Below are 72,089 nucleotides of genomic sequence, written 5' to 3' on the forward strand. Positions count from 1 at the left end.
GTGAAGGAGTTTCAGAAAATCGTGTTTAATAACTATGCTTTAGTGGCACTGTCATCAGTGACTTCACTGTTGTTATCGCGCAGTGAAGGTATTGATTACGTCTTGCCACTGGTGTTCTTAATGTATGACCAGAACCTTGTTGGTTTTTCTGCCAGATTTCGAGACAGAATTTCGTTTTGGAAACTATTAAAACCATCTCCCATTCAATTAGGCGCTATAGTTAGAACATCGGCAAAAATTTTCCAAGTCTTGGGGATTTTACGTTCTTTTAAATTTGGAATGCTTTTCTTGCTGCTTCTGCAACAGCAATCAGATCCGTTTTGTGTAGCATCACTTACTAATTTATGTGCTATATATCTCTCAATTGCTGTCGATACTATCTCTCTAAAATCATACCACAACTTTTCTACCCTTACATTATCAGGTCGGAAGGAGTGAAGACTGGCTATTAAAAAGCGCGTTAAGAGCATTTTTATCAGCTTTTTAAAATAAATGTTCTTTGCGTTTCTTTTTGATGGTAGTAAGTGTTGCGGTATTCAGCCTAGCAGCAACTGCTTTCTGGTCGCTAATCCCTGTATTCGTCACGATACTCACTATTTGTCCAGGATTATTTGCTGCTAAGAGGTCAAGTATGCTTTCGCAACCATTTACGCTTCGAGTGGGCTCATGAACTAATTGTTCAAAATAATTTTCTGACAAAGCATTCAGTACAATTTCGGATGATGTTTTATACCTGCCGCCGTCTTTAAACATAATATTTTTCCAGCTTATCTAAAAGAATTTCATGATTCACACAAACAAAAGCCTTTGAGAGATCACAAAATATCCCAATGGGTGATGTTCGGTTATTCAGTGCATTTAATAATTGATCAGTGAAAGGATATATAGCATTTTGTGTTGAAAAGCCTTTCTGAAAACCAAGTTGACATTCTGTTAGCACATCATTTTTACAGGTTTGTGATACTACTCTTGAGTACATTAATTTTCCAAGAATTTCGGATAAAGCAGTCAGAGGTGAGATTGGGCGCTATTTCTTAGCACCAGAGCTATCCCCTTTTTTAGTTTAACAATAGCGTATTTCAGGCTATCTGGAAAAATGCGCTGCATCTGTAAGCTACTTACTACATATGTGGCTGAGAATCGGAGTTATCTGTTGGGGACAAGTTTTTAGTACTCTGTTGGAAATGTCATCAATTCCATGTGAGCTTTTACTTCTGAGTAAATTTATTACTTTCATAATTTCAGTAGGAGAGATGGATTGAAACTAAATTTCATCAAATTGCATTGGTATTGCCTCTTCCACATATTGTCTTGCATTTTCCAACGAATAAGTGGATCCTATTTTATCTACAACACTTAAAAAATTATTGTTAAAAATGTTTTCTACTTCTGACTTATTGTTAACAAAGTTTTCTTTGAGTTTGTTAGAAACACAGTCTTCTTTTTTACTGACATGGATAAAAATAACACACAATGAAGAGCCAAAGAAACAGGTACACCTGCCTAATATCGTTTATGGCCCCACGAGCATGCAAAAGTGCCACAACACGACATGGCATGGACTCGACTAATGTCTGAAGTAGTGTTGGAGGGAACTGACACCATGAATCCTGCAGGGCTGTTCATAAATCCGTAAGAGAACGAGGAGGTGGAGATCTCTTCTGTGCAGTATGTTGCAACGCATCCCAGATATGGCCAATAATGTTCATGTCTCAGAAGAGTGTTCCTGGAGCCCCTCTAGCAAATCTAGACGTTTGAGGTGTCGCATTGTCCTGCTGGAATTGCCCAAGTACTTCGGAATGCACAGTGGACATGAGTGGGTGCAGGTTATAACACAGGATGCTTATGTGTATGTCACCTGTCAGGGTCGTAAATAGACATAGCAGGGATCCCATATCGCTCCAACTGCACACACCCCACACCATTACAGAGTCTCCACCAGCTTGAACAGTCCCCTGCTGACTTGCAGGGTCCATGGATTCATGAGGTTGTCTCGATAACGATACACGTCCATCCACTTGATACAATTTGAAACGAGACTCGTCCGACCAGGCAACATGTTTCCAGTCATCAACAGTCCAATGTCGGTGTTGACAGGCCCAGGTGAGGCATAAAACTTTGTGTTGTGTGGTCAGTCAAGGGTACACGAGTGGGCCTTTGGCTCTGAAGGCCCATACCTATGATGTTTCGCTGAATGGATCGCATGCAGACACTTGTTGATGGCTGAGCACTGAAATCTGCAGCAGTTGGGTTGCATTTCTGTCATGCTGAACGATTCTCCTCAGTTGTCTTTGGTCCCATTCTTGCAGGATCTTTACCCAATTGCAGTAATGTCAGAGATTTTATGTTTTACCGAATTCTTGATATTCACGGTACATTCGTGAAATGGTTATACAGGAAAATCCTCACTTTACCATTACCTCAGAGATTCTGTGCCCCATCACTCGTGCGCCGACTGTGACGTCACGTTCAAACTCACTTAGATCTTGATAACCTGCTATTCTAGCAGCAGTAACCAATCTAAAAAGTGTGCCCGATTTTTTTTTCTTTATTGTAATTTCATGACCCTGCTCCACATCTGCAGGGGAGGACTGGCAGTGGCACAGCCAAGTGGCTTTACAAAAAGACGTGAAAAGGGGGGCTCTCATATAAAATGGGGAATGAAAGGGGGTCATAAAAAACACAGTAAATGGAGATAATGGGAGTTAAAATATACACTAGCATGGGGTCATGCACTGGGGGACAGTTAAAAAGTCGACATAAAGTTAAAAGAAAACAGCTGGCAATTCGTTGTACACTTAAAATACACTGGAGTCAAACACAAGTTAAAAGTTGGCCACAGTATAAAAATCACACAGAGTGAGACATTTAGAAAACAAAACCACTGGAAACGGTGGAACGCTCAGGAAGAACGAAAGGGACTTGCCGAGGGACTGGAGATTGGAGAGGAAGAAAAAAGCGGGGAGGGCGCTGGGGGGCGTTAGGAAGAGAAAAAAGGGGGACAGGGGGCGCACCAAGAGGCAGGAGATGGGTGGGATGGGAGATGAAGAAGGACAACAAGGCAGGAGGGAACACAGAGATGCAGAAGGGGGGGCATGGGAGAGGGACAGAGTGTAGGAGGGAGGAAAACCATGAAGGGAAAGGGGAGTGGAGGAGAGAGGGAGCCCTGAGGAGTAAGAGGAGGAAGGTGGGGTTAGAGTTGGTAGGAGGTGTAGATGTCATGGCAAAGCTCATTATCTGGGAGGGATAGGTACTGGAAGTTGTGGTGGGAAAGGAGGTCGAGGGTGTGGAGATGGAGAGAGGGCAGGACACAACTGAAAAGCCGTGGCAATGGGCTGGGGATGGAGAGGAAGGGACACGCCAGAGGGTGAGGGGGATCGAGTCGGTGGATGATATACAGGGTGTGGATGTGTTCAAGGAAAAGAAGAAGGTAGGGGAATGGGATGAGGTCATAGAGGGTGTGCATGGGGGTCAGATGGCAGATATGGAAGGTGAGGCAGAGTTCATGGCATTCCAGGATTTGGACAGCTTTGTAGAATCTGGGAGGGGCAGGAATCCAAGCGACATTGGCATAACAAAGGATGGGGCAGTTCAAGGATTTGTAGGTGTGAAGGTTGGTGGAAAGATGCAGTCCCCATGTCTGCCTGAACAGGAGTTTCAGGAAGCAGAGTCTACGTGAGCTTTGTGTTAGATCGAAAGAGATGGTGAGTCCAGGTGAGGTGATGGTCAAGGGTGAGACCAAGGTATTTTAAGGTAGGAGTGAGATGGGTAGGACAACCATAAATGGTTAGGTAGAAATCCTGGAGACAGAAGGAGTGGGTGGTATGGTCTATGTGATTGCCTTGGTCTTGGAGGGGTTGATACAAACGAAGCACTGGCTGCACCAAGTGTTGAACTGGTCAACGTTGGTTCAGAGGGTACATTGGGACCATTGAAGAAACTTCCAGGCAGATTAAAACTGTGTGCCAGACTGAGACTCGAACTCAGTACTTTTTCCTTTTGCAGGCAAGTGCTCTACCAACTGAGCTACCCAAGTATGACCCACAACCCGTCCTCACAATTTTACTTCTGGCAGTACCTGGTCTCCTACCTTCCAAACTTCACAGAAGTTCTCCTGCAAAACTTGTAGGACTAGCACTCCTGGAAGAACTGGGACCATTGAAGGGTAGGATAAAGGGCCAGGAAGGCGGTGTCATCAGCAAATTGGAGGAGATGAACAGGTGGGGGAGGTTTGGGCATATCAGCAGTATACAGGACATATAGGATAGGGGAAAGGATGGAGTCTTGGGGAACGCCAGTGGAGGGATGGAAAGTACAGTAGTTGGAACTGTGGATAGTGAAATAGGAGGGACGACAGGAGAGGAAGGAAGCAACAAGACAGACAAAATTGATAGGGAGAGCATAGGTCTGGAGTTTGAGGAGGAGCCTGGGATGCCAGACATGGTCCTAGGCATTCTGGAGGTCGAGGGAAACAAAGATAGTGGAACTACTGGAGTTAAGTCGGAGGGAAAAAAGACTGGTAAGGTTAAGGAGCTGGTCATCAGCTGAGAAGGAGAGCCAGAAGCCACATGATTAAGGGGAAGGAAGTGGTGCTGGTTAAGGTGGTGATGAATACGGGCAAGAGAGGATGGACTCGAAAACCTTACTGAACACAGAGGTGAGGCAGATGGGACGATAGGAAGAGGTGTCAGAGGAGGTTTGTTGGGTTTATGGAACAGAAAGACATGGAAGTCTTCCACAGGGCAGGGTAAAAACCAATGAGGTGGGAGTAGGTGAAACCATCATGACCAGGGACGGTGTTGCATTTGGAGCAGAGGACAAGTGTAATGTCATGTGCAGTGATGGAAGTGTTGAGGTCTGAGGGGGTAACTGATCCAAGTACTAGAAACTAGGGGTGATTGGTGGGACAGAGATATCAGTTCTTTCACGACGGTGGGGATGAGGGAGTAATCAAAATGGGGATCGACAGGAATGGAGAAGACCTCAGATAGGTGGGAAACAAAATGGTTAGCCTTACTGAGATCGTCAGGTGGTGGAAGGCACACCAGTACTTGGAGGAAGGAAGGGTGGAGTTGATGTGTGTGCACATTTGGCGCCAGTCCTGACGTTTCTTTGCTGTGAGAAGGTTGCAGATATGTTGCTGCAATTGCCATTGGTGGATGAATCTATCCCCGTCACGGGTGTGGAGGAAGGAGCAGTAGAACCTGTGGGATTCACGAAGTAGAAGGATGGCCTGTGGAGGAAGCGTAGGGCAGTGAGGGTGGATGAGTTTGGTAGGAACGTGGGCCTCTACAGCGTCAGTAAAGGTCTTCTGATGGAAGGAAGAAGCATGGGTGATATCAGCGGGATAGTGAAAGGTGAGGGGGTGGCTTTCGACCTGTGAGGCAAAGGATTCCTGGTAGGCAACCCAGTCGGCGCGGCGGTAGTCGTGGCCAGACTTTGGTGTGGCAGCTGGGCTAGGGGCTGCAGGGGTACAGGCGGAGGAGACAGTGAGAAGGACGGGGAGGTGGTCACAACCAGTGGGACCGTGAACGTCCATGGCGACTCGACCAAGGAGGTTGGGGGAAACAAGGAGAACCTCTAGGGTGGAGCTACTTTCAGCATGGGTGTGCTGTGGGAGAGGAACAAGGTCGGCACAGAGGGTGGCAAGGAACTGATGCCACCGCCGAAGGGCGGCAGCGTCACGGCTGTGGATGTAGAGGTCGGCGACAGTTACATAGGTGGAGAAGGTACGGTCAACATGGGAAATGAAGTCGTACGGGAGGGGAGCTGCAGGAGGTGGCACAGTTGATGACTGCGTCAGACACTTGTTGTCTTATATAAGCGCTGCCGACCGCAGCGCTATATTCTGCCTGTTTACATATCTCTGTACTTGAATACGCAAGCCTATAATAGTTTCTTTGGCGCTTCAGTGTATATTTGGTCAGTAGCGTTTGGCTTTGTGACAGTTAGCTTCAGTCACATCAGAGTAGGTAGATTTTCACTCACAGGGCATTTAGATATCTGGAAAGCTTTCGTGCTGCATAATGTTTCTTACATGTCGTACCTTATCATAGTGCAGTATTCCAGAGCTATGCAGGGAGCTTGTTTGCTTGTGTTAATGAGTATTAATGATTATTTTACTACAACTAATACTGCTACTCGGTAAATTCTGGTAACTGTGAAATGCCATAATTTTTTAGTTATTCCGGCTTTAAATACAACCGACTTGTTACTCATTTCATTAGCGACAAATCAGCTTTCTTCCATATTGTTTAACAATATTTATTGTAATTCTTTGCCGTTATTTAACAGATCAATCAAAGTTTTGCTATTTTTGTCGTTAACAGTCATTATTCGTATGAAGTTTCAAATGGTTCAAATGGCTCTGAGCACTATGGGACTTAACATCTGAGGCCATCAGTCCCGTAGAACTTTAATTAAACCTAACTAACCTAAGGACATCACAAAGATCCATGCCCGAGGCAGGATTCGAACCTGCGACCGTAGCGGTCGCGCGGTTCCAGACTGAAGCGCTTAGAACCGCTCGGCCACAGCGGCCGGCTTATGAAGTTTAACTAAAGCAGCAATCCTATATCGCTATAGGGTCCCTTCGCCTCTCTTCAGTCTCGTAGTCACGCCGAGAGAACGTTTTCGACCTGGCGACCTCTAGTGTGCATCGCGGCACCTGCCAGCTTGGCCGTCGCTCGCTGTGCGTCGAGCGCTCGGCCCTTGACATGACGCGGGACGAGAGCGCCAGATAGTTGTCGCTTTATCCGCGGGCCGCCGCCGGGCCGTAAATATCCGCAGGAAACGCCTATCGCGCTCTGCTCACCCCTCCGCTTCCCCTCCCCCTCCCACACACTTCCACCCGCTATCTGGCGGCGTGCCGTTTCGGGCGCTTAATGGGCCTTGAAGTTCTAGCTGCCGCTATCCGCCGCAGATAATGCGAGCCATAAAACACAAGATCAAGGGCAGTGCTTACACACGATTTCATTCTCTCAGAACATCTCTTGGTAGAGCCAAACATTTGAACAGCAAGCCTGCAGAATCAGATCTAAGGGAACGTTAATTTTAATTTTAGTAACCAACAGCCTCAATTGCACCGTTTACCTAGAATTTACCTAGATTTCAGTCGGGATAACCCAACCTTCTTCAGAATAACAGTAACTACCGTTTGTCCATAGTGAACATCGTCAAGCTAAAACTACAAATCCATAAGTTATCGCCGGCCGGAGTGGCCGTACGGTTCTAGGCGCCTCGGGCATGAATGTGTGTGATGTCCTTACGTTAGTTAGGTTTAAGTAGTTCTAAGTTCTAGGCGACTGATGACCTCAGAAGTTAAGTCGCATAGTGCTTAGAGCCATTTGAACCATAAGTTATCGTCAGACTATAAAACTTATCCGGAACAACCTCGGCCCCACTTCGCGACCGCGATGCGGCAGCCACGAGTGCTGTATTGGAACTGACCGTAGCATCATGAGGTTCGCCTAGGCGGACACAATACCTTGTGCCTGCGCATAACCTGTATGATAGTTACTTGTTGGGACAAGACGCGAATTTAACTCCTGACCTTGAATTTACTAGTAAAGTGAAATAAAAGGTACTGTGCAGAACGTACTTAGATTAACTGTCTTAACATTTATGAAGTATTCATTAATCATAATATGAGGAAGACATCATGTGCTTACAAGGTATGGCCTATCCACGAAAATTTTTGTGCTTAAGCACGAAGTTTAATCACCTAAAAAGAACTTAGCGGTGGGAAGTATAATATAAAGCCAACATCGTCATTATTATGACTAGGTCTACAAATTTTTAAGACGTAATTGTTAAGCACTTGCTTAGCTATGGTTACAACGCATGAACATCCTATTGACTTAGCACGCAAATGGCCATGATTGAACTTATGAACAAGTCTATATCTAATCCGTAACGTCGGCAATACGGGCCATATAAAATAGATGATTATTAAAGATTAGTTTATTTGACCTGAAATGGTCTAGAATCAAGTCAAAAACTAATGCAAGTGCCTGTTTGAGCTTCTTGGCGAATTTATGGTTACGACTTGCAAAAAACACTGCAGTAGGGGAAAATGTGGCGGCAATGGGGTACTCAGTCTGCCTTCATGGAGGTGATCCACACATATACTGTAAAAACTGTGTGTGGACCACTGCCGTCATAATTCGGGCCTGGTAACCACTGCCATTGAACTTAGAGAATGACAGCGAAATTATGTTTTAAGCTAAAGTGTGACTTGGCGAACATCGCTCCGGTCAACACACGTAAAATAATTGACCGACATAGGTCAATATGTACTTACTGGACAAACGGTAGTTACTGTTGTTCTGAAGAAGGTTGGGTTATCCCGACTGAAAGCTAGGTAAATTCTAGGTAACCGGTGCAACTGAGGCTGTTGATTATTAAAATTAAAATTAATATTAATACAGTTGCTGACAGGGCCGTGAAATGTTGAATATATCTAAGGGAAGGTATTTTCTCCAATGGCATTTAGTCAGTAGATGACAAATTGAGGATTGTGCAGTAAAATATATTTTATAACAGCCACCAAACCAGGCGCAGACACAAGATTCATATCGGGGCCCACCATCCCCTTGTAAAAAATGCCGAAACCTACTGGCAGTGCATAATTAAATGACATTTTTATTCTAAAGCCTATGACGGAATGATGTTGTCATTCTAGATAATGGAGTCTTGTTCGATGAAATGACTACCTACTGAACTGGCATCGGATGTTCACGAACACCAGAAGCCTAGAGTAGCTCAGATCGGACGAGTGTTGCTATCTCCATGGATGTGGACGGACATAATGTCCCCCGTCCATCCACTCGCCGCCGCGCGGATTAGCCGCTCGGTCTAGGGCGCCTTGTCACGGCCCGCGCGGCTCATCCCGTCGGAGTTCGAGTCCTCCCTCGGGCAAGGGTGTGTGTGTTGTCTGTAGCGTAAGTTAGTTTAAGTAAATTAAGTAGTGTGTAAGCTTAGGGACCGATGACCTAAGCAGTTTGGTCCCATATGATCTTACCACAAATTTACAAATTCTTCCCCTCGCCTTACGCCCACTGTCACTTCGCAATCTCGTTTTGGACCTGCCACAAGCTTCGCCCTTTGCAATCGCTCGCGTCTCCAGCGGGAGGTGTGGTGCATACAAACGGCTTTTCACTTCGTATGTGTATCACTTTTCTGAACTCAACTACAAACAGTCCTGTAATTTTGTGAAAGTCTAATTTAGTAGCAATATTATGTGTAAACAGCAATGTGTTTCTTGCGAACAATAGCTGTTTTTGCCGTTTCTCCTACTTTATCAAAACCACAACATTCCTCGTACCATTTACTGCTTAGAAAGTATACATACAGTTGGGCAATACTACGCAGTCTATCGTTTTGTGTTAAGACATAATGACATTTCTAGACTCTGAGAAGCTCATCTGCAGAAACCAGCACGGTTTTAGGAAACAGCGGTCATGCGAGACACAGCTGGCCCTCTTTGTGCATGATATACAACACGCTCTAGCTACCGGATCCGAGGTTGATGCCATATTTCTCGACTTTCTAAAGGCGTTCGACTCAGTTCCCCACTGTTGCTTGCAACAAAAAGTGCGCGCTTACGGTCTATCCAGTGACACATGCGGTTGGATAGAAAGTTTTCTAACAGACAGGGAGCAGTATGTCGTCCTGAACGGGGTAACTTCAACAGAAACAAGAGTAACTTCAGGTGTGCCCCAGGGCAGCGTAATAGGTCCTCTGCTTTTTACGATTTACATAAACGATCTGGTTGATGGTATTGACAGCGGTCTCAGACTGTTTGCCGATGGTGCTTAGTCTACAGGAGAGTAGTATCGCATGAAAGTTGTGAACAAATCAATGAGGATTTGCAGAAAATAAATGCGTGGTGTAATGACTGGCAGTTATCTCTCAATATTAGTAAGTGTAACCTACTGCGTATAACAAGGCGAAGATCCCCAATAATGTATGAGTACTAAATAAATGATCAGTCTTTGGAAGCGGTATCGTCAGTGATGTACCTAGATGTGACTATTCGAAATGATCTCAAATGGAACGATCAGATTACACAAGTAACGGGTAGGCCGAACTCTAGATTGCGGTTTATTGGTAGAATCCTGAAGCGATGCAGTCCTTCAACAAAGGGAATAGCTTACAATACGTTAGTTCGTCCAGTCTTGGAGTATTGGTCGTCTATGTGGGACCCTTACCAGTTGGGTCTGATTCAAGAGATTGAGAAGGTCCAAAGAAGAGCAGCAAGATTCGTGACTGGCACATTTAGCCATCGCGAGAGCGTTACAAATCTCATAGAAAATTTGAAGTGGGACACACTTGCAGATAGACGATGCGCTGAACGGAAGGGGCTGCTCACTAAATTCCGAAATATAATCTTCGCCGAGGATGTAGAGCATATATTATTACCACTAACTTTCAAATCGCGTAATGATCATCATTCAAAGATAAGGGGAATAAGAGCTTGTACTGAGGCGTTCAGACAGTCGTTTTTCCCTCGCGCGATCCGCGAGCGGAACAGAGTGGGCGGTGGGGGGGGGGAATGTGACTTTGGCGCGAATTGTGCCCTCCGCCACACAGCGTTTGGTGGCTAGCGGAGTATATATGTAGATGTAGATGTAGATGTAGAACTATAGAACAAGCTAACAGAAAACTCACAGATGAACAGATGAAACTGAAACTGAAGATAGATTGCAATAAGGAGCACGAAAATAGCCTAATACAAAATCATCACCAGTTCTTCGATTAAAAACTTAACGCAGCATATATTCAGATTATAATTCCTTGTAAAATAACTGAAACACACCTTCTAACCTCTGCACACCTGATCAATTTCAAAGACATACTTTGTTCGACAGAAATTGTAACAGACATCTCCGAAATGTTTTGTGCTTTGACTTGACGTTATGCCCTTACACTGAAGCGGCAAAGAAACTGGTATAGGCATGCGTATTCGAGTGCAGAGATATGCAAACGGGCAGACAGCTGCGGTCGACAGCGCCTATATAAACAACAAGTGTCTGGCGCAGTCATCACCTGTGCCACATTAAACTGTTGTGCCGCTGAAGATTGGCTTCAGGTCCGGTACCACCTGGTATCATAAATTTTACATAGAACCTACCGTGCAGCCGATGTTGACATTTTAGACATCATTAAGTTCTCGATCTCCGAAATGAAGGTGAAAGTATAGGAACACGAACATTGTTCAAGCATATAATAAAAGATGGTATCACGTGTAACCCAGAATCAATGAAACCGCAAAATAGAAGACAACAAAACAGGTAGATGCATAAACAGAGAACAGAAGTTAAAATAAGCTTGCAGTCAGAATATGTAAGCGATCCGTACATCATGTCCCTGGTGAATAATTACTTAAGGGCACGAAAACTAGTGAAAATAGTAACATAGATGATTTGACCAAAAACTCCTATACCAAACTCATGAAATAAATGCGCTTCGCTGTCGCTCCCCGAAGTACAGACAATAGTAATACTCTACCGAAATCGTAGCTGGTAAACACTCTCCAAGCCGAGAGCTCTAGATGTGAAAAATACATCGATATTCTCGCGAAATGCTTGTAATTCAGTCTTGGCTAACTCCCAGTCATCGATAATTTCCTTTGACCATTGCAGTCGCCTCTAGCATGTAACAACTCACGAGTGACATGACTCGCTGCAGCATATGCAAACAGTTCTATTCCGCTTTACTTAGTGCTGAATCCGAGCGGTGTACGCGTTCCAGAGCTTACAAGGAGATTTCCAGCGCGTTCTCGTATCACGTTTCTAAACTGTATACTCAATGGGAATGCGATATTCTCGAGTGCCAACATTTCGCCTAGACATAACACAGACTCCGTGTGTTATGCTACGTCGCCAGAGTAGCATCAACTCTCACATCTCACACCGTTCCCAAAAAATACTTCCGTAAAAAAGCCAGCATATTCCTAATAACGGACACTTGCTACCCACTCAACGCATACACTACATGAGCAAAAGTATCCGGACCGCCCTGTGTAATGCGGAATTGACCACGATATGCCACGAGAGGCAGATCTACCAGTATAAAAGAAGGTGACCAGTATTCCGTTTCCAATACAGAAGCAGTAACACAGCAGGATAGGTCGGTCGGGGGAACTCCTGACTTCGAACATGCACTACTCAATGGATGTCATCCTGCTATAAAGCAGCATCGATCAGTGATTTTCAACCCTAAAGCTGCCCAAGTCAGAAGTTGGTGGTGTGATTACGGAGTGGGAACGCAGAGTAACTAGAACTAAACCAAAAAGCAGGCATACCTCATGAACTGAAGCACGGTGGCTATCGAGCAAGTTGGCTGTGAGAAAATCGCTTGAAATCTGTGGAATGAATCACTCGTGAGTTCCGAAATGCTTTTAGAAGTCCAGCTAGCACAACGACTGTGCGTAGGGAGTTAAAAATAATGGGGTACAATGCTCGAGCAGCTCCTCATAAGCCACACATATCGGCAGTCAGCGCTAAGCAACACTTCAAGTGGCGTGGAGTGGGTGTCTGGAAACGAGTGACTTTGTGTGATAAATCACGTTATGGCCTGTGACAATCCGATGTGTAGTGACAGCAGTGAACTACGGAGGAGGTGGTGATTCCCTGTTGGGTAGATGAGTTGTCATTCTTTCCTACACTGGTAGCTGGCTTCGGTGTATTAAGTGAAATTCAGTTATTATTACAAAAAATATGTTGTTCTGACAAGAATAATGAAGAATGTTGTACCTATTTTCAATGTCGAGTGGTACTGTACCCTTTCATTGTAACCAAAATTGTGGGGAATAATTAGGTGGTTTTGAATTCTGGATAAAACCAACCTGCTTTCAGAAGAAGTTGCATTACTTACTGAACGCCCCTCGTTGGTCGATTCCTTCATCACTTCCCACACCTCTGTTTCAATTCTCAGTCTTAGATATTCACTTTTTCCTTCAGTGGTACATACCATCAATTTAGTCACTCTCTTTTTTATTCTAATACTGTGCACATTACAGAAAATCCTTTCCACTGTGCTCTAGGTATTCTTTTTCTTCCAGTACCACAGCACTACACTCTACTTAACGCAGCAAGTCTAGCTTCTGTCCATTAATTTTGATCCAAAGTCAACTGTTTATACTTTCCTTGGTGTATTAAACCTTTACACTGTTAGTAAGGGACAGCTTTAATTTTTGAAAAATATGGACCACTAGAGGGATTTATTCACTGAAGGAATAGAACTGTGTGGAAAGCCACCAATCAGAACGTTTCTCGGTGGGGACTGAGAGGTGAAACTGACGATGGCCTAGACGTCCTTGTCAGTGGAAGGAGACCCGGGACTGTGTGCGTGAGCCTACGGAGAAACGCCCACACTGCCGGGCCAGCGGCACACCACGGTGGATGGGAGCGCGAGGCTCTGACTAAAACTACGAGTTATTCCAAATTATGATATCTCATTTATGCGAGGCTCGTTCTATACGTAATGCCCTACATTTTTTCTCAGAATATATTTATTGTTAAGAGTCAGACAATAACCCTGGGTTCGGTGTGGGGCGGCGGAGGGTTGAAGTGGACTGCGGTAGGCGTCGTGGGTTTGTGGACCACTGCGGCTGCAGCGGGGATGGAGCCTCTCCGTTGTTTATAGGTCCCCAATTAACATACAACATATATACAAGTTAACGTGCTGTGGTGGGATGATTATTGCAACGAGTCATTGTCATTCGCCACAGCTAAATACGAGTGTTGGGCGGGCGCATCTCATACGAAATCGGAAGTGAAGAGGGGTGCAGCGGTGACCAGCGGTGGAGAGTATATCGTGTGTACTAGAACTTTGTAACCTCTATCAGCAGCAAGAATTCCAAAGTATCGGCTGACAAGATGCACCTTTCAACAGCTTTTTATTTGGTACTGTGAATACACTATGTTATTGAATCAATACCTTAACGAAAACGAAGTCCATTACCAATGTAACAGAAAAGTTTATGGTCTTCATTATATTTACCCCCAAGCCCCCTGCTCCCCCACCCCAATGCTTTCCTCTGTTGCCTAATCGAAAATGTTTTTGTGCCTCAGGATGTGTCATGAACGGACCCAGTCGGTTAGTCAGGTAGTCCCATAAATTTCTTATCTGCTTCATTCGATTCGGTATCTCTTCAGTTCTATATATGCTGCCAAAAATCTGCTATAAACTTTATTTTGCTACCTTTAATTTAGGTCACTTCATCATTATTTGACAGACTTTAAACCTTCAAAACGATAGATACTGCGTGTCAGTAATCACGAAGTGTGTTAATTACAGCATTAACAATATATTTAACATACTGCCCAGTAAGGGACACCTGCCATATATCACTTAGAGCTTTAAAGTCTGCCAAATATAGAAGAAATAGGCGAAAATAGTTGCAGCAAAATAGTTCTATAAAAGCTGTTTGGTGGTAAATGAAAAATTAGCTGTAAGACAATGACCAATTCTTGAAAACACTTCCCTAGATCTCAAATTCCCCAGCTTCTAACCCAGATGAATAGCTGTCTGACCATTTTCGTCGTGTACGCCATTTCAAAACTGCATCATCCATCTATCAACAGCTAGTAGGCAGAGTTGCCCTTGACATCCATTTGGGCCTATCACCCTGTGGGTCTTATATCACGTACACATAGACAGCCGCTCTCTCTCATACAAATAAGGGATGTTTCTGGGTAGTATCAGGCAGTTACAATAATCTTCGTCTCTTTCTTCTTCTTCTTCTTCTTCTTCTCTCGAGGTGCAGATAGTTCGCCTGTTCAGTCACACTGATTTGCTTGCTCTTCCAATGCCTCTTTTACCATTGTGTCCTTTGGTATTCTTCTTTATTACATTGTGTTCAGCAGGCATCACTTAAAAATTCTTTTCTCGTTTTCTTAGGTAATGCTCTTCAAATTGTCCCACATATGGCCGGGTACTTATTCATTTTCTAATCAGAATCAGTGTAAGTTATGTCGGAGCCAAGGTATCTGCAAGGTCTTTATACAGTATTTTTTTATTCGTTATACAACATGTCAAACAGGAAACATCAGTCATCGTTATTCTTCAGGCTTATTTTGTGACACAGAGCAAATTTTCTTAAACCTCCTGCATTCAGTTCCAAAGTCTGACTATCTGTCAGTCCAGCGCTAAGTTTTTCAACACTTCACTGCCTTAAGAACGTTGAGAAAGAAGGCATTTCGTAAGTAGGTAGGATCACTAGATGGGAGGTTTAAATAAAACCCAAAACGTTTTTTCCTGAAGCTTCGAATCACCAATACGCTGTGCAGTGTGAATCAAGCCAACGTCAGATCTCGGGTTTCCACGGTGTCGATAATGAGTGGTTCGTGTCGCTTTTGGAAATGTTTCACAGTGTACCACCTATGCGGAATATCTTAGTCCATCATGAAATAACGAACAGCACATTACACTGTATAGATTGTTGTTTTATGTTTCACACTGACTTAAGTCAGTATATGCGAAAAAGCGGTAGCAGGAGCTTCCAATCCCAGCAAGATGACTCCATGATAATAATTTATGAAACCCAAGATTCTTAAGAATTAGATCTGCATTTTTAAAACCTCCGCCTTCTGTAGAACACAATATTTATCCTATTTTTCATTTACTTCAATACACAAACATGTTTCGATACCTATGCCCGTCTTCTATGGGTATCGTTCTATTTCTTAAAATATTATACAAAACGATTGGTTAGCTTTTCATTTTATTATGAATGCTCACATTAAAGTGTATTAATTTTAAAAGTGGGATTGTACAGGTTGGCTGGCTTTTATGCATTTCACAGCTTGAGTGAAAAAACTGTAGAGGAAGACAGAGACTGGAATATATCTAGCAAATAGCGGGCCGCATCAAACCTGTGAGAACAATGATAAAACAAAAAAAAATCTGCAACGTAGTCGGAAAGATATGTCTCTTTGAGCAAAGGAACTTAGTATGCTTGTATGCTTTTCCCGAGAGTAGCTGTTGTGAATGTTCCATGTTTACATTCTGCCGGCCGCGGTGGTCTAGCGGTTCTAGGCGCTCAGTCCGGAACCGCGCGACTGCTACGGTCGCAGGTTCGAATCCTGCCTCGGGCATGGATGTTTGTGATGTCCTTAGGTTAGTTAGGTTTAAGTAGTTCTAAGTTCTAGGGGACTGATGACCTTAGAAGTTAAGTCCCATAGTGCTCAGAGCCATTTGAATTTGTTTACATTCTCCTCCGTATCCACATTCTTGTGGGTTTTAATCACATATACTGTTTCTTACACTTTTTTCACTAAATTGTCATTTGTTTTCGTACATTTTGGAACACCAACACGAGATTTATGAAAATTCATAGAGAGTTATTAGGCTACTTCGGCTGTTCACTTGTTCATCGTGCTGTTTTTGTCCAGCGTGGCGCTAATGTTGAATGTCATACTGGCCGAGCTGGGGAAAAGATAATTTGATTGTTGCGGGAGAGAGAGAGAGAGAGAGAGAGAGAGAGAAAGAGAGAGAGAGAGAGAGAGAGAGAGAGGGCGAGAGAGGGAGGGAGGGAGGGGGAGAGAGAGGGGGGAGAGGGGAGGAGGGGCTGTTAAGGAGCAGGTGTTACTCTTTATTGAATGAAAAGGTTGTTGCCTTCTTTGAGAATCTTAGTTGTTTCAATATCATCTGAGTAATGGTTTTTCCTCTACGAAATGATCTGCAGAAGTGCAGTGTGTACTGTCACTTCTTAAGGCTCTGACACTCTCAGAATTTTTAAAATTACTTCTTGCTTGATCTATGTAAAGAGATTGGGGTGAACTTCAAGTTCACTAACAGATACCTGATTTGTTACATCCGTAGAAGGAGGTGTTGTCCTTACGTAACGAAAAATCTGATGCAGTTTTAAGACATTGTTTACTTCGGCAAGCATTTCAAGTGCCTGATACGGCATGAGAAGCAAGCACAACGAGGTGGTCCGTGTGTTCACGCAAGAAGTAACCGCGCAGCAAGCTGATCGCTTCACACAGCCGTTTGGTATTGGGAGGCGCGTGACAGACACGTACCGCGACGTACAAATGCGCTCCCCTTCGTCTGCTGCTTGAGACACGACGCCCTGCAAAGGGCAGAGAGGGATGCGGGGTCGATGCGTCTGTCCCACGGGCGCGCGCCATAAACACGACCGCCGGTGCCGCGTCTTCCTGGAAGTGGCGCTCCGCCGTAAATACGCGGCTGGAGGCTGCTGGAGGAGCTGGGAGCAGGCCACGCGGGCTCCAGAGACTCGCCTTCCAGGAAGCTTGTCTCCCTAGATAACGACGCGTATTTTTAAGTCGCCTCGTCGTGCCAGACTGTCTCCACGGGTCGCTGCCCAATGCTCTGTGTCCCCCTGCTGGTTACATAAGCATCCAATTAAATTCACGACTCGCCTTAACGTGTGGCATTCCTGATAAGATACAATACTAAATTTATATTAATGTAATGCCGACGAAGGAGCCCAACAAACAGCCCTCATTATGTGGTTTGCTTTATTCACAAGTGGTACACATATGAACAAAAAACACCGGAGGACGATGTTTATTATTGCCGCGCGGGATTAGCCGCGCGCTCTAAGGCGTTGCAGTCCTGGACTGTGCGGCTGGTCCCGGCGGAGGTTCGAGTCCTCCCTCGGGCATGGGTGTGTGTATTTGTCCTTAGGATAATTTGGATTAAGTAGTGTGTAAGCTTAGGGACTGATGACCTTAGCAGTTAAGTCCCATAAGATTTCACACACATTTGAACATTTGGACGATGTTTATTTATTTATCTGTTCTCTGACAAACAGTCTCCTTGGAGGGCTAAGGTGAGCTGTATAATAGTTGTCTTATGTTGAAGCTGCTCTACAGCTGTTTTGCCTTCTAATTTTGTCTGAACAACAAGCTGAAGTTCTTAGCCAGTTTGGTACGATTCTGTTAATGTCTTACAAGTCATTTCAAAGTTTTTTTACCCATCTCAAATACCTTTAACCAGCGTTTGCTTCACAACTTCTGCGTTAATGTCCGTCTGGTTGACGTTACTTTGGTGCTATCACAGTACATACTAAAATAACGAAATATTAGCGAATATCTCAATGTGGAAAGTATATACTATTATGATCCAGAATAAAAATAGAAACAAGACTAGAAAACAAAAAGCAAAGAAGTCACACAGGTAGTTTGAAATGTAGATTTAAGAATTTAATTAAGAATGGGGAGATGTACTAAGTTAAATTAAGCAATACAGTTTCAGCATCCTAAAAAGTATGGTTTACACAGCGAAAGATATTGCAGGTACGAAGAATAGAAAAGAATATTTCATTTGGTTCAAGGTGGCTATCAACAAGAGGCGAAGAATTCAAGCAAACGATAATAGTAACGTTGAATGTGCGGAATTAGTGGGCTACGCATTCAAGAGGATGTGGGTAGATAAAAGGTACATTTTTCTAACGCATATCACAAAAAAAGATAAGTGTGGAGAAAACAAAACAAACTTTATTAAGTGAAAAGGCTCTTGCGAAAGTAACTAACAACATGTTGAGAGGCATCCACATGCCTTGCTAATACTGTGGCATCAAGCAGTCAGGTCTGCAAGATGAGTGGTCTGCCAAGCGAGTGTATTCATTCTTATTTATCGAGTAACATGAGCTCTAGTACTCACAATTAAGTTACAAACTATTCTCTTGTATGAATATTATGCAACGGAAACGGATAACGCACATCTGACTATTAGTAATTTACACAATTCTTTCTTACCCAAATTCTGGATATCATGACAACATACAATTCGAAGGAAACGGCCACCAATCTTTTTCTTTTCACTATCTTTTTTATTCCGATAAATTCTATAACCTAAACACACCATTACATTTTCTACGACAATTGCACATGAGAAACTCCGCCCAGTGGGCATGGCCTTACATTGGTGATTCTCTATCCTATGGTCTCGTAATTGTCTAACACTACAGTGCACTTTCTAGATAGGATGGTGGATCTTTTGCCATATCTCACACTTCGACTCTCACACCCATCACCACGAAAATTTACTCCAGACCGAGCGGTACAAAAGGAACATGCATAAACCACTACCTCTGAACCTATCTTGTTACTCTCCCATGCAAACCACACATACTTAAATTACATGAAATACACCACACTGGACACATGGAATACAACACAAGGAATAGTCACAACGTTATAATCACATCACTTTCAGCTTTCCCGCTTCAATTAGAATTCATCCCAGTTTCACACGACACTGCCCCACTTCGTAGCTTTTCTTTCCTACTATGAACTCTGGAGGATATATGCACGTCTTCCTGTGCATCGCAAGCCAAGTGGCGTTGCTGGATAGACGGCTGACTCACCTTGCTTCACTCTAAGAGTATCATAGTTTGAATCAAGCGTCACACAGAAACATAACACGCAAAGTAATATTAAGAACATATTCATCACACACGCGAGTCCTCAACTGATACCATGGACGAGTACTTCTCTTTATCCTTTGTCTCATACACAAATTGAGACTCACACAGTACTCACCACATGGAAGTACTCGTCTCTAATATCAAGTCCTGCACACGCCATTTCTTAAATATTTCCAACTTATAGTACACACGCCAGTAATTCAGCTTAACTTATGCACTCGGAAGTATTTCAATTTATTGCTACACGTGGTTTCGTTGTGACCGTTGGTCACCTCCAAAGATTACTACGATCCACTTAATATTACCTGCCTGAAATTTAATTCTCCCCACAAAAGTTCCTGAAACAGAGAAATTATTATTCCAAACTACTCTTAAGTATTCCACATCCATACCATTGTATCCACTCTTTTGTCTTTACGGAGCACACCTACGAAAGGTCTTACAACACAAGATCCAGCGCCAGAATGCTGAAACATGGCCGTTCTTCAGGTCATCTTGCACCTCTGTCGAGGTGGGGGAAGAGCATGCTACCCATTGGTCAGCCACATTTCAGGCGCTCAAAGCTCAGGTAAATTTCATGTCTTTGGTTCCACCAAAGGTGACCAAAGGACCGTCTCAAAGATGATCATATATTGAACATTCACTATCTGCGGTTAGCAGACGACCATAGATTCATTCATTTCGCAAATCTCACCAAATTGGATGTAGGGATTTATTTTGTGGGAGTGCACATGTGATCAGTTAAATAAATAAATTGTCATTCTTTCCTACACTGGTATCCGGCTTCGCTGTATTCATTGAAAAAGAGTTATTATTAGAAAAAATATGTTGTTCTGACAAGAATAACGAAGAATGTTGTTCCTATTTTCAATGTCGGGCGGTACTGTACCCTTTCAATGTAAGAAACTGTAAAATGTAGCACATCGTGTACTCCATGTTTCACTCAGTTGTCTGAACATGGTATATGCATATATTTAGGTTCATCTCTGCACACAGTAGCCGACACACAACGACCAGGCGGTGCCTGAAAATGTTCATTTATTATGACTGGGTCACATGGAGAGTTAACTACATGAAAAACAGGTGAGTCAATACATTTATTTATTTTGATCATATTATACTAACGCATTTAGCGTAACGTTCAAATAGTACCAGCACTTTCAATATTTTCGATACGTTGCTGGTGACAATACATATCTGTAAGTCTTGAAACTGTGAACAACTGCACATACATTGAGCCGCCAAAGAAATTGGTATTCGCATGCGTATTCAAACACAGAGATATGAAAACAGGCAGAATACGGCGCTGCGGTCGGCAACCCCTATATAAGACAACAAATGTCTGCTGCAGTTGTTCGATCGGTTACTGTTGCTACAATGGCAGATTATCAATATTTAACTGAGTTTCAACGTGGTGTTACAGTCGGCGCACAAGCGATGGGACACAGCATCTCCGAGGTAGTGTGAAGTGGGGATTTTCCCGTACGCTCATTTCACGAGTCTGCCGCGAGTATGAGGAATACGGTAAAACATCAAATCTCCGACATCCCTGCGGCCGGAAAAAGATTCTGCGAGAACGGGACCAACGACGACTGAAGAGAATCGTTTAAGGTGACAGAAGTGCATCCCTACCATATCTGCTGCGGATTTCAATACTGGGCCATCAACAAGTGTCATTGTGAGAACCATTCAACGAAACATAATCGATATGGGCTTTCGGAGGCAAAGGCCCACTCCCCTTGATGACTGCCCGGCACGAAGCTTTACGCCTCACCTGGGTCCGTCAACAATGACTTTGTACTGTTGATGCCTGGGAACATGTGGCCTTTTTGGACGAGTCTCGTTTGTAATGGTATCGAGCGAAAGCAAGTGAGGGGTATCAAGACAACCTCATGAATCCATGGACCCTGCATGTCAGGAGGGAACTGTTCAAGCTGGTGGAGGTTCTTTAAAGGTGTGGGGCATGTGCAGTTGGAGTGATATGGGACCCCTGATACATCTAGATACGAGTTTGATAGGTGACACATACATAAGCATCCTGTCTGACAACCTGCATCCATTCGTGTCCATTTTGCACTCCGACAGACTTGGGCAATTCCAGCAGGACAATGCGACACCCCACAGTTCCAGAATTGCTACAGAGTGGCTCCAGTAACACTCTTATGAGTTTAAAGACTTCCGGTGGCCACCGAACTCCACAGACATGAACATTATTGAGCGTATCTGGGCTGCCTTGTAGTGTAATGTTCAGAAGAGATTTCCGCCCCCTTGTACTCTTACGGATTTATGGACAGCCCTGCAGGATTCATGGTGTCTATTCTCTCCAGCGGTACTTGAGACATTAGTCGAGTCCATGCGACGTTGTGTTGCGGAACTTCTGCGTGCTCATGGGGGCCCTACATGATATTAGACAGGTGTACCTGTTAATTCCTAATAGGTGTCCGTTGACAGCTGTATCATAATTAACTGTGAATGTGTGTGATTTGTATTTTACGCTATTTACGAGGATGATATATCCACATTGTGCACTGGAGAATGAGAAAATGCCTGGAAGTAGTTAGCAGAACTGAATAAATTATACATTTAATTTATCAAACTGCCACCATTCCTAAAAAATTTTCAAGTTACTTTCCATTCCGTTCAATTAACCTTCTAAGACCTTCGCTGCCTCTGACATAATTACAATGACATTAGGAAACCTCAAAGTGCCGGCTATTGTGGCCGATCGGTTCTAGGTGCTTCAGTCGGGAACCGCGCTGCTGCAACGGTCGCAGGTTCGAATCCTGCCTCGGGCATGGATGTGTGTGGTGTCCTTTGGTTAGTTAGGTTTAAGTAGTTCTAAGTCTAGGGGACTGATCACCGCAGATGTTAAGTCCCTTAGTGCTCAGAGCCATCTGAACCATTTGAACGAAACCTCTAAGTTTCTTCTGACTGAGCTTCAATTCTTTGTCCTCGAACTTTAATTATTGGTTTCCTTTACTGCTTATTGTATGAGTGGAATGAGTAACACGGGGAATAGGCTTTTATCGTTTGTGGAAAATGTTACTGAATGTAAGGAGAGGTTTATTACATTGAGTTACCTTTCTTATCTGACCTACATTCCCGTTAGCGAAAAATAAATCTTACCTGCATATTTTTTGTGCCCTGATCGTGTTAGCATCGGATGCCGACCCTAAAACCGTCGGCAAACGGAGTGTTTCCGAATGTCAACGTCGAGTGTACCGAGTTCCGCATGCTGCTGCGCGGCTTAGGAACGATATGGCTCGCGCATACCGTACATGCGCCTGTGCGTGCTTTACACAATCGCACGGCGCTCCAACGGCAGTTATCGGCTGCATCTGGGTCTCAAATCACACTGTTTTGAAATGAACGGGCGTAAAATTCCTACTCTATCTCTATTAAACCGCATATTTCCACACGTGTCAATACGCTACTCATGTTGTGCTATCTGTAGTATACATAAATAAAACCTTCAATATCCACGTACATGGTACAAGGCAAAAAGGAAAGTACGATGTCTCCTCTAAGGACATCGGCATACAAAGGTTCCATCACAAATATCGTGATACAGGTCTACTATTGTCCTCCACATAAGATAGTCCGCAGCTCGAGGTGTACTGGCTAGCGTTGCTGCCTCTTGATCACGGGGTCCTGGTTTCGATTCCCGGCCGGGTTAGGGATTTTCTCTGACCGAGGACTGGGTGTTTGTGTTGTCATCATTTCATCATTATTCGTGAAAGTGGCTCGATTGGACTGTGTACAGATTGGTTCTTTGTACGGGCGCTGATGACCGCGCAGATGAGGGCCCAACAAACCAGATATCATCATCATCATCGACATAAGACAAAAATTACTTCACCATTCTCACTTTTTAGTAAAACGCCAAGGTCATTTGTACTCGAATGCTTTTCCTATTCAATAGCAGAATCGTTATAACGTGTGAAATGCAGGACTTGAAACAAGAGAGTACAAAATATCTTACTCCAAGTATTGGAAGCTCTCTTGTACATAGTCATTCGAACAAACTCACTCCTCAGAAAGAGTGCGCTTAATATTAAGATAATCGAATATTGTGAAATATACTTCTGTTAACTAATAGAAAAGCGTCAAAACCTATTAAAATGAGAAGGTTAGTAAAAAATATTTCAGTCCACTGGGACGCAAACCACATACACACCACTCATTACCTTACAGCGCTGCATCTCTGCTCATTAAGCTATACCAACCATGTAAGGTTTACAACCATCATTTGCATATTATCATCTCCTGAAAGCTTATCGCGGACACGTTATTAACTACCTGTACGAAGAACAACATTTTAATGGATCCTCAAAACGATATATTTTTTATAATACGCAAAACCACAAAAATGAGTTTTCCTGTAATTTTACGAGGCGTGTTTTTTAAAGTAAGTACCGTTTTGAAATTTAAAAAAGATGTGCTACGATATCTCAATAATTTTATTTTTACATGAAAGCCTGTACCTTAATCTACTTTTCTACATAATTTACATCAATACTGAGGCACTTGTCATAACGTTGTACCAGTTTTTGAATACCCTCCTCACATAAGTCTGCCGCCTGACTTGTTAACCACTACATCACCACTGTTTTAACTTCGTCATCGTCTTGAAGACGCTGACCGCCCAGGTGTTTCTTCAAGTGCAGGAACAGATGGTAGTCACTGGGCGCAAGATCGGGGCTTTATGGAGGATGACCTAGAGTTTCCCATCGAAAAGATGTGATGAGATCTTTGGTCTGATTCCTCACATGCAGACGGGCACTGTCTTGCAGCAAAATGGTGCCCTTGCTCAACTTGCGATGTCTTTTGTTCTGAATTGAACGGCGCAGATTGTGCAGTGTCTTACAGTAAGCTGCTACATTGATTATCTCATTACGAGGCAGAAATTCCACAAGCAATACTCCTTTTCTGTCCTAAAGAACTGTGCACACGATTTTCCGGACAGAAATTGTTTGCTTAAACTTAACTTTTCTGGGTGAATCTGAATGCCGCCATTCCATGGACTGTTGCTTTGATTCTGGTGTGATTTAGGCCACCCATGTTTCATTGCCTGTAACAATATGGCTTAAGAAATCATCACCGTCATTGTGGTACTGCTCAAGGAAAGTTAACGCTCTGTCTAAACGTTTGATTTTGTGCACATGCATCAACATTTTCGGTACCCAACGTGCGCACAATTTTCGGTAATTCAAGTGCTCTGTCATAATGCCATACAAAACACTATGAGAAACATTAGGAAAGTCGTCCCACAAGGAGGAAATCGTAAAGCATCTGTTTCCTCTCACCTTATTCTCCACTTCATGCACCAAACTTTCATTAACGACCGAAGGACGACCACTCCGTTGTTCATCATGCACATTTGTGCGGTCATCTTTAAATGCTCTCACCCACTCTCTTACCATTGCATCGCTCATAATGTTTTCTCCGTAAAGTGCACAGATGAATATCAATCGCTCAGAAATCTCATAACAGCCCGTACTTCACAGTCGGCGAGACTCACGTTTATCGGAGGCATCTTAAACACTCAGTACACAACGTAAACAATGAAGAATCAGACTGTAATAGCGTCAGTGCGTAGAGAACAGATGTAGGTACCCAGTGCGCATGCGCAGCAGAACGCCGACCGCAGCGCTGCGGCCGCGGTGTGGCAAAACGGTACTTACTTAGAAAACACGCCTCGTATTTCAACACGTCGTACTGTTAACGACAGATTTTAAAGAGATGCTTAGTTTCCTGGTGCTTAGAAATGGCATATTATGGGCTTCAACTGAAAGCAAATGTGGTGTCTCGCGTTCAAACGTACGTTCATAAATACTGACATGTTAGATATTGCTCTGCACTTTTGAAAAGGCTCGCCAACGCGCTTTTTCCGCTCTATGGCGTAACAGACTTAGCACGCTCAACGTTGGCGTTGAAATGTATGCTCCGTGTGCCGACGGCTTATGGCGTTTGTTCCAGCCATAAGGAATCATACACTGATGAGCCAGGACATTATCACCACCTGCTTAATAGCTTGTTTCTCCGTCTTTGTGACGAAATACATCACTGATTCTGCGCATCAGGGATCCGACTGTTTGTTGGTGGATTTGTGAAGGTCTGTGGCATTAGATGTCTACGCATAGGTCATGTAATTCGCGTAAATAACGGGCCGCTGATTTACGTACCCGGTGACGACGCCCGATAACAACCCAGATGGGTTCCTTATGATTTACATTAGGTGAAACTGGTCGCCGAGACGTCAACTTGAGTTCACAATAATGCTCCTCAAACCACTGTAGCACTGGTCTGGCTCCCAGACAAGGACATTATACTGCTGAAAGATTACATCGCCGTCGGCAAAGACATCACGAATGAAGGAATGCAGGTGGTTCGCAGCTGTCAGCGTGTCTTCGGTTGCTATCACGGGTCCCACCCAAGCGCAGGAAAACGACTGCCATAACATGGTACCGCTCCCACCAGCCAGCATCCCCCGCGCGCTGAAAGTCTCGAGCCGCCTTTCACCTCGTAGACGGTGATTACGGAGACGTCCATCGACCTAGTGTAGCAGAAATGTGACTGACCCGAAGAGCCCACACATTTCCATTGACCGACGGTCGAATTCCGATCGTCCTGTCCCCACTGAAATCCGAACTGACGATGTCGTTCGGTCAACATGTTGACACTTGTACGATGAATGGTGTGATTCAAAACACTTGTTCTTGCAGCAGCAGTGTGCTCTTTCGGCAAAGATGCCATAGATCACCATCTATCCTACTTTACAGAGCTGACAAGTCTCCGAACCTCACGTTCTGTGAAGAGTAGTGGACGTCCAACCATTTAGCACCTAGTGGTAGTTTCAATGTCCTTCTACCTCGAACATTCGACCAGCTTCGCCGTTTTCGAGATGCTCGTTCAGATGCTTCGCGTAATAATAATCTGCCCTTTGTCAAAGTCGCTTATCTCAGAGGATTTCCCCATTTGCAGCCCATTATCTTCGCTAGCGTGTTGCTTCGTCCATGTTTGTTCCGCTTACATACTTCTGCCACCGCATCACGTGCCCGCAGCGGCACCAGGCAGCATCTAACGTCGCGGTGGGCAGTGGTCATAATGGAAATGGAAATGATCGTATGGCATTGCTGGCCAGGAGGCCCCATTCGGGGAGTTCGGCCGCCATATTGCAAGTCCTTTTTAGTTGACGCCACGTCGGCGATTTGCGAATCAATTACGATGAAATGATGATGAAGGACACACAACACCAAGTCCCCTGTCGGGAATCGAACCCGGGTCCCCTGCGTGTTAGGCGGTAACGCTACCGCTACGCTACGGGCAGGCGGACCAGTGGTAATAATATTTTGGCTTATCAGTGTATAAGAAGGGACAGTGGGAAAGCCGCAGATCGGCAACAGAAGAGCAGTTAATTAATGGAACGATTATGCCTGAACGTTTAGAAACACATTTAAACGATAGATAGCTTTGATACAACACCAGACGACATCAGTCCATTTTTCTAGATTACCCGTAGGATAGCTGGTCGTCCATAGGAAAAACAAGTAACAAGTTAAAAACAGTTTGAACAAGAACAGAAAAATCGCCCAGCACCGAGGGAATAATAACTAGTGGAACGTGAGAAACCATCAGAGGGAACGAGCATGAGATATAGTGCTTGACTAGAAGAGATGCAACATAGGGGCACAAAGGACCTACCACGGAAATTCTTACTGCGTCGGTATCTGCTAGAGCGTGGTGCAGACTGCTTTACACCATATTCTAGTTCTACCTGACAATGCTTTAGCTGAGTGTGTTTATATGTTTTGACGATGCCACTACGATTTTATTACATTAGGACATGGTGTAGAACAGATCTGAAGATGGTCATTACTGACTGAAACCGGTCATCTTCGAAGGACTTTATATTGTGACCAAACAATGGAAAAAAAACATTAAACTCTTCATGGTTTTGTTGTTTCGGCAGACGCACACAGAGTTCCTGTTTCGGGAGAAGCAGTTCCTGTAACCAGCCCTACCAGGCAAAAGGGGGGAGGGGGCTGTCAGCCGTGACCGTTCCTATGGGTTTTTGGCGCAGGAGGCAGAGAAGATTCCCTGCCAATTAGGTGTGACACTCCCACCAGGTAGCCGAGCTTCAGTCTGGAACCGCGCCACCGTTACGGTCGCAGGTTCGAATCTTGCCTCAGGCATGGATGTGTATGATGTCCTTAGGTTAGTTAGGTTTAAGTAGTTCTAAGTTCTAGAGGACTGATGACCTCAGCTGTTAAGTCCCATAGTGCTCAGAGCCATTTGAACCATTTTTGAACTCTCAAATGGTTCAAATGGCTCTGAGCTCTATGGGGCTTAACATCTGAAGTCATCAGTCCCCTAGAACCTAGAACTACTTAAACCTAACTAACGTAAGGACATCACACACATCCATGCTCGAGGCAGGATTCGAACCTTCGATCGTAGCAGTCGCGCGGTTCCGAACTGAAGCGCCTAGAACCGCTCGGGCACCGCGGCCGGCTAATGGGGTCTCCTTCCGCTGTAACCCGTCTGCTACTATCATTTGAATGTAATGGTCAGGCTCTTAACCAATTTTCATCATCTTGTGGCTTTCTTAAATTAATGAATCGACTGATATTCAGTGAATTCTCCTTCATCATCCGATGGTTCTGCATCTAGGCGTCATATCGGAGGGTCCAGAAGGCCTAGAAAAATTCACTGTGGGTGCGGTACATTACGAACATTTCTCGACCACTGCTTTCTTTTCATGTCTAGGACTCATAACTGTAGTCTTGATCATGTACAAACTCTCGATAGTCTTTCGTTCTATGTATTTCATCTTCCAGTGTGGTTAGAAAAGCTGGTGTATGTGCGTTGACGAAATACCAATGTGAGCTCTGAAAAACAAAAGAGTATCAATGGCGTAGCGGGCGTAGGATGTCAAACTCAACTATGCAGAGTGATACTGCTATAAGGGGACAACTCAAGGAAACGGGAGCCAAAAATGTCGGGTGGATATATGGCCGGTAATGCGTTCCACGGGAGGTTCACCCACTTGGTGTGGAGGTAAAAGTTCTTTGATAGAGTGTGTCAATGATTGGAAGCACCGATGAAAACACACAAGCCACGTGTGAGTGTTCTGTCACTACTGGTGTTTTAGCCCTACATTCAAAAAGGCGGGCATTATCGCCGACCGCCTTGTGGGACCAGCCTCACAGGCAAAATATACCTGCTTTTCTTGCGGGTGGCCACGCCTCCCTTGCTGAAAAACGTGCCTCTGGCGGTACGAAGGATAACGTGGCTACAGCACGATGGCGCTCCAGCCCACTTGTGCATTTCATGTGAGGCTGTCTCGACAACATTTTCCCCGGCCGATGGATCAGACTAGATGGTGCAGTCGCATGGCCTACCAAGTCTCCAGATCTCAACCCTTTAAATTTCAAACTATGAGCACATCCTGTGACGGTACTGTCACATATCGCTATGCAATGTTTGATTATTTTCCATTTCTTTATTTTTCCTAGCTATGCCGGAGGAGAACAATTGGCTTTTTAGATCAGGAATAAAGGATCAGATTGTCTTGACTGAGACGGACAAATCCAGGTGTGCGTTTGTGCTTTTAGTGGCCGGTTGACAAGCTATCTGTGTACGGGAAATAGCTTCCCAAGGGATTTTGGTTTGCGGATGTTGGTGAGGCCAGCTCAGCTGGCGTTCGACTTTATAGCCTGTGCTAAGACACCGTCACTGAGCGTGGCTAATGGCACGTTCCTGTAGGCAGATGTAAGAAAGCAGCGCCAGTTGTATGCCATGCACTATGAGAGAATTATATGTCTTTCATTCCATATGTTGTCATCCAGTCAAATAAGTCAGTTCGCCCTTCCGCCGTGTTGCGAAGAGCGCGAGCAAAGTGTAGGACACTATCAGCCAGTGCCAACCTCTTCCATATTAAGTCCGTTCTGCACAGCGTGGTCCATTGATCGTGACCGGACCAAGTATCTCACGAAATAAGCATCAAACGAAAAAAAAAACTACAAAGAACGAAATTACATATTCGTGTAGTACGTAAGGAAATATGAATGTTTTAATTGGACCACTTTTTTCGCTTTGTGATAGACAGCGGTGTGATAGTCACAAACATATGGCTCACAATTTTAGACGAACAGTTGGTAACAGGTAGGTTTTTAAATTAAAATACAGAACGTAGGTACGTTTGAACATTTTATTTCGTTTGTTCCAATGAGATACATGTACCTTTGTGAACTTATCATTTCTGAGAACGCATGCTGTTACAGCGTGATTACTTGTAAATACCACATTAATGCAATAAATGCTTAAAATGATGTCCGTCAACCTCAGTGCATTTGGCAATACGTGTAACGACATTCCTCTCAACAGGGAGTAGTTCGCATTTCGTAATGTTCGCACATGCATTGCCAATGCGCTGACGCATGTTGTCAGGCGTTGTCGGTGGATCACGATAGCAAATATCCTTCAACTTTCCCCACAGAAAGAAATCCGGGGACGTCAGATCCGGCGAACGTGCGGGTCATGGTATGGTGCTTCGACGAGCAATCCACCTGTCATGAAATATGCTATTCAATACCGCTTCAACCGCACGCGAGCTATGTGCCGGACATCCATCATGTTGGAAGTACATCGCCATTCTGTCATGCAGTGAAACATCTTGTAGTAACATCGGTAGAACATTACGTAGGAAATCAGCATGCATTGCACCATTTAGATTGCCATCGATAAAATGAGGGCCAATTATCATTCTTCCCATAATGCCGCACCATACATTAACCCGTCAAGGTCGCTGATGTTCCACTTGTCGCAGCCATCGTGGATTTTCCGTTGCCCAATAGTGCATATTATGCCGGTATATGTTACCGCTGTTGGTGTATGACGCTTCGTCGCTAAATAGAACGCGTGCAAAAAATCTGTCATCGTCCCGTAACTCCTCTTGTGCCCAGTGGCAGAACTGTACACGACGTTCAAAGTCGGGTGCAATCGATGTTGATGTCCATTCTCAACACCGACGTTTTTGAGATTCCCGATTCTCGTGCAATTTGTCTGCTACTGATGTGCAGATCAGCCGCGACAGCAGCTAAAACACCTACTTGGGCATCATCATTTGTTGCAAGTCGTGGTTGTCGTTTCACATGTGGCTGAACACTTCCTGTTTCCTTAAATAACATAACCAACAGGCGAACGGTCCGGACACTTGGATGATGTTGTCCAGGATACCGAGCAGCATACATAGCACACACCCGTTGGGCATTTTGATCACAATAACCATACATCAACACGATATCGAACTTTTCCGCAATTAGTAAACGGTCCATTTTAACACGGGTAATGTATCACGAAGCAAATACCGTCCACACTGGCGGAATATTACGTGATACCACATACTTATACATTTGTGACTATTACAGCGCCCTCTATCACGAAGCGAAAAAAGTGGACCAACTAAAACATTCATATTTCTTTACGTACTACACGAATATGTAATAAAAATGGGGGTTCCTATTTAAAAAAACGCAGTTGATATCCGTTTGACCTATGGCAGGGCCATCTAGCGGGCCAACCATAGCGCCATCTGGTTTCCCCCTTCAAGCTAGACAAGTTTCGTTCTTTGTAGTTTTTTCGTTTGACGCTTATTTCGTGAGATATTTGGCCCGGTCACGATCAGTGGACCACCCTGTATGGTATGCATCAAAATTTCGGCTGAGTTTCCTCGCATTTACGTGAATTTATGAAAATACTCGCGGGTCAGCTTGGTGAAGGTGGGAGAATTTTGCATGTGTGCTATGCATTTTTTGAGCAGCTCACAATCTGCGTGATCTGTCTCTCGCAGATTATACTGCTTCATTGTTTGTATTGTTTTACGCGCCCCGTATCCGTTGACTTTGCAGTAGCGAGCTGCATAGATTGTGAGGGCTTACGGCGTTTCACAAGCAGTATTCCGGATAGTTTTGAGGTGTCCTCTAAAGTGTTAGCGGTACATTCATTATGCATTTGAGCTTCTGGTACGCCACATTTTGCTGTAAAGATTTAATGTTTGTTTCAGTAATGCCGTCGAAGTTTGAGTCAGCAAATTAAAATTCTTAAACGGAGAGTCTCTTGCATTTCCAAACCAAATTCTCCTGTAGTTGATCCTGTTCACACGATCTTTAAATAATACATAGAACTAGTCATTTGTTCTCACACCATGTTGGTGCTTCCGTTGCAAAACAGGTATCCACACTTCCAAACATTCAGATGCCAACGGCTTTGGCATTACGACCCTTTCCCGCCCGATCAACGAACTTAAGCAACGTTGGGCTTTGTTAGTGCTTGGATGGGTGACCGTCAGGGGAAAACCAGATACCGTTGGCTGACGGACACGCAAGTCGCCGGAATGGCTCCAGTTGAAAGACTTGCACGAGGTCACTGTGACACGCGGCATTGCAATTATGGAACACCAGGATCAAAGAGCATAAGCGACATTGCAGGTTGGGGCAGGTGGAGAAATCGGCCGTGGCAAAACACGCACTGAATGAGACCGACCACGTAATAAAATTCGCCGACACGGAAGTTCTGGCTGTAGAGAAGCACTATCACACGCGCTTGTTCAGAGAGGCTGTAGAAATACAAAAACACGCGAACAGTTTGAACAAGAAAGAGGAAAGCCTTAAGGTAAACGGATCCTGGCTTCCCGTACTGCAGCGAACGACCGTCGCAGGTAGCAAGAGGAGAACCGCACCGGAAACGACCGCGGAGAAGCCCTCGGACGTTGGCGCGCCAGGTACATTTAGTCTGCGCCCGCGAGCTCGGCTCCAGTTCACCACGGCAATGGAGGGTGAAGCTTTGACAATGCCAGCCACTTGTGCTGGCGAAACGTCAGAAAAATCATTAGATGAACGTCGGCCGAAGAACCCGAGACAGAAGCCAATAGGCAGTTTGTCACATTCATATTTGTTGGCAGAGGATAAAATTAGTTTGATTGATATCTAATGAGCGTTGCACTCGCTCGTACAGCACCTCTGTGTTGAGTTCGTAAATGTAGTAAGCAGACAGCACACCCCACTGCTGTGCTCCAGTAAGCCAAAACATTTCAACCTATAAGAAGTAGCGAAAATGGATTGTGTCCCGGAAGTGCAGACACTGGTTCAAAGGATCCATGTAGCTTATGAAGACACCTGGCTGCAGTACGACACCTTTGAACATTGGTCACTGTTGCATCACTTTTGCCCGAGGTTAGAGCCTGTGCCGGGCCACTTCTAACATGTTGTCTAACTGTATTTTGAAGGAATAATGACTTAATAAATATTCTGTAGCACAGACATCATGCATTGTTGGCTATACTTCCAGTGAGAGTCTTTGCTTCTTATCCTCTAAGCTAATAACAGCTAATACTCCGTTCAAGAATCACAACTGGTGGAGATACGGGGAGAGTCCAGTTTGATTACCTCACACTCAGGCAGAGATTCCAAAATCAGAAATTCGACTGTAAAGCGCACCTAGAAGCAAATATAGACTCAGTTCACAATTTAGTAATGATGAAGAGTAGGCTGAAGTATAAGAGACAAGTCAAAAACAATCAGAGTGCAAAGAAGTCGGACACGAAGTACTGAGGAATGATGAGACACTCTTGAAGTTCTCTGGCTTTATAAATACTGCGGTAGTGAGTAGGTCACTATTGCAGTTCAGTTGACGAGGAATGGACATCTCTAAAAAGCACAATCACTGAAGCTGGAAAGAAAACCACTGGTGCAAGTAAAGTAACAAGCAAGGAATCGTGGACTCTGGGAAAACCATCTAAGTATCTGAGATGTTGTGCTACAGGAGCATGTTGAAAATGAAGTGGGCTGATGATGTAAGGAACGAGTAGGTCCTCTGCAGAATCGCCGAGGAAAGGAAAGGAATAGAAACACTGACAAGAAGAGACGTGATGAAGAGAATGCAAAGACGTCACAGAATAAATTCCACGACACTACAGTCGGCGACAGCGTTTATTGCCTATGCTGCACAGCTCACAAGCAATGCTGCGTTGGCAATTCGGCTGAAAGTGCATAGAGATAGCAACTACGTAAGTTCCTGGACCTTGGGTACTTCACGGACCGGCTGGCCTGAATCTGCCTCACGTTTCCAGAACGAGTACATTTTACAAATAAGGTCCCTTGCCTATTTGTGAAACGTTTGGAGTCTTCTAGGTGTTGCAGTCAGTATGAGAAAACTCACAGAATACGAAGAATACCACAGAAATCAGTCCGTCGTAGTTTTGCGCACGTAAAATACGGCAGAAAGCTCAAATATGACGAAAGTTTACAGAGCACGGTAACTCGAAACAGACTGAGCGCTGACTGGCTAGCGGTGTAGTTGTCTACTTCCCACCCACAGACCAGAGGCCATAGGTACTGTCGCGGACTACAACGGGAGCTGAAGAAGGTAAAAACTGCAGAGGAAGACGGAGACTGGAACACATCTAGCAAATAATTCAGGACATAGTTTGCAGGTGCTATTGTGAGATGAACAGTTTGGCAAAAGAGAGCAATGTCGTGTATAAAATGGAAACAACAACTTTGCTGAATACCCAGAAACCAATCATTCACGCGGAGATATCGTGAGAGATAACACATCTCTACTGTTCTCAAACTTTAGAGATGTTCTCGAGAGCTTGCATTCCAGGAGGAAAGGACGTTGCGGTAAATGGGTCCAGGGGCACCACACCGTGGTTCAGGTCGAAAAAAATTGATTTTCGGTGTTCATCATATTTCGATAGATTAAGGTTTTATTTAAGTACTCGGAAAAGGATTTTGCTGAAAAAATTTTTTTTCGAGCATTTAAAGAGCATTTTCCTACCACGTGTGTTTATGTGCCACGCCCCATTTTCTGTCACCCACTTTTCTGCATATATTTTAGATCTTTATATCCCCTAAATTGCACGTTAGGGACTTTTTTTTTTTACTCCCGAGTGTGTTGGCTATCCTTGGAATGCAACGGTCGGTATTCTTTCGTTTCTGCGCGAGTAATTGTTATACTTACGTTTGCAGTGCTTGTTTAAGTGTGTTTTGTTGTGTTTATTGAAGATGACGAAACGTAAAGGCATTTTCAAGAAAAGACAATTTAGAGGAAACAAGTTTAGAAAGCTTTCAGTATAAGAGGTTATGTCGCCTGGCAACGATGTTTCTAATTATAATTCTTCAACAAGTGCATCATCAAAGAATCTCTCACCATTTCAAGAGAATTACAAAGAATTTACTGTAAGTGTCAAGGGGTGCAGTAACGTTATTATAAATTTGAGAATACTATCAGATGTAATTTCTAAATTTGTACAATGTAGACAGTGTGGTGAGTCACAGAGGGTGAAAATTTGTGAGAGTGCCAGTGGGAGAAAAGGCCTAGCCATTGCTTTGGATTCAATTTGCACTAAACACTCAGCTGTGATTTCATTTATGAGTTCTTCAAAACCAGATGCAAGTGGCCATTATGAAATCAATACTAGATTAGTTTGTGCCTTACGGTCCATTGGCAAGGGTATGGCTGCAGGGAGAATATTTTGTTCAGTGATGAACTTACATCAACCACCAAATAAATTTGAAAAACTGACTGCAATATTAGAGAAAGCTGTATGTGAGGTCAGTGAGGAAAGCATGAAACTGGAAAATTGTTGCGCCGGCCGAAGTGGCCGAGCGGTTCTAGGCGCTACAGTCTGGAACCGCGCTACCGCTACGGTCGCAGGTTCGAATCCTGCCTCGGGCATGGATGCGTGTGGTGTCCTTAGGTTAGTTAGGTTTAAGTAGTTCTAAGTTCTAGGGGACTGATGACCTCAGAAGTTAAGTCCCATAGTGCTCAGAGCCATTTTTTTTTTTTTTTTTTTGGAAAATTGTTGACCCGACAGGGTCGGTTAACTAAAACTGAAATAGAAAAATTGCAGGTATACTATGGGCAGGCAATTAGGAGAAATAAAGAAAATCTGGAGGCAATGAAGAGAAATGTTTGGGCCAGATTCTTCCGTAAGTCCTCTACTGATGATAACCCATGTCATGGATTGTGTCCATCAGGAGAAAATTCGTGGTGCAAATACAATAAGGCTCGGAAAACTGGAGAATCTTATTCTCACCAGCATTCTCTTCCTGCTGCTGTTATTACAGCAATTAAACCTATTTTCAGAGACTTGGCTCATTCTGATCTTCTAAGGAAATGTCTGCATGGTCAAACACAGAACCCAAATGAATGTTTCAACAGCATGATTTTTAACTGCCTTCCTAAAACAGTATTTGTAGGCATACATACAATGATACTAGTAGTTCATGATGCTGTTATTACATTCAATTGTGGTAAAATTGGAATGTGTTGGGTACTGAAAAAGCTGGGAATTAATCCTGGTGAAAATATGATCACTGAGCTGTAACATTGCGGTAAAATGAGGGTAGGCGATTCAGACAGGTCTGCATCTAATATGGCCAAGAAAGCATGACAGACATCCAGGAAGGTGAAAAAGAAGCTGGCAGACCTGCTAGAGGCCAAAGAAGGGCTATCATACGCAGCAGGACAGTTTTAATTAATTGTAAGCAACAAATTTCAGAAGTTTTTTCTTTAAAGTCAATTTCCCGCAAACTAAAATTTTCAGTACATATGCCCCATTATATCAGAAACTATCATAGATAAATGAATGAAATTTTCAGAGACTCTGCATAACATAAAAAGCCACCTCTGGTACTACATTCAGTAATATTCCCCCATTAGGAACTTCACAAAAAATATTTTCTGCAGAAAAAACGTAATGTTTTTTGTTAATAAATTTAAAAAAGTATTTCTTAAAAACTATAAAATGGATAAAGTAGATTTTAGCAGAGTATTAGCATTATGTAACATACAGTAAAAATATTAAGGTTCTGCATCAAATAGTTTTTTTCAGAAATGGGTCAAATACTTGTCTAAATTAACATGGGTTGGATAGGCAGGGTGTGGTCCCCTTAAGCACCACCTACACAACCGTTTCGAGAATCAGTCTTTCCCTCTGAAAGGGAATAAACTTTCTGACAGTTTACATCTGTGTAGCGTACCGGGCTCGAAGCCGGAGATCTGTACAGGTAGAGGTTAAGCTGAGAGGACGTGTCGTTAACCGTGCGTACGTAACTCCGACCATAAGGTTGCCGGTTCGAAAGCCGGCACGGCACACAGGAAGTTTAAATGTGGCTCCAAATACAAACGGAGACTTCTCATCAATCGCCGGTTTCTCTAGATGGCAGCAACTGATTCTAATAGTATGGTCGGCAAGGCATATGTTTCTTAATGTTCATCGTTTTCATTAGACAAGTTGCAGTAAAAACTGAAAAGAGATGAACGAGAAAGGCAAGTGTACTTCACTCTCATAAACTGAAATACAGCAAGTGATTATACTGTTCAGAGGAAGAAGAAGCCGAACGCGGAAACTGGCCCACTTTATCTTCCTCGCTCCTGCGCTTTTCTCGGAGGCGAAGATGTATACGATTCTCGTGCGTTTCATGATACAGTGACCTTTTCAGGGTCAGCCACGCTTTGACGCAGCGGCGGCGTGTGGACGTATATATAACGTCGCTTTCCGGCGACGGCGGCCTGTGAAACGGCGACATCTATGCTGGGACCGGATGCTTTATCTGCAGATAGCCGCGCCACTGCGTCCTCATCGTCGGTCAAAAGAAGCTTTCCGCACCCTTTCTGTGCGCCGCTCCGTAGAGTCGGTAATCTCTCCACGTGGCCACTGTCGCCCCCTGCAATACTGGGTCCTTCAAAAAGATTCGTCCGACTTCACAAGACAGTATTTTCTACACTAATAAAGGTAGTAACATGAGGTGAATTTTAACTTACACAAAGCAGTACAAAGATTTTGTTTTAAAAGAATCATCTGATGTTACAAGGATAGGGTAGTCGGGGGGCAAAGATGGGCACGTTTTATTTTTCCTTCTGCTTTTCTGGTCACATGACACTGAGAATCGTACACAATACACCTAGGATCATATTAGGTTGGTGCATAAGTTCGTAGTGTTTCAGTTTTACATGTTGGTATTCCGATTGCTAAGGGTTTATTTATCGACTGTCTTTTTTTTGTAGTTTACCGTCACTATTTGAGTGTACATATTGTCATTTCGTCATTTGGAGATAAAAAACGGATATGTCCACGCTAGAAAATTGAGTTGTGAAAGAGTGGGGAAATCGGAACATTTCTTACGTATTCTTCTCTTTGAGTTCAGTATAAGGGTAGAAGCAGCCAGAAACATTTGCGTCGTGTATGGGAATAACGGCAAGAAAATGGTTTCCACGTTTTAAGGAGGATCATTTTCACGTTAGTGACTCTCCGCTTTCAGGAAGACCTTCGGGGTTTGATGAAGATCGTTCAAACTCATTAATCCGGAATGATCCACGTCGGTGAACTCGAAAACTGGGAAATGTCATGAACGTCGATGATTTCATCATCGTGCGACATTAGTATGCAATGGGAAACGTTCAAAAATCGGGTGTATGGGTACAGCATACCGTAATGTAAAATCACAAAAATCAGTGCGTGGCTATGTTGTAAGTCTCTGGTTGCTCGTCATCAATTGGCTACTGAATAAGACCGACTACATCTATCTTGTATCGTTACTAGTGATGAGAAATAGTGACTTTATGTTAATATAAGGAAAAGAAAGGAATGTTTGAGTGCAAAAAAAGCAAAAGCTACCCACACAAAGATCTCCACATGTCCACGAAAGATAATGTTATGCATCAGGTGGAACAGCGACGATGCAGTGTACTACGAATTGGTTCCCCGAAGTGTGATGATCACTACTGACATCTATTTTCAAAATCTGAGAGGTCTTCTAGAAGCAAGGACAACGATGAGGAAAACTGCATGTAGTGATGCTACTCCGCAATAACAACACGCGCATTCTGCTAGACTGACAAAAAACGCTATACGGGAGATGGGTTGAGAAGTCATTCCGCGCCCACCTCTCTCTCCTGATCTTACCTTTTGCGCTCTCTGTCGAACAAACTTCAAGGAACTTCCTTTCCGGATGATAGAGCTCTCAGAACACGATTCGACTAGTTCTTCATCACCAAACCACCAGATTTATACAGTCGCGGAACGAAAAATTACTCCAGCATCGGCAGACTGTTGCAAATAGTGTAGGAGAATGTATTGTTGATTACTAAAGTCTTTTTATGTGTATCTGTTGTGTTTATTAAACTTGTGGAAAACGCTACGAACTTATGCACCAACGTAATAGTTTACTCGATACCGTAAGTTCAAGATTGAGTGTATGATATGCACACATTAAAAAAAGTTTTGCATCACCCCGGTTCCCAGAACTCCTGAAGAGAGCTATTGACTGAGGATATTGTATCATAGACACAGTCCCTTCGACTGCTCACAGATGTCACTAAACCTCGCAGACGATGTAAACAACCATGCATGAGCAGCGTCTACTGGAGGGGATCTGACAACCGATCAGTGCTAGTCATTCCACCAAGAAGGAGATACACGGCTCGTGTTGTCTATAGTTCAACCATGCATAGTTACTGTTGTGCCGGCCCCAGTCCGTTTTCCAATTTATTGTTCTTGAAATATATGCATACAGATTTTTTGCGTCCGCATAGTTACTTTGTGTCAGGAAAGGCTCTCAACAAGAGGAGTGTCCAGGTGTCTAGGTGTGAACCAAAGCGATGTTGTTCGGACATGTAGGAGATACAGGAACAGTCAATGACATGCCTTGCTCACGCCTCCCAATGGCTACTACTGCAGTGGATGGCCGATACCTACGGATTATGGCACGGAGGAACCCGGCCAGCAACACCACCCTGTTGAATAATGCTTTTCGTGCAGCCGCAGGATGTCGTTTTACGACTCAAACTGTGCATAATAGGCTTCGTGATGCCCAACGTCACCCCCGGCGTCCACGGCAAGGTCCATCTTTGCAACCACAACACCATGTAGCGCGGTATACATGGGTCAAACAACATGCCGAATGGACCGCTCAGGATTGGCATCACATTCTCTTCACCGATGAGTGTCGCATATGCCTTCAACCAGACAATCGTCGGAGTCGTGTTTGGAGGCAACCCGGTTAGGCTGAATGCCTTAGACACACTGTCCAGCGAGTGCAGGGACATTGAGGTTCCCTGCTGTTTTGGGGTGGCATTGTGTGGGACCGACGTACCCCGCTGGTGGTCAGGGAAGGCGCCGTAACGGCTGTACGATTCGTGAATGCCATCCTCCGACCGATAATGTAACCATATCGGCAGCATATTGGGGAGGCACTTGTCTTCATGGACGACAATTCGCGCCCCCATCGTGTACATCTTGTGAATGATTTCCTTCAAGATAACGACATCGCTCGACTAGAGTGGCCAGGGTATTCTCCAGACGTGAACCCTATCGAACATGGTTGGCTCTGAGCACTATGGGACTCAACATCTGAAGTCATGAGTCTCCTAGAACTTAGAACTACTTAAACCTAACTAACCTAAGGACATCACACACATCCATGCCCGAGGCAGGATTCGAACCTGCGACCGTAGCAGTCCCGCGGTTCCGGACTGCAGCGCCTATCGAACATGCCTGAGATAGATTGAAAAGGGCTGATTATGGACGACGTGATCCACCAACCATTCTGAGGTATCTACTCCTAATCGTCGTTGAGGAATGGGACAATCTGGACCAAAAGTGCCTTGATGAACTTATCGATAGTATGCCACGACGAATACAGGCTTGCATCAATGCAAGAGGACGCGCTACTGGGTTTTAGAGGTACCGGTGTGTACAGTAATCTAGACCAACACTTCTGAAGGTCTCGCAGTATGGTGGTATAAAATCAATGTGTTGTTTTCATGAGCAATGAAAATGGCAGAAATGATGTTTATGTTGATCTCTGTTCCAGTTTTCGGTACAGGTTCCGGAACTCTCGGGACCGAGGTGATGCAAAACATTTTTCATGTGTGTATTAAAGTTACATTTAACAAAATGTAACAAATGAAGAAAATGGATCTTTGCCTTGGGCCTGGGGTAAACATCCTATTGTTATGGAGCATAATTCCGAACATAAAATTATTATAATTGTAGAAGTCCAAAGGAGAATTTCAGTATTTGTCAGGTACTGCCATTATTAACTTGTATAATATTTTACTATATAAATATCAGCACCATCATCATCGTAGTTTCCTTCATCGTGTTCGTATTAAACAGCAAAATATGGCATTAACGTATCACTAATTTAAATGCCAAACTCTACACATTGCGTTATAATGATAATTATTGTCTGGCCATTTCTTACTATATTTTTCTGCAGTATTCCTGGAACTGTCCGTATTCTTGTTCGTCTTCATTATAGACTCGATGGGGCGGAAAATTATATTTAGGGTGCAAAGCTTCCAAGTTGCTGAAAAAAAGTTCAGTTTGTGCTTTATTGAGCCCCATTATTTTACCGATACTTATTTTTTTCCTATTACCTCAGACTTAAATTATGCCGGGCGATGGATGACGTAACCCAGTCCTCCCGTGCCGCTTGGGTTTCCGTATTAAGCGGGTGGGTAACGTCGTTACTTTCGGAAAACAGATATACTACATGTCGGAAATGTTTAAACGCAAGGCCACAGAACACAGTGCTCTCCAGTTCAGTTTCCACCGACTCAGAAAATACTCTCGTAAAACGCCTCAATCATGCCACTCTTCAATCTCTTTAAGTCATTAACATATTGTATGATCATCATATCGAAGTCTTTTAGTTGCATTCATAATGGCCTATCAATTTTCTATTAGCTTATTTGCCTCCTCTAAGGTTTTGGAAGACAACGATGTGGATGAGGTTTTTCTGCCTTAATTTCTAAAACATGAAGTTGAATTAGTCTTATTAATACTGAATCAGTCACTGTGAAATACAAAACTATATACTAGAGTCCATTAAGTGTGTCAAATAAACTTACACGTTCAGTATTAAAACCGAAGAAAGAAAAGACGAATGTTTCGGGGCAAAGATATGCACGCAAGAAAATACTTGTTCATGGGAACTTTGCCCTGTGGGGCTGATTTCTGAACTGTTGGTATCAGCTGCCATATATGGAAACTTGTTAAGGTAACAACTAAACTTAAAACGTGACTTATGTTATGTACAGGGTACGGTAATTCATTTGTGTTTTGTTGTAGCATACAGATAGCCATCAGTTACAAGGTAAATACTTAGATCGAAAGTTCCAAAAAACTAACTCATCTCATATTTCGAAAGCTTCAAAGCGCAAACCACTAACAGAACAAACCTGACCCTTCCACCATACGAGCTCTCTACTGAAGATGCTTGGCTGCCACGCTACACTCTCATGTGAGAAGAACACTAGATTCGAATCTTTGCACCTATACACCTCCCTCTTTCTTACATCTTGTACGAAGGATGCACATGCTACCATGGCGTACTTTTCCCATCACAAGCAGGATCAAATTTTTCGTTTACCTTTCAGAAAAATTTAATGTCCCTTCCACTGGACATACCACAAACTTACAGGCAACAAACAAACTCATCCCATGGTTTCGAGCGCCTCTGATGCTCCAGTAGTCACTGCAGCTGCTATGTTTTGTCGTAGTTCAGTCAAAAGTGGTGGAAAACGATCGCAAATTCGGACTGTTTTGCGACCCCACAGTTAAAATAAATCATACACCATGGGATGAGGCGACCTGGGAGACTAGTGCTGCAATGCGAGATCCGTGCACCTCAAACAGCCGGTCCATCGTTGAGGCAGCTCAGTGAAATACTCTTATATGCAGGCACGTCTGTTTAAACAGACAACGCAGATCGCTTTTAGTTGCTATGGTATCATCATCCTGACTCAACACACAGTAAACCGTCCTCAAACGGGACTTGTTTATCATCGTGATGCACGCCGAACGTTGTTTCCATTGTGACTGGCGCACACTCAGCAACGAGTTTGTACATCACATGGAACGTGCTCCACATCGTGATTTGTGACAGGAGTGTTTTACAGCGGCAGTTGTAGCTTATTTACCGCGCACAGATTACACAGTTCGTTCACGAAAATGAACCCCCGTAAATTTGCAATGTTGGCTCTATTAAAATAAAAATTTGCTACCTTATTCATGCACTACCCATGTTATTTTGCCTCTCGTACAAATAAATAATGATGATGATAATTAGAGGTTAGGGCGCTAAATGGCGAGGTCATCAGCCCCCGATAAATAAATGAAAACTTGAATATCTGTAAGCATGAAAGGAGGTTAAAAGGAAGTTCCATGTGCAGTCAGTAAGAACATCATATTTTAAAACTTCTATTGAAAACAGTGCGATACAAATTCATTATCATAAATAAGTTAAATTATTTTATTATTCTCAGTTTCTAGTAAAACTTTAGGAATATTCTCAGTAGACCATTAATTCTGTTCAGCTGCAGAACTATTAAAATACAAGAGACTTGAAACAAGGAACTATAAAATCTCTTGCTGTAAGTAATGTAGGTTCTTGCGTTGGAAAAGCCAAAGAAGTCATTGATTTATTGCAATATTACTGTTAAATATTCTGTAATTCGTTAAAATGTGTGTATGTGTATGTGTTTGTGTGTTTATGTGCGCATACATGCGTACACATGCGTCTTCGTGCATACATTCATACACAACGTTTATAAAGGAAAGATATATCCCACAATCTGGAAACAAAAACTGGAAATGAGCGTATGGCATCGTTGGCCAAGAGGCCCCATTCGGGGAAGTTCGTCCACCACTAGCAAGTCTTATTTCAGTCGACGCTACATTGGGCGACTTGCGCGCCGGTGATGAGGATGAAATGATGATGTGGACGACACAACACCCAGACCACAGCGGAGAAAATCTCCAACCCAGACGGGAATCGAACCCGGGCCCGCTTGCATGGGAGGCAAGCACGTCACTACCCAGCTAAGCAGGCGGACATCTGGAAATAATTATTGATTAATAAATAAATAAATACTGAATGGCGAACGAGCGAGGGACGTAAGACAGCAACCTTGCAAATCATTGGCCAGTGTTCCCTAACAAGTTCACAAAATCGAACAAACTCATATCTGAATGGAGGGTGCTCTTTTCTATACATAACATCGAATGTTACATGATGCACTGCTACGATATTGATGATAAATTCCCAGCAACTTTTAGAAAACGTGAAGGTGACTAAATATGTAAGTAGTATGCAAGAAGGGTCACACTGCACTACTCTGTCCGCTACACTGGTGCCATATTTTATATATTTTTGAACTTACAGTGACTGAAGGCCTTAACCACCGATATGTCATTAACTGACATTTAATTATAACAAATCGCACCAAAGCTCCTTCACTGTGCTAGTGTCTTGAATCGGCATACCTGTTATCACGCAAGTCATGGCATGAAAAGTACCTAACACGAAAAATCTGATATAGTTTCCTGTCATTTTGTTAGAAGAAGTAGTACCAAAAAAGATGTGTTTTCGAGAGAGTGTCAGTGCTTTGAAACACCAGATATTTGTAGAACGTAATTTATAACATGAAATCAGAAAATACAGGCTTTAGCTGCAAACGACGTTGTACAATACGGCTATGTGAAAGCTACTTTGCCGCTCATTCGCCACGTTCCTCTCCACTAACCAAAAATCTGATCTGTCTGTGCCGGCCGCGGTTGTCTCGCGGTTCTAGGCGCGCAGTCCGGAACCGCGCGACTGCTACGGTCGCAGGTTCGAATCCTGCCTCGGGCATGGATGTGTGTGATGTCCTTAGGTTAGTTAGGTTTAAGTAGTTCTAAGTTCTAGGGGACTGATGACCACAGATGTTAAGTCCCATAGTGCTCAGAGCCATTTGAACCATTTTTTTTTTGTCTGTTCTGCTTTTCTCGCTTAGGAATTCACCGGAACGTGAAATTCAACGTTCTCACGCCACAGAACTCCAACAGCTCTCCATCCACAATCTCTTTCTCCTCCCGTATGAGGATGGCTGACATTAGTTGACGAGTGAGCGATCGAGCAAGCGAGCGAGTTAGCTGCTCTAGGTAGACCCGAATTGGCGACTACGTGACCGACATCTTGCAGCTGGCGCCAATATAAGCTTTTAATTTCGGTACGCAGCTTAAAATTCACCATACTTTTTATCTTCATGCGTGCGGAGGGTATAGCCCTTGGGAATCGGATGTTTCTGGAACACTCTGTACAGTTGTAGATCAGCGTCGGGTGGAAATCAGTTTCACAGTTCACAATCATAAAATAAGGAAGAGAAAAAAAAGCAATTTCATCTGGTTAGCGGCCGTTTCATAGAGACCGCCTTCCGCCTGCGTGGAAACAGCTCACGTTTGGCTCAATAAGGAAGTGCGGAATCTCTTACTGCTAGGCTAAAGCTCAGACCGAAGCTGGCCAATGAAGGCGCTAGGCACGCATAGTTCGGCTGGTTTCATCATACTGTTTGAAACACAAAGGCTCTCTTCTCTTCTCTCGCCTTACAATCTGGTCACACCACAGCGGAAGTATTGGTTCAAATGGCTCTGAGCACTATGGGACTCAACTGCTGAGGTCATTAGTCCCCTAGAACTTAGAACTAGTTAAACCTAACTAACCTAAGGACATCACAAACATCCATGCCCGAGGCAGGATTCGAACCTGCGACCGTAGCGGTCTTGCAGTTCCAGACTGCGGCGCCTTTAACCGCACGGCCACTTCGGCCGGCGCAGCGGAAGTATTCAGACATTTGTCTCGTTCATTGATGTGGACGCTTTCGACCACCAACCTTTGGCAAATTGGTGAGATTGCAGCAACTAGTGACCATTCCGGTTGCACTCACATGCTTGGCAACTGTGGTAACATTGAAAAATGGTTCAAATGGCCCTGAGCACTATGGGACTAAATTGCTGAGGTCATCAGTCCCCTAGAACTTAGAACTACTTAAACCTAACTAACCTAAGGGCATCACACACATCCATGCCCGATGCAGGATTCGAACCAGCGACCGTAGCGGTCGCGCGGTTCCAGACTGTAGCGCCTAGAACCGCTCGGCCACACCGGCCGGCGGTAACATTGAAGTTAGGTAAAATCATGTCCTTTTCACTCTAAATTTTGGATGTAGACTTGTTGTGTAGAATTTGGGGTCTTTTTCTCGGTTTTATTTGCTTTACAAGACGTGGTGGCTGATATCTGACTCTGAGTTAAACATCAGTAAATTCAAGAGACTTACAAAGAGATTATCGCATTCGCAATCATTCTTCTGAACCATTTGTAAAGTTATTTTATCCAGCGTTGTATTATGATGTTCGGAAGGGATGTTAATGTTTGTTCGAATTCACAATGGCTAATTTCTATATTATATCTGTTCGTGAATTAAATGAGGTTTCTCATAGAGTTGGGCTTCGCAGATTTATTCTCACACCATTTCTTTAATCACAAGTTATACCACGTGTACGTTTCCTCCATGTTTGAGTGTTTAACCTCAGTGGTGTTAAACGTGGCTGCCTTGTGACAGAAATAAACTTTGTCGTCACTAGGTAAACTGCATGCCGGTATAACAAGCGGAGCAGTAGTGTTATAGGCTAGAGGACAAATGTAAGGATGTAGAGGCTAGGTGGAGTAAGATAGATACTGCCTGCAGGAAAATTAAAGGGATCCTTAGAGAAAAGAGAACCATTTGTATGAATATCAAGAGCTTAGATGGAAAACCAGTTCTAAGCAAAGAAGTGATGGCAGTAAGGTGGAAGGAGTATATAGAGGGTCTATACAAGGACGATGTATTTGAGGGCAATATTATGGAAATGGGAGAGGACGTTGATGAAGATGAAATGGGAGATATGATACTGCGTGAAGTGTTTGACAGCGCACTGAAAGTCCAAACAAGGCCCCAGGAGTAGATTACATTTGAAGTTAAAAAGAAGAAATATGACGCGACATAATAATCCAGAAGATTTTAACTTCAGTGACAACGGCCACAAACGCCTGCAGACTTATATAGATAACATTCCATTAAGTACTGTTAGCCGTGGGAGAGCCAGCCATGACAGAACTCTTTCATCTGATGAGCAAGATGCATGAGACAGGCGAAATACCCTCGACTTCAAGAAGAATAGAATAGTTCCAATCCTAAAGAAGGCGGGTGTTGACAGGTGCGAAAATGACTGAACTATGAGTTTGATAAGTCACGGCTGGAAAATACTAACACGAATTCTTTACAGACGAGTGGAAAGAAGGGTAGAAGCTCTCCTCTGGGAAGATCAGTTTGGATTCCGTAGGAAAGTTGGAACACGCGTGGCAATACTGAACCTACACTTTCGGTAGATGATAGATTAAGGAAAGGCGAACCTACGTTTCTACCATTTGTAGACTTAGAGAAAGCTTTTGACAATGTTGACTGGAGTACTCTCTTTCAAATTCTGAAGGTGGCAGAGGTGAAATACTGGGAGCAAAAGCCTATTTACAATTTGTACAGAAACCAGAGGGCAGTTATAAGAGTCGAGGGGCACTAAAGGGAAGCAGTGATTGAGAAGGGAATGAGACAGGGCTGTAGCCTATCTCCGACGTTATTCAGTCTGTATATTGAGCAAGCAGTAAAGGAAACAATAGGAAAATTTGGAGTAAGAATTAAAATTCATGGAGAAGAAATAAAAACTCCGATGTTTGCCGACGACATTCTAATTCTGTCAGAGACAGCAAAGGACATGGAAGAACAATTGAACGAAATGGATAGTGTCTTGAAGGGAGGATATAAGATGAACATCAACAAAAGCAATTCTTTGGTTTTAACTAAATTTCTTCCACCAAGCACCACGTCCTTGTTATAATGTTACCAAATGCTATGCGATTAACAGGGCAGACATCAGAGACCTAATGTGAAGGGACTGACCAGTGCGTTCGAAAAATAAACACAGAACTGTCGAAAGCAGAGCACTTGGGTGCCCAGGTAGGCAGCAACACGCCATCAAATGCGTCAGGGCCCCTATCAAGCAGATTAGTGTTCTGCATTGTAGTCCCACATCCACAATCGCTGTGAACAGTCACAGACGGTGCAGTATGGCACAGAGAAGATCTCTACAGATGCTCTGCTGTGGAAGGAAGAATGAAAGCAGGACATTCGCAGACTGATATGGTCCGACAGGACAGGACAGGGACCACGTGTGACATCAGAAAAAGTTCTCCGTTATTTTGCTGTAAGGGCACGACGGTACAGCCTTAGTACTGCACTGCAACTGGCATCTGACCTCGCAGCATCCCCTGGACGTGTTGAATCGAGGCAAAAGGTGAACAGAAAGCTTCTGCAGAGTGGCCTTGATTGCCGGCCGCGGTGGTCTAGCGGTTCTGGCGCTGCAGTCCGGAACCGCGGGACTGCTACAGTCGCAGGTTCGAAACCTGCCTCGGGCATGGGTGTGTGTGATGTCCTTAGGTTAGTTAGGTTTAAGTAGTTCTAAGTTCTAGGGGACTTATGACCTAAGATGTTGAGTCCCATAGTGCTCAGAGCTATTTGAACCAAGTGGCCTTGATTGTTGGAGACCTATTATCTGCTTACCTCTGGCGTGTCCTCAGAGAAGGGAACGTCTTAGAGTGGAGCCGTCAACGTGCCACCAGGACGGTCGTACGATGGGCCAATGTTCTTTTCACAGGTGAGTCGCGATTTGGTCTGGAGAGTGAATCTCAACGGATTGGCATCTGGAGGGCACGTAGAACACGATTTCTGGACCTCAACATTGTGCAAACAGACCGACATCGAGGAGGATCCCAAATGGTGTGGGCAGGGCCGAGCGGTCTAAGGCGCTGCAGTCATGGACTGTGTGGCTGGTCCCGGCCGAGGTTCGAGTCCTCCCTCAGGCATGGGTGTGGGTGTTTGTCCTTAGGATAATTTCGGTTAAGTAGTGTGTAAGCTTAGGGACTGATGACCTTAGTAGTTAAGTCCCATAAAATTTCACACGCATTTGAACATTTTGTGGGCAGGGATTACATTGACCACTTGAACACCTGTGTTGAATCACCAAGATTTAACTGCTGTCATGTACCGTGAGCAGGTCTTGGTATCTCATGCACTGTTGTTGCGAGGTGCTGTGGGCCCAGACTTCATTCTGATGGAAGTTATGCTCGACATCATAGAGCACAGGTGGTCGATGTTTTTTTGGAAATGGAATCTATTGCATGCATGGCGGGCCTGCTCGCTCTCCCTATTTGAATCCTATAGCGCACGTCTGGGATGCACTATGGAGACGGGGTACATCATGTCAGCATCCACCAACCATCTCCAGGATGTGTGAGCAGCTCTGCAGGAAGAATGGTGGTCATTGCGTCAATATGAGATTGATGACGTCATACACAGTATGTCCCGTCGTTGTCAGGCCTGTATTGGTGCCAGAGGTGGTCACACCCCATATTGAGCACATTAACCACGTGTCAGAGTGTGTGTGCAAATCTGTTAAGTTGAAAAAAAAAAGGCTGAACTGTTTACCGCTATGCATGTTACAGTTGATTCTGTTCTTTATTGTTAACATTGTTTCTACTTTACTATCACCTGTTTATACTGTTTTGTGGCCAAATGAACGCAAATTTTCAAAATTTCAGTTTTTTGCTTTCATTTTGGTCACCGGGGTATATTAACATGTTTCTGAACAATTATTAATCAGTGCATGTGGTCATGTTCTATAATTTAATTAGTTATGCATGTACTTTTCATCATCTGGACCGACAACAAAAAGGGCTGATCCCAGAATCTCTAACTACACTGTAAGTGTCTTTAATTTTGAGTGATGATCCAATTTATTAAATTGACAATGAAACGGAAGACTGAGGCAGCCAAAGAGTGTAGAACATGCAGGTCGGGAGCGCTTAGCATAGCTGTCCTGGAAGGGGTTGGAAACAATCAAACATTAAACTCACAATTGTCGAGGGTTGGCCGGGGAAATGGCGTGTTAGAGTAAAAGTCGACCAGTGCGAGACAGTTCTGTTGTCATGTAGACCGAGACAACTGCACAAATATCGACATTGCAGACCAATTACGCTGGACGCGCGCCCAATACTATTCCGTGGGAAAGTGAGGTACATCGGTGTCTGGCTGAACCAGAAACGGACTTCGGGGACCATCTTCAATATGTCGTCAACTGAGCACATGCTACGCTCAAGCAATTGTATCCAGTGCAAAGTACTCAGAGTTGGAGGCTGCTGAGATTCATGTTCATTGCTCTCGTTAGTCCACTGATAACATACGGTGCTCCAGTCTAGGGATATGCAGCACCAACACAACTGTACCGCCTGCACTCCATTCAGAACTGGGTTTTGCGAAAAATTCAACTCCTGTGAAAAGTTATTTATTTACTTTCGTATGAAAATTACACATTGCTCCATGAATAACACGTAGACGAACATTAATTGTACAAAAATGGTAAAATATGAATAAAAAAGGAACTTAAAATTCAAAAAATGGTTGCAAATCACAAACACGGGTTAAAGTTTTTAAGCCAGTGACATATAGACGAACAAGAAGTGTATCAATAAGGTAAAATATGGATAAAAAAAAGATATTTAAAATTAAAAAAAGAATATAAATGTTTTACAAACACAGGTTACAGCTATTAGAAAAATTGACGTTTCGTTTACGGAGACGGTAATTGACTTATTATAATGTGTTATTATTTTATTTTTGAAACAATCACTTTCTGAGATACAATCATAACCGGTTTAGGCCTATAAAGGGCATCTTTAGATGCTATAGTAGAGAAAGGATGAGCTTATATTAGGATCTGAAACACGTACAGTGTTTTCATTAGGTCTACTTGTGAGCTTAGTAAAGTGCTATTAACAAGCATGGTGTTCGTACCTATGGGTGGCATTTGGTGAACAAGTGTTCATGCATTGTCAGCTAAACGTAAAATCGGGAATCAAGAAATTATTTTACGCAGAAGAGAGTGCAATTTGAGCTAGATGCACGCGTCATCTATACGACACTCTTCAAGAGTAAAAACCATAAACTATAACAAATATTACAATAATATTGAGCCGTAATGTTTTGCTGGCGCGAAAGCGTATTTGCAAGTACCTCGCCTTCGCGCTCATATCTTTGCTTGTGGCGCGTACTGCCTCTTGGCTGCCTTATCTTTGCCGGAGGAGTTAACTGGAGGCTCTCGCCAAGGGCGTGGGCAATTGGCGTTCGATGTTAACTGAGGCCGGAGTGCGCTTGTAGTGGAGCGGGAACCGACCAAGTGTATGGGGCAGCTTGGTGGAGAGCCTGTCGTATGTGAGGAGGCTTGTTGCTGCCTTGGGTCGCCTGCTGTTAGTTCCGGACACGGCTGTCTTCGGTCGTCCGCTGCCTTATTGCCGCCTGCTGTAACCGACGCAAGCCATATCGGAAGTCCAGCTAAAAGTTAAATGAGATTGTACTTAGGGCATGTGTGTGAAGATGTGTGTGAGGAGGGCTGCTACCTCGCTTCTGGTAACTGTAAGAGCATGGGTGTTACCATGGAAGTGAAGGTGTGCCTATGAAGAGTTCGTGCTGTTTAAGACAGGGTTTGAATATTAACATAATGCACGAGTGTGCCTCTTCCAGCTCGTGGGAAATTGTTTTTTGATGTAATACGTAATCAACTACAAGGCTGTAATCTGTTTATCAGATATACTGCATTCGAGTGTTTAGCAGCCTTGGCGCAGTGAGCCCCAGTAAACCTTATAATGAAATTTTCAGAATTGTTCTCGTTACGGTTTTCACTGAACAGTGGGGAACAAGAGTTAACATAATTTAATTGTGACTAAGATTGGAGTGCCCGCTGGCCTTGCTAGTAATTGTAAGTTTTTTATATCTTAATAGCGTGCAATTCTCCTTAAGGTTATTAATAATATTTGCGCTGTTGTCTGTACCTTGCTGTGTAATCCATTCGTAGTGGAGCAAAGGCAGTGTGCCGTTTTATTAGTGAATAATTTAACCTGGTATTCAATATCTTTTGATGGTTGTTTACATTGACCCTGCGGACCTGTTGTGTGCTCTTTTTAAATGTTACAGCTGGCTGGCTGGTGTTTTGGAGTAAGTGTTACCTTTCCACCTATGGGTATCGGGGCTGTGAAATCCGGGGTAGCGGGAAGTGACTCCGGGTCGAAGCTCGAGAAGTGGGTCTTGAACGAACTGCCGCCTTCCGCCTTGGCGGCCTTCGAGCGACCTGGCGCTGCTGGTGCTAATTATGTTTACTTGGGTGTTTACTACATTTATTAAACTTTGTATAAAGAGCAACATACAATTGTGAAAGGTTGTTGCTGTGCTATTCTTAGTAACACTTTGCGCTGACTAATTGTGTTACTGGGCCTTGAAGCTGAAGTTTGAAACCTTGAAGTGATATTGACACTTGAGTGTGAAACAAGTGCCTTTGTATTAACTGCATCTTGCTATTTATTGGGTGCATCTCTGGAAGGTTGTTATCCAGGTAAGTGCTTTTGAGAACATCAGTTTTCTGTGTCCGAAGACCAGTCAGAAATAAGGTGTGTCTTAAATTAAGCCGTCAGGCACATAATTGTCAGTGGCTTTGAAATTTTCCTATAAGTGAGATAGACCTTGTTTCATAAAAAGACATTCGTAGCAGTTTCTCTAAATTCTTGTGAATTACTATTCTTATTACCGAAAGTAATCAGGATTAATATAATGTTGTTTTAAAGGAATTTGTTTATGTGGTTGTTAAATAAAACGAGTGATAACAAAGGCGTCCAGTCCTTATTTGTTTCCCTATTCCCTAGTAGAAGAACTTTTCAAATATTTCAATCACATATTCATAAAATATGAAAGTATAATAGAAATCGTTAAGACAGTAGAACCTGCTTGAAACAGAGCAAGATCTCTACAATAAACGTGACAGGGTACCAATCCTTACGATATATTTTTCGGTGCCTGATGGCATTGCACGTCAGGCTGCTAGGTGTTTACGCCACCGGCTGTAAGCTTAGGAGAGACGGCACGGAATGGACAACCAGGACAGTTCTTTGTTGCCAGCGAGCTGTTTTCGCATCTCATTCACCGATTTTCATCAAAGGCAAGAACTAAGGACGTCTCTTTCCATCAATAACAAGCAAGATAACAAGCAAGCTTACTGTCCAGAAAATAATGTCCCAGAAGAAAAGGAGGAAGAAAATGAAACCTCTGATGTTGGGAGTTCATTTGACTTTTATTTCTGTGAATACAAAATCACGTGAAAGGAGCAATGAAGTTGGCAGTTCGAGCTTAGTGTTGGTGTCAGTGTGACGTTGCAGTACCTACGGCCTGAAATGATGCAGAGCCAGTTTAGATCAGGAATATACGGAACTGGATGTCACGGCAATATTAAAGTGTGCAATTCCTATGCATTGTTTGCACCCGAAATTACTGTTGCAGTATGGTTATAGAGCCTAAAACGTCGAGTGCGTATTTTCCGGTGAGAAAGAGCAATGGTAAACAGTCTTCGCTACGTCAGTTTGCTGACACTGGTGTCCCACAGAGTTAGAATTTCTGATTGGCGACATATTGAGTCAGATGTGAATTTTGCAACGTTGACATATTTTTACTGCACTGTTGAAGTGTATATTACAGTTAGAGTAAATCCGCGAAAATTTGAACTTGGAGCGCATAAAATATGTTTATTGCAACGGGAAACATCTGATCTTCTGCAATTTTTTCTTTCTTGTACCACTTGAAATACGTGACGTAGACCAAGTCATCTGGAGAGAATAATTGTGACATTTAACAGAAGACATTAACATATTTTGGCTTTGAAAATGATGTTTACCGCCAGTAAATGAAGTAGTACAACGCAATTTCTGCTATGAAATAATGTCTTCATGACTTAATTTAGCTTCAATGTAATCTGCGAATAATTGTAGGTATCCGGCGTTCACCAAGGTAGTGTTATTAGGCCCTTTGCTGTTCCTTATCTATGTAAACGATTTGGGAGACAATATGAGCAGCAGTCTTCGGTTGGCCGGCCGGGTGGCCGAGCGGTTCTAGGCGCTTCAGTCTGGAGCTGCGCAACCGCTACGGTCGGAGGTTCGAATCCTGCCTCGGGCATGGATGTGTGTGATGTCCTTAGGTTAGTTAGGTTTAAGTAGTTCTAAGTTCTAGGGGACTGATGACCTCAGAAGTTAAGTCCCATAGTGCTCAAAGCTGTCTTCGGTTGTTTACAGATGACGCTGTCGTTTATCGACTAATAAAGTCATCAGAAGATCAAAACAAACTGCAAAACGATTTAGAAAAAAATATCTGAATGGTGCGAAAAGTGGCAGTTGATCCTAAATAACGAAAAGTGTGAGGTCATCCACATCAGTACTAAAAGGAACTCGTTAAACTTCGGTTACACGTAAGTCAATCTAATCTAAGAGCCGTAAATTCAACTAAATACCTAAGTATTACAATTACGAACAACTTAAATTGGAAGGAACACATAGAAAATGCTGTGGGGAAGGCTAACCAAAGACTGCGTTTTATTGGAAGAACACTTAGAAAATGTAACAGACCTACTAAGGAGACTTCCTAAACTACGCTTGTCCGTCCTCTTTTAGAATACTGCTTCGCGGTGTGGGATCCTTACCAGATAGGATTGACGGAGTACATCTAAAAAGCTCAAAGAAGGGCAGCACGTTTTATATTATCGCGAAATATGTTAGAGAGTGTCACAGAAATGATACAGGATTTGCGCTGGACATCATTAAGAGAAAGGCGTTTTTCTTTGCGACGGAATCTTCTCACGAAATTCCAATCACCAACTTTCTGCTCAGAATGCGAAAATATTTTATTGATGCCGACCTACATAGGGGGGAACGACCACCACGATAAAATAAGGGAAAGCAGAGCTCGTACGGAAAGATACAGGTGTTCATTCTTTCCCCGCGCTACACGGGAGTGTAACAATAGAGAATTGTGAAGGTGGTTCGATGAACCCTCTGCCAGGCACTTAAATGTGATTTGCAGAGTATCCATGTAGATTAGATGCATATAGATGTACATCTGACATCACCTTCAAAAGTATTCCCTAGACATGGAAAGAATTAAATAACTACTTATTACGGTTCACTTGCCACAGAACCCAGCAAACACCAATAAAGAACGTCTAACAACCATTTACCTTGTCATCAATACCCTATCAGATCACGAATGCAGCTTTGTGCGTTAGAATATAAAAACTAAAGTTTTGTCTCAAATGGTTCAAATGGCTCTGAGCACTATGAGACTTACTTCTGACAAGGGAACCTCCCTATCGCACCCCCCTCAGATTTAGTTATAAGTTGGCACAGTGGATAGATCTTGAAAAACTGAACACAGATCAATCGAGAAAACAGGAAGAATTTGTGTGGAACTATGAAAAAGAAAGCAAAATATACAAACTGAGTAGTCCATGCGCACGATAGGCAACATCAAGGATAGCGTTAGCTCAGGAGCGCCGTGGTCCCGTGGTTAGCGTGAGCAGTTGCGGAGCGAGCGGTCCTTGGTTCAAGTCTTCCCTCGAGTGAATAGTTTAATTTATTTTCGAAAAGTTATGATCTGCCCGTTCGTTCAATGACGTCTGTGTTCACTGTAATAAGTTTAATGTCTGTGTTTTGCGACCGCACCGCAAAACCGTGCGATTAGTAGACGAAAGGACGTGCCTCTCCAATGGGAACCGAAAACATTTGATCGCAAGGTCATAGGTCAACCGATTCCTCCACAGGAAAACACGTCTGATATATTCTATACGACACTGGTGACGGAATGTGTGTCATATGATAGGAATATGTTGTCGACCCACCTAATTTGTACACTTCGCGAATGGGTAAAAAGATTTTTCTACCTTGCCCAATTTAGGTTTTCTTGTGGATGTGATAATCACTCCCAAAAAAGTGATCGCATCGGACGGACAGATAATAATTGTCTGAAAATAAAAAATTAAAATTTTCACTCGAGGGAAGACTTGAAGCGAACGCCTCTCGTTCCGCAGCTGCTCACACTAACCACAGGACCACGGCGCTCCTGGGCTCACAGTTCCCTCGATGTTATCAATGTTAGCATGGACTACTCGGTTGTATATTCTGCTTATTTTTTTCATAGTTACATACAACTTCTTCCTGTTTTCTCGATTGATCTGTGTTCAGTTTTTCAAGGCCTAGCCACTGTGCCAACTTATAACTAAATCTTAGGGGGGTGCGATGGGGAGGTTCCCTTGTGAGGTCATCAGTCCCCTAGAACTTAGAACTAATTAAACCTAACTAACATAAGGACACCACATACATCCATACCCGAGGCAGGATTCGAACCTGCGACCGTCGCGGTCGCGCGGTTCCAGACTGTAGCGCCTAGAACCGCTCGGCCACCGCGGTCGGCAGTTTTGTCTCATTCAAAAGTAACGTAAAGAGAAGTGTCATTAGCAACAGTGGCTGAAACGCCGGAGAATTTTATTCAGGGTGAAGAAAAAAATGCTACACTTGGCGATCGGCAGGTGATTTCCACACCAAGACATATATATATCTGACAAAGCCTAGTCCCGCCAATATGTTTAATAAAATTTTGATTTTAAAAATGAGGCTCTGACAACGCTGTAACGGTGTGCAGTGCGGCCAAGAACAGCTATAATGAACTCTGCGCTGTGGCGGAGCTGCTCCATGAAGTCAGTGAGACGAGGCAAAGACGCGGGGAATGGACATGCAGAGTCGCTGACGTTCGAATCGAGTGCGGCCAAACTTTCTTTTTCAGTTAAGGTGTCAAATTGTATCCAATTAACGCCTCCACGATGCGGTATCTTGTGTTTGTCTGTCTGTTACTGTTATCTTTATTTAAACATTAAGACATAAATTATATAAATGAGCAAATAAAAATAATAAAGGATACAGGAACATCGTCTGCATCCAACGAGGTGTAAAGAAACATTAAGCACGCTGCATTAGATTGCGCGTTATGCTGCGAACAATTCCTTTCTGTATGTCTGACCTCTAGTCTTATCTTCACAGAGCTGGCACACAATTGCACGAGTAATGTTCACTTTAGAGCAGAAGTTCATAGTGACCACCTTGCATTTGCAAACACTTTTCCACTCGATGGATCATACTTTGCTGGATCCTACACAACGCACCTGTGTCCACCATGCCGAAGCAGCATCGATGCGAGGTACTAGGTCGTGTACATCCAAGGGTGGATGTACACATGTTCCTTTAAGTGTTCCGACAAATAAAAACCTAGTGTGTTATGTAACTTAGTAGTCAAGGGAAGGCAGGATTCGGTTACGATTGTTGACAGGGTCGTAATCAGTTACTATTGGTGGCCTTTTACAGTTACGATTTATTTTAAACCAGTAATTCCAGACTCAACAATAAATAAAAATACCACACGTTATTAATGAAGGAATAAACAACTGTGAAAATAATAGTGTTTTCAGTGAGTTACAATTTAGCAAATCACCAGTAAATACAGTTACAGCAGATAATGTTTTAAATGCAAGCCACTGCGATCTGGGCAGAAGGCCTTACACGCCAGGAATGGCAATAAATTAAGAATTGTTTAAGAACTCGCTTCAGTTTACGATTTAACAGGTATTGAAATATGAAGGGGAAGTCGCCACAAACACAGCAGAAAACATCAGACGGCAGGAATGGCAGTAAACAAGTCTGTAAAGGCTTACTGCGTAAATACAACTACCAAATTAGAATTTTAAGGCAAATGACCACAATCACGGTTTAAGGCCTTACACGCCAGGAACGGCAATAATATAAAAAAAATTTAGAAATCTGCTATAAAATAGCAAATACAATAGCAAAGGTTAACTATAAAACAAGCAACTGATCACCATATGGGTAAAATAAGGTGATGGTAAACTTTGTAACACAACTCTTAACATCCACTGAACACTACACTACTACATTTATTACAGAACGCGACCAGAATTATTAACTAGGCATATATAACCTTTATTGTAGGCATTACAAGGTATTGTAATAAATAACACAATAATAAAACACAAGGACCATTACATAAGTTCCATAAAGGATACTGAGGCAGATTATACCCGCAGAAGTCGTGGACTGCAGGAGCGTTACACCGAACTACTGGCCATCAGACCTCCTTTTAAAACACATATGTCTTACAAGAACCAAGGTACCACAGACGGTGCTCCAGGAATCGACCTCTGAGAGTGATGAGATAGGCAGCCAAAAGTTGCATTCACTTCACAAGATGGTACCTCAGACTAGTGGCAGTCTAACGAATGACTAATGATGATAATCTTGCTGAAGCTACCTAACGCTCGATAAACCAAATGCAACTATGGAACAATACGCCAAAGCCGGAACCGGAGATCTGCAACTCTTCGCCTCGGCGGCTCTACAAACAGCAACACAAACCAAGTCACTGGAGAATCGCGAGATATCACAATGGTGGAGGTTTCTCTACTCGGATTGAAATGCACTCATCTTAACGCTTGCTGGATCCGGTTTACGACGAGGTCGTGCACCCTCGTCACCACAGCCCTTCCATCCGGCAGTCCATGCGTGCCGCCTGCGGTCTCGGCGTGTTCTGGCACTGCGCGGAGCCCACTCACACGACCCGGAACACAAAAAAAAAAAAAAAAAAATGGTTCAAATATCTCTCTGAGCACTATGGGACTGAACATCTGAGGTCATCAGTCCCCTAGAGCTTAGAACTACTTAAACCTAACTTATCTAAGGACACCACACCATCACACACATCCATGCCCGAGGCAGGATTCGAACCTGCGACCGTAGCAGTCACGCGGTTCGGGACTGAAGTGCCTAGAACCGCACGGCCACCACGACCGGCCCGGAACAACAATGACGTCGCCCCATAGATAGGGCAAAAGTTACTACACATCGATAACCGCCGCTGCTGCCAGTGGGCAGACAGGTAACATTTGCGTCTGGCCTCCAACAGAGGGCGGAAACCTACAAACAGCACCAAAGCGAGCCGCAGCACGGCTCAGATTGATGTCCAGGGAACGTGGACGATTACACTTCCGTAACTGACCAATCCATTTCCCATTTAAACGCTTACCCACACTCATTCCAAAATGTTGCGGTGCACCATCATGCAGAAACCACAGCTGTCACCACACACCAATTTCTAATGTGTCAGCCACAGTATTGCAAAGAAACGTTCAATACAGGTGTGCATTTAACTTGTCCAGAAATAGGTAAGGGCCCAAAAATAACTCCTCCTACGTTTCCAGCCCACAGATTTATTCCAAAGCGTACCTGAAAGCCACATTCGCAGGTGACATATGGGTTGAGTTCCGACCAATAATGGCTGTTGTGTAGGTTGAAAATACCTTAATGAAAGAACCTAGATTCGCTATTATGTAAGCTGCTATCGATGGTGCGGAGGCGCTATTGGTTTCGCATTTGCTCAGCGCGGGCGCCAGGTGTGTGGTTGACTGTCTAACGCGACGGAACAGTGGAAATATTCGGCCGCAAAAATGTGTACCAATTGTGACAAAACTATTATCAACGACGCGCAATCGTTCGTGCGCATTACGGAAAGGCAGCAGTAGTTTGGGAAGTGAGTGAATTGAGTCAAAACGTCAGAAATACGATATGATGTTCACGCACATCTCCTGCGCCGCTCCACGTCAGAATGGGTTAACTACATTGCCACAAACGTCGCCTTGCTAGATTGAAACCTCAAGAATAACGTGTTTACAGTGTGAGCCTGCAGCACAAATATGAATAACAATCAAAATTATACAAGACTCGTGTGACGTCACTCGGCGGTGAAGTACCCCCCCCCCCCCCCCTCCCACCTCCACCACCACCAATGCCGCTCTGTACTTATTTGACCATTACGGGGACAGTCCAGTATCGTTGCAGTGCAGTACTACAAGGGGAGAAGAGAACGTGGTATGAACAGAGCAAAGTGAGTAGGAATAAAATAGGCATACCGTCGTTAAACAACATCGTATACACTACTGGCCATTAAAATTGCTACTCCACGAAGATGACGTGCAACAGACACGAAATGTAACTGACAGGGAGAAGATTCTGTGATATGCAAATGGCAAATGATTAGCTTTTCAGAGCATTCACACAAGGTTGGCGCCGGCGGCGACACCTAAAACGTGCTGATATGAGGAAAGTTTCCAACCGATTTCTCGTACACAAACTGCAGTTGACCGGCGTTGCCTGGTGAAACGTTGTTGTGATGCCTCGTCTAAGGACGAGAAATGCGTACCATCACGTTTCCGACTTTGATAAAGGTCGGATTGTAGCCTATCGCGATTGCGGTTTATCGTATCGCGACATTGCTGCTCGCGTTGGTCGAGATCCAATGACTGTTAGCAGAATATGAAATCGGTGGCTTCAGGAGGGTAATGCGCAACGCCGTGCTGGATCCCAACGGCCTCGTATCACTAGCAGTCGAGATGACAGGTATCTTATCCGCATGGCTGTAACGGATCGTGCAGACACATCTCGATCCCTGAGCCAGCAGATGGGGACATTTGCAAGACAACAACCATCTGCACGAACAGTTCGACGACGTTTGCAGCAGCATGGGCTATCAGCTCGGAGACCATGGCTGCGGTTACACTTGGCGCTGCATCACAGACAGGAGCTCCTGCGATAGTGTACTCAACGACGAACCTGGGTGCACGAATGACTAAACCTAATTTTTTCGGATGAATACAGGCTCTGTTTACAACATCATGATGGTCGCATCCGTGTTTGGCGACATCGCGGTGAACGCACATTGGAAGTGTGTATTCGTCATCGCCATACTGGCGTATCACCTGGCGTGATGGTATGGGGTGCCACTGGTTACACGTCTCGGTCACCTCTTGTTCGCATTGACGGCACTTTGAACAGTGGACGTTACATTTCATATGTGTTACGACCCGTGGCTCTACCCTTCATTCGATCCCTGCGAAACGCTGCATTTCAGCAGGATAATGCACGATCGCATGTTGCAGGTCCTGTACGGACCTTTCTGGATACAGAAAATGTTCGACTGCTGCCCTGGTCAGCACATTCTCCAAATCTCTCACCAATTGAAAACATCTGGTCAATGGTGGCCGAGCAACTGGCTCGTCACAATACGCCAGTCACTACTCTTGATGAACTGTGGTATCGTGTTGAAGCTGCATGGGCGGCTGTATCTGTACACGCCATCCAAGCTCTGTTTGACTCAATGCCCAGGCGTATCGAGGCTGTTATTAGGCCAGAGGTGGTTGTTCTGGGTACTGATTTCTCAGGATCTATGCACCCAAATTGCGTGAAAATGTAATCACATGTCAGTTCTATTATAATATATTTGTCCAATGAATACCCGTTTATCATCTGTATTTCTTCTTGGTGTAGCAATTTGAATGGCCAGTAGTGTATATATATCCTCCCTCACCCAACCGAAAGTACGTTCACCTACAAATCCATATCACGTTATTTATAGAAATGTTCGTGATCTTCCAGTTGGTGCAAAAGCTAATCACAAAACTGTGCTCGTCGAATGCTGTCTTCTGGCCGCTGATACTGAGTTAACGTGTAATGATACGGATGCAGTTCTTCACTGTGCAACACTTCAAAAACCTGTATTTGAGATATCTGGAAGTGCTTTGCGATATCACGGGTACTCCGTCGAGGTGACTGGTAAACAGTTTCAAGAATCGCGTCCACTGTTTATGGAGGGTTTCCGGAAGGCGCTGCTCGCTGCGAGGAAGAACAATCTTATCGAGATGGCACCTTTGAGGGTACACTGCAGAAGATGCACGAGCAGCAGCAGCAACAACAACTTGGTTATCGGAAACACTCAGTACCGAAAGCTTACATCAAAAGCATATCGACGTATTCATCATTCGCGTATTCCACCGGGAAGCCGCCCTACATAAACTTGACAGGACCAGTTACGGCTGAGAAATCGCATGTCGACCTCCAAATGCGGAATTTTTTTTCTTCAACCGGTATACCGACGATGTGGTCACGTACCCTGACAAATTTTATTTACAGTGACAACGATCGTAGAAACCTACACTTACATTTGACTATCCTGCACGGGCAGGCATTATTGCAAACATCATGCAGCTTGAATCTCTGTGACTAAAATGAGGTAAACTGCTGAATGATCTTGACTTCTTGAAGAGATGCAGGGACACCAATGCTGTGCCGACATTTTTGCGGAGGAAGTCCTCAATAATATCGAATAAGGCTAAGAATATGTGTGTACAATCCAGGTAGGCTTTGTTATGGTAAAAGATTCGCCCGTTTCTCATGAGTCTCGACACCAACAACAGAAAATTGCACCCCATCCTTACTTGAAAACTGGATACGGATGACTGGGAGAAGGTCGATAGGTTAATCTTTCAACAAGCCAGAAGGTCGAGCAATAGCATCACTAACCGTCAGATGAGCAATTCCGATAAGCTGCAGCAGAAAACGACGGATGCAGGATTGATGCTGCACACGCAACGCACAGTGGTTAACCTCTTCAGTCACAGCTTAAGCGATACAGCCACGCAAATTCTGGATAAGGGTATGAATTTTTCAATAGCACAGAAACGAGTTCTGAAAGAAGACGTCATCGATTTTGTTGGGTCTTCGGTTCATTACCTACCACAAGCTGAGGCGGAGGAAACTTGATAAGAAACAGTAAGAGTCCTAGCTCACGAAATACCACCCATTCAAAACACCGGCAAGAAGGGGCGACATGCTACTGCTACTGAAGAACAACCCTAGCTTAGTAGTAACTTAAGCAGGCAAGGTAACCACCACCGTAGTACTGGACTTGGCAGATTGCAACAAATGAATGGAGGATCTTCTTAGTGAACCAATGTTTTATAAGAAACTTAAGGGGGATTCGATAGCCAAGATAAACAAATCGGTACAAGCACTACTAAAGTAAACCAGAATGAACTTCTACACGGCCAGAAGACTGATCGTACAGGTTCCAGAGGCACCAAGAAAAGGCACAAAGAAGGTTTCTGTTAAAGTCCGTAGTTAATAGTTGAAACCTGGTAATTAAGGAAGGCAGGATTGGGTTACGATTGTGGACGGGGCCCGAATCAATTACTATTGGTTGCCTTTGCAGTTTCACTCATTTATTTTAATAAATAATTTTTGAAAACAGGCCAATGAGGTCGCAATCAAAATTTTAAGGCAAGTAACCACAATCAAGGCTGAAGGCCTTTAACGCCAGAATGGCAACTATAAAAAATTAAACGAACATACGTAAAATAAAGACAACAAAAATTTTTGAAAACAACCCAATGTGGTCGCAACCAGAAGTTTAAAGCAAGTAACCACAGTCACGGCTGAAGGCCTTTAACGCCCAAAATGGCAATTACTGTAAAAATTTAACAAATATACTATCAAACGACGAATGGCATAGCAAAAGTTAATATAAAAAAAAAACAGATCACCAAACAGGTGAGACAAATGATGGTAACTTAATAATACAATAATAAAATAAAACATCAGGGCCTGTGACAGACGGTGCTCCAGGAATCGACCTCTGAGTAGGTCACACCAAAAACTCTTTCGCGAGCGAAGAGAAAGGCAACCAAGAGTTGCATTCAGATCACAAGATGGTTACTCGGACTAGTGGCAGTGTAACGAGCGACTAATGATAATCTTGGTGAGGCTACCTGACATCCAACAAAACAAATGCAAGATGTAAAATTACGCCAAAGCCGGAACCGGTGGTCTGCGCTCCGCCTGCAGAATACTGTGCTTAGAGCGCCCGGAACAAGAAGGAATGACTCCCACTAAGGTAGAAGAACGCCACCCAACCTACAGTCAAGAAGCTGTCAAAAGTACATGCCTCATCGGACAGCGGCGGCAAGGGCGAGGAAATGGACACTGCCGTTACATACACTAACCCCCAGGGGAGGTAACTGGGGCGTTGGCAGCCACAAGACAGAAAAATACTGCTGTTTGAACTTAACAAGCTGAAAACAGTAAATAGTAATTAGAAACTCAGGAAGGTGTAACCTCCCCCTCACTTATCGACCTTAATGACAGTGAAAAATTAAACCGCGTGTACCTAATGGAAATTTGGGAAAAGCAATCGTCACCGAAGTTAATCTGTCGGTAAAGAGGGAGGAAAGGGTTACATCTAAATGAAAGGAAAAATGCAAACGAAACTGGTGGAAATTAATTTTGAAAAGGGGTAAAGTTAATGAAGAAAGTAAATGTGCGGCCGTTACGTTAACAATTAACTAGCGGTAATTAGATATTTGAGATTTGGGGGAAATTACGGTCGCCAGTCCTAAGGACAATTACTATAGTAACTGAAAAAGAAAGGTTTTTACACATATAATTAGCACTAGAAGCGTGGCAACTGAAGGTTGACACGTGTAGTGTGAAAACTGAAAGTTTGTCAGAAGTAATAACTTTCGCTGCACTCTGACTTAATTTAGCAAAAGAATTAATAAAACCGGAAAACTGAAAGTTAATTTAGTGACTGAAATTAATAAGACGCTTTCTTTCTTAAGCACATCGAAATTCAGTAAAATACGGTTAGTCTTGGACTACCTCAACAATCATTTCAAAAGCTACTTGAATCTACGCAATTTAGAAATAAGAGATTTAGCTTTGAACTTGAATTAAATGATTCTGAACAATTAACAATAGTAAGATTTAGTTCGTACCGAGCTGAGCTGCAGTCACATGTAAGCTAAAATATGGTAACAAAACTAGCACTCTTAATTTGTGCTTGTGTAATCTAAGTATTGAAGCCAGCTATGAATACTTTAACTGAACTTTGAAATTAAAGCACTGAAATGGAATTATGCTGGCGTTTGAATTTCAACGACACTCGGGTTCATTTCGGAAAAGGAAGGGACCCTGCTTGGTAATGCAATTGGGACAATGAGCAACAAAGGTTCATGCTAAGTAGCTGTAATTTTGTGATGCAACAATTTTAAAAGTTTGAAAAGCTGAGGTCTGCCATACAGTTCTAAAACTTTACGTGCTTCCAGTCTTCCTTGTTGGTTGATTGAAGGTTTGAAGCCGTCGATCGAGGATGTGGCGACAGTCACTCATTGTCGGCCGTCGCTGTTGCAGAAGCTGGATGTTGGCGCGCCTTCTTCTCGACACGGTCACCAGACGAAACGGGCTCTTGATGTGCGCTAGTTAATGTTTCCCGTCCGCGACACCATGTCAGAAACTATCATCGCAAGTCGAGCGCAATTACATGCTGCCAAACCCCGAAAGCGCGGCAACTCGCGGGAGCTTCACACCACACACCTGCTCCACTCGCTACTCCCGCCAGACTCCCTCTGCCCGCGCTCCACGCGGCAGAGTTAACTACCAAAGATCCTACACACTTTGATTCTTCACACGACCTATCGATGTAATCGTTCGATAGCAGTTTTCCCTAGGCAAGACCCAGCGTAAAAATACAAATAATCTTTACACAACAAACCAATTATACATCGACATAAATGCATAAATATATATATACAAATAGTAAAACAATTACAATATGTAAAGACACAGAAATATCATATATTCAGGTAGCAAAAATGAGGAAAACAAATTATAGTACAATAGATGGAAATAGGAGGATATGCATTTCCGGCGTTACAAAGGCTAATCAGATCCGCCTTCCCCAGGTACTCCACTCGATGCTTTTCGCCTCGGCGACACTATGAGCAGCAACACGAACCCAAGTCACTGAAGAATCGCGAGATGGTGGAGGTTTCTCTACGCCAATTGCTATGCACTCAACTTAAACACGCAGGATCTGGTTTCGACGAGGTCGTGCACCCTCGTGACCACTGCCCTTCGATCCGGCAGTCCATACACGCCCCAGCGCTCCCGGCGTGTTGTCGCGCTGCTCCTGCGTCCCCAACCGAACTCCACACTCACACCATACGGAAGAAGCACGAGGTCACCCCAAAGATAGGGTAGCAGAACTACATATCGATAAGCGCCGCTGCTGCCACTAGCGGATAGGCAACGCTTACGAAACCGAGTGGCGTCAGTGAGCACGAGAAGAAGACAAACAAAGCAACCATGCCAACTAAACGATACGGTCTGGCAGAAACCTACACATGGCACCAACGCGAGCTGCAGCTTGGCTCAATAGTATTAAATCAACTATCTATAAACTAGCGAAACAACCGATTCCATAGCTTCGATAGATTCGTACATTAAGAACTCCTCCTAGTCGGTGACACTTTTAAGAGAAAAATGTATTTCAGCTATGGATTTTGAAGTCTTTACTTACGAATCAGTCAGTGTCAGACACTGTGAATATCTTAGAGGAATGCGTGCCACCCGATGTCTGTGAGCTACTGCACCGCTGCTTAATCACCATGCACTTCATGTGGAGAGGGGATTTCTATGAGCATGCGACGGTACAGATATGGAATCACCTCTCTCGCCTTTTGCAGCAGACAACTTCAAAGAGGTATTTGAAGACTCATCTCTCCAGTCCGCCTCATCATGCCCAGAATGCTCGTTCTGGTACGTTAACAATACCTTCGTTATCTGGTCACATGGAGAAGAAGAGCCACGGAACTACCAGCAACACCTCAGTCAACAGCAGAGCAGAATCCAATTTACTACGGTGATGAAAAAGAATGGGTGCTGCCTTTCTTCGACGTGAAAGTTTACCGTAAGTCTGATGGTGAACCTGGCCGCAGAGTATACAGAAAACCCACTAACATGGACAGGTAGCTACAAGCGTCCCCGCACATCGTTTTACGCAGAAGAAATCCGCCTGGTACATTTTAACCCAGTAGACCCACAGGATCAACCAAGAATAACATCTGAAGGTGGATGTACCCAAAAAAAAAAAAAAAAAAAAAAAAAAAAATTGTTTCAAATGCCTCTGAGCACTATGGGACTTCTGAGGTCATCAGTCCCCTAGAATTCAGAACTGCTTTAACCTAACTAACCTAAGGACATCACACACATCCATGCCCGAGGCAGGATTCGAACCTGCGACCGTAGCGGATGTACAAAACCTCAGATTCATTCTCTGGAGCCAGTGATTGTGAGATCAACTTAACAGACAAAACTAAGGTGACAAAGGTCGAAGGCAATAGGGAAGAGCAGAAGGAAGCACAGAACACTGTCCTGTTATCACGCATACAAGGGGTCACTTAACCTGCAAGCAAAATTCTCCGTCGAGTAAGTATCAAGCAATTTTCCGAAGTAGCAATAAATTAAAATAGGTTATTGGCTCAACGAAAGATGCAGTCAACAAGCTACATACAGATGGAATCTGTGGAATTGACTGTGAGTGTGGACTAGAGTATGCAGGCGAGAGTGGGTGACCGATCAACCAAGGGTACCTTAACATGAAAGATATATTCGCCTAGGACAACAAACAAGGTCAGCTATTGTGGAACAGGACGAGGGCAATAAACAGGCAATATTCCGCGAATCCCGAGTACTAGTGGAACAGCCACTTATCTGGGGAGAAAGATTGGAGAGCGATAGGAATAGCCAAGAGAAGCACCAGCATGAATAAAGAAGATGGAAGCAGACTTCTGGCGGCTTAGCAGCCAGCTGTGACAGCGCTACAAGACGACAGCTGTCGCGAAGCAGCCCACACCCCCACAGAAGCTCTCCTGTAAAGTTTGGAAGGTAGGAGACGAGATACTGGCAGAAGCAAAGCTGCGAGTACCGGGCGTGAGTCGTGCTTCGGTAGCTCAGACGGTAGAGCACTTGCCCGCGAAAGGCAAAGGTCCCGAGTTCGAGTCTCGGTCGGGCACACAGTTTTAATCTGCCAGGAAGTTTCCTCAGTGCCTTGTTGACAACTAGGGCCCGGCCGGAGTGGCCGAGCGGTTCTAGGCGCTACAGTCTAGAACTGCGCGACCGCTATGGTCACAGGTTCGAATCCTGCCTCGGGCATGGATGTGTGTGATGTCCTTAGGTTAGTTAGGTTTAAGTAGTTCTAAGTTCTAGGGCACTGATGACCTCAGACGTTAAGTTCCATAGTGCTCAGAGCCATTTGAACCATTTTGACAACCAGGGTTCATGGCTTCATGTGGTCTGCGCCACACTCGAAACGTAGCATCAGCTCTTACCAGCTGAACTCGGGACTCGTCTGACCACGCCACGGTTTTCCAGTCGTCCACGGTCCATCTGATACGATCACGTTCCCAGCAGAGGTGCCGCAGGCGATGCCGTGCTGTTAGCAAGTGCACTCTCATCGGTCGTCCGCTGTCATAGCCCACTAACGCCAAATTTCGCCGCCTATCATAATGGATATGTTCGTCGTACGTCCCACACTGATTTCTGCTGTTATTTGAAGCAGCGTTGATTGTCTCTTAGCACTGACAAACTCTATAGAAACGCAGCTGTTCTCGGTCGTTAAGCGAAGGCCATCGGACACTATGTTGTCCGTGGTGAGAGGTAATGCCAGAAGTTTGCTGTTCTTGGCACATTCTTGACACCGTAGATCTCCGAATACAGAATTACCTAACGATTTCCGAAATGGAATGTCCTATGTATCTATCTCCAACTACCATTCCGCGTTCAAAGACTGTTAATTCCCAACGTGTGGCCATAGTCACGTTGCAAACCATTTCTTATGAATCACCTGAGTACAAACGATACCTCCACCAGTACACTGTCATTTTATACGTTTTGCCCGGGATACGACGGTCGTCTGTATAAGTGCATGTCGCTACCCCAGTGAATGTACAGAGTGTTTCAAAAATGACCGGTATATTTGAAACGGCAATAAAAACTAAACGAGCAGCGATAGAAATACACCGTTTGTTGCAATATGCTTGGGACAACAGTACATTTTCAGGCAGACAAACTTTCGAAATTACAGTAGTTACAATTTTCAACAACAGATGGCGCTGCGGTCTGGGAAACTCTATAGTGCGATATTTTCCACATATCCACCATGCGTAGCAATAATATGGCGTAGTCTCTGAATGAAATTACCCGAAACCTTTGACAACGTGTCTGGCGGAGTGGCTTCACATGCAGATGAGATGTACTGCTTCAGCTGTTCAATTGTTTCTGGATTCCGGCGGTACACCTGGTCTTTCAAGTGTCCCCACAGAAAGAAGTCACAGGGGTTCATGTCTGGCGAATAGGGAGGCCAATCCACGCCGCCTCCTGTATGTTTCGGATAGCCCAAAGCAATCACACGATCATCGAAATATTCATTCAGGAAATTAAAGACGTCGGCCGTGCGATGTGGCCGGGCACCATCTTGCATAAACCACGAGGTGTTCGCAGTGTCGTCTAAGGCAGTTTGTACCGCCACAAATTCACGAAGAATGTCCAGATAGCGTGATGCAGTAATCGTTTCGGATCTGAAAAATGGGCCAATGATTCCTTTGGAAGAAATGGCGGCCCAGACCAGTACTTTTTGAGGATGCAGGGACGATGGGACTGCAACATGGGGCTTTTCGGTTCCCCATATGCGCCAGTTCTGTTTATTGACGAAGCCGTCCAGGTAAAAATAAGCTTCGTCAGTAAACCAAATGCTGCCCACATGCATATCGCCGTCATCAATCCTGTGCACTATATCGTTAGCGAATGTCTCTCGTGCAGCAATGGTAGCGGCGCTGAGGAGTTGCCGCGTTAGAATTTTGTATGGATAGAGGTGTAAACTCTGGCGCATGAGACGATATGTGGACATTGGTGTCATTTGGACTGCAGCTGCAACACGGCGAACGGAAACCCGAGGCCGCTGTTGGATCACCTGCTGCACTAGCTGCGCGTTGCCCTCTGTGGTTGACGTACGTGGTCGCCCTACCTTTCCAGCACGTTCATCCGTCACGTTCCCAGTCCGTTGAAATTTTTCAAACAGATACTTTATTGTATCGCTTCTCGGTCCTTTGGTTACATTAAACCTCCGTTGAAAACTTCGTCTTGTTGCAACAACACTGTGTTCTAGGCGGTGGAATTCCAACACCAGAAAAATCCTCTGTTCTAAGGAATAAACCATGTTGTCTACAGCACACTTGCACATTGTGAACAGCACACGCTTACAGCAGAAAGACGACGTACAGAATGGCGCACCCACAGACTGCGTTGTCTTCTATATCTTTCACATCACTTGCAGCGCCATCTGTTGTTGAAAATTGTAACTACTGTAATTTCGAAAGTTTGTCCGCCTGAAAATGTACTGTTGTCCCAAGCATATTGCAACAAACGATGTATTTCTATCGCTGCTCGTTTAGTTTTTATTGCCGTTTCCAATATACCGGTCATTTTTGAAACACCCTGTATATATCTAAGAATGATACCTTGGGTGCATCGTAGTTACTTCTTTATTTTACTGAAATGCATAACATTCAGACTGTTTTTATACTTTAGAAGAGAATGCAAATTGCAGTAAAAACAAATGAAAAAAAATGTAGAGGTGAGGATAAGATCATCAATTTCAGTTTTCTACAAAAACATGTACCTCAATAGCAAAATTATTTGTTCGGATAGTTACTTGCGTTGTCTAGTACCAGTGTTTCTATTCTACAATTTACATGTCCAGGTATTAATAATTTGCGCGTTTGTGTACTTTTTGTGAACGGAGCGTTAGATTTAAACGCGAAACTACGGGATGGCCATTTGTAGGAAATACGTTGTGAACAGCATCAGAAGCTCCATGAGGCTGTTCGCGGATGACGTTGGATACACAGAATAGTAACGCCAGAAAATTGTAGTCAATCGACGAAGGCTGCAGGGGACTGACGCTTGATACATAGAGTATTGGGCATGAACAGTAGGAAAGAGCTGTTAACTACGATTACACCAAGTTCTTTGAATATATGAGAGTATGCCTAGAAAGCGACTTAAAATGGAACGACCACATAAAAATAATCACGGGAAAGGCAGGTGGCAGATACATTGGTCGGAAGAAACCTCAGGAAGAGCAGTCAGCCCACGATGCAGGTCCCTTACGAAACCCTTGTTCAACCGATAGATGAGTGTTGCTCGACAGTCTACGAGCAGAGAAGATACAGAGAAGAGGGACACGTTTCGTCACAAGCTCGTTTAGTAGGCGTTACTGAGATTCTCAGCCAGCTCTAGTGTCAGGAGCTACAAGAGAGGCATTGTGCTTAACGGTATAGTTTACTGTTAAATTCCAAAAGCGTAAGTTCCTGGAAGACTCCGGTAACACGTTGCTTCCTCCTATGTATATTACGCGAAATGACCATGAACAAATTAGAGAGATTCGAGTTGGGGCAGAGGCTTGTAAGTAGGCTGTTTATGTTTTCTCAGGCTGTTCATGTTTTCGCTATGTAAGTAGGCTGTTTAGGTTTTTTCATTGGTAACGCCACCTCTGTATGAAAATCACTGGCTGTGCTGTGGGCAGTCTGTGTCTGCTTTGCATTGTTGTAATACTCGCCATTGTAGTGTTGGGCAGCGGCAGCTGGCTGTGAACAGCGCGTAGCGTTGCGCAGTTGGAGGTGAGCCGCCAGCAGTGGTGGACGTGGGGAGAGAGATGGCGGAGATTTGTAATTTGTCATGAACTGGTATATTTATACATGATGATATCAAGGTAAATACATTGTTTGTTCTCTATTAATATCTTTCATTTGCTAACCATCCCTATCAGTAGTTAGTGCCTTCCATAGTTTGAATCTTTTATTTAGCTGGCAGTAGTGGCGCTCGCTGTATTGCAGTAGCTTGAGCAGCGGAGATTTTTGTGAGGTAAGTGATTTGCGAAAGGTATAGTTTAACGTTAGTCAGGGCCATTCTTTAGTAGGGAATTTTGAAAGTCAGATTGCGTTGCGCTAAAAACATTGTGTGTCAGGTTAAGCACAGTCGTGTAGAATTGTTCAAAGGGGACGTTGCATATGTCGACCCTTAGCCGAGGATACCTCACTGGAATCTTCTGATCTTTTGTTGTAGTTTGTGTAATTAGTGTAGATTTTGTTTATTTCTAGCGCGTAATTGTAGAGAAAATCTCCTTTGTAGTAGCAGTCTTTCATTGTTGTACAGTAAAACAGTTGTGGCATGCATATAGATTTGCACCAAGTATTTCGCAGCTACGCTTGCAATTAACTAGATATTATTTTCAGTGATATGTTAATGTGTTCTCCTATTTTTGCACTTCAAATTGTGCTTTTCTGTGTTATCGTGTGAAATATTGTGACAATTATGGCGTGTGAAAAACGTAACACTAGGCTCCAAACTAAACTGAGAAATAATAGTGACGACGAGCGTAGCGTATCAGCGCCGCAGAGTAATGAATTTACTAATGTTCAAAGTAGTAATTTGGTAACTGTGCACAGGGAAATGGAGCGGGCGTCAAACAATGGCGTGGACAGTGAAACAATTAGTGAAGAGGGAATCATTATCGATCGATCGGTCGGCAACAGCTCGCCTCAGGAAGCCGAAATGACACGACACGATCTCGCAAATACTGTAGATTCAGGTTTTGGATCCTCACCGTTTTCTCAAATAAGTCAAGACACATTTTCTGCTTGTCAAAATGTGAATGTTTCCGGTGTAAATTCACTGCCGAAAAGCACTGAGGAACATGTTTCAGACACCAATGCATTGTTATTACAATTAATACAACAAATGGGACAAACACAGCAAAAGCTTCAAAAGTTAGACACAGTGGAACAAAATCTCAAAAAGTTAGACACAGTGGAACAAAATCTTAAAAAGTTAGACACAATGGAACAAAATCTTCAAAAGTTAGACACCACACTTGAACAAACACGTGAAGATTTAACTACTGAGTTACATAAAATCGAATCGAAATGTCAAAAAGTCTGTAACGACGTAAAAACACAAATTTGTGAGCATTTTCAACCTATTTTTTCGCGGCATGAAAATGCATTACAGAATCACGAAGCAGCCATAAAAGAACTGCAAATTATTGTTCA

General features: G+C 43.8%; 1 long non-coding RNA gene across 1 annotated transcript; it reads left to right on the forward strand.

Annotated features, from left to right (window-relative positions):
- The first annotated feature begins 17,749 nt into the window (after positions 1-17,749).
- On the forward strand, positions 17,750-51,949 carry LOC126481578 (uncharacterized). Its single transcript, XR_007587594.1, has 3 exons — positions 17,750-17,806; positions 20,384-20,488; positions 51,356-51,949. It is a non-coding gene; the product is annotated as an uncharacterized LOC126481578 (long non-coding RNA).
- The last annotated feature ends 20,140 nt before the right edge of the window (positions 51,950-72,089 follow it).

The sequence above is a fragment of the Schistocerca serialis genome, chromosome 5 (assembly GCF_023864345.2).
Source record: "Schistocerca serialis cubense isolate TAMUIC-IGC-003099 chromosome 5, iqSchSeri2.2, whole genome shotgun sequence".
NCBI classification, from domain to species: Eukaryota; Metazoa; Arthropoda; class Insecta; order Orthoptera; family Acrididae; genus Schistocerca; species Schistocerca serialis.